At 41.0% G+C, this 60,948-nt stretch overlaps 2 protein-coding genes, 1 long non-coding RNA gene and 1 other non-coding gene across 5 annotated transcripts in view; all 4 read left to right on the forward strand.

The window, feature by feature from the left end:
- Positions 1–421, forward strand: part of LOC130733919 (uncharacterized) — a 4,909-nt gene extending 4,488 nt beyond the window's left edge. Inside the window, exon 4 of the long non-coding RNA XR_009017686.1 lies at positions 33–421. This is a non-coding gene — a long non-coding RNA (uncharacterized LOC130733919). The remainder of the gene's footprint in view (positions 1–32) is intronic.
- A 36,537-nt stretch (positions 422–36,958) lies between these two features.
- LOC130734779 (small nucleolar RNA R71) lies at positions 36,959–37,065 on the forward strand. Its single transcript, XR_009018123.1, has one exon. It is a non-coding gene; the product is annotated as a small nucleolar RNA R71 (small nucleolar RNA).
- Positions 37,066–51,619: 14,554 nt separating this feature from the next.
- Positions 51,620–53,818, forward strand: LOC130733920 (protein transport protein Sec61 subunit beta-like). 2 transcript variants are annotated; one of them, XM_057586211.1, is made up of 2 exons: positions 51,620–51,757; positions 53,486–53,818. In XM_057586211.1, the coding sequence occupies exon 2, from the start codon at positions 53,492–53,494 to the stop codon at positions 53,738–53,740; it is 249 nt and encodes an 82-aa protein (XP_057442194.1). In that variant the 5' UTR covers positions 51,620–51,757; positions 53,486–53,491; the 3' UTR covers positions 53,741–53,818. The 2 variants fall into 2 exon arrangements, with proteins under 2 accessions (XP_057442194.1, XP_057442195.1); XM_057586212.1 differs by having other exon boundaries at positions 51,622–51,757; positions 53,489–53,818.
- A 3,565-nt stretch (positions 53,819–57,383) lies between these two features.
- LOC130733922 (GDSL esterase/lipase At2g30310-like) lies at positions 57,384–60,579 on the forward strand. The gene is made up of 3 exons (XM_057586213.1): positions 57,384–58,007; positions 58,856–59,117; positions 60,243–60,579. Exons 1-3 carry the CDS (start codon positions 57,390–57,392, stop codon positions 60,428–60,430), a joined length of 1,068 nt encoding a protein of 355 aa, XP_057442196.1. The 5' UTR covers positions 57,384–57,389; the 3' UTR covers positions 60,431–60,579.
- Positions 60,580–60,948: the final 369 nt, after the last annotated feature.

Here is a 60,948-nt window from a genome sequence, read left to right on the forward strand (position 1 = left end):
GCTTATTCAATTTTTTTATTTTTTTTACATAGGAAAACTAAACAAAGAAACTAAGGCTCTTCCATGTCCAAAGACAGGAGAGGCAACACCACCCTAGGGGGAACAACAAGCTCAGTAAATGGACATTGCAGAGACGCTCCCAATCCCGCTAGAAAATTCGTCGGTTCATTGCCCTCTCGAGGAACATGAGTAATAGAAACCTCCCAAGCCCTTGAGAGCAGCAACTGAATTTCCAACAAAGCACTCCTGTATCTGTGGAACTGGAACTTATTCAACTTTTGTTTGAGTAGCTGAAATAATAATTAATAATAATTAAGATTCTAAAAGATTATATATGAGTGCCATTAACTATCAAATGAAGTGTAACAGCTACATGGAATTGATAAATGCAATCTATGACTAATTAAACGTGACATATGCAATAATGCATTGGAACGTTAAGTATAGATAGACAAATAAAAAGGCTTCTAAAAGATTATATATGAATGCCATTAACTATCAGATGAAGTGTAACGCAAGAAACAGCTACAAGGAATTGATAAATGCAATCTATGACTAATTAAAACAGAATTGCCTAATTAAACGTGACATATGCACCCCGTAGGACATCTCAAGTGATAGGAGCTAAGGCACATATGGGTTGGGTAGGGAAGATCCAGGGATCGATTCCTAGCAGGTGCAATTTATCTTTCCGATGTAAAAAAAAAGTGATATATGCAATAATGCATTGGAACGTTAAGTATAGATAGACAAATAAAAAAGCAGAATTAGATACTAAATAATGTATTAGCTTAAAATGTCTAAATGTGTTATAACTTGCTATTTGATTTCGTAATGATTTCCTCTTTGTTTTCATTCCACTATATATTGGGCAGTTTCCATGTATAAATGAAGCTTCCTAATTTTTCATGGTTTACAAATAGAATTTTTTCAAGGTAAAAAAAAACTTTGAAATTTATGGTTTCTTATATCTAAATTTAATTTTATTCTTTTAATTCATAAACTTTCTTTTATTAAATATAACAAAAATAACACAATTTTTGAAAAATTACATGTTATAAAAAAGTGAATATAATCTGAGGTTATTGCTAAATTTTACAACGAGGCTTCATTCATTTCCAAACATATGAAAAGTACATGAAGCTACATATGACACATTTAAGGACGTGTGCTATATGATGGGTTTACTCGAAGATGTTAAAGAATACATTGATGAAATAATAGAAGCTTTTCATTGGGTTGCTACAAACGATCTTAGAAGACTTTTGCTACTTTGTTGTTATCATATCAACTCTAGAGGGAACAATTTGTTTGGAAAGAAACCAGAGAGTATCTGAATGATGATATTTTACATAAACAAAGACTTCTTATGCAACGTAGTAGAGATTACATTTTTAATTAAAACCCAGACTAAAAAGAGAACAAGAACTACAAATAAACAAAATAATTACGTTTCTACAAAATAAAAACAAACACATTCATCAAGGGAAAAGTTACAAATTTATGTTTGCTTATATTTCAATTTTTTTTCTTCTTTTAATTCCTAAGTTTTCTTTCGATAAACATAACGAAAACAACACAATTATTTAAAAAAAAATACACACAAAAACTAAATAAATACCCCCGTGCATCGCACGGGTAAAAAGTACTAGTGAAGTAATCAAAACAAACCAAATGAATTAAATGAAAGATAAAAAATTAAATGAAGAAAATTAAAAAGATTATACGGTTTTTATTCATTATTTAACTTATCATTTATAATTAGCCTTAAGAGAATAAATCTCGTTTGTCTTCACAATTTTCAATTCATCTACTAGAATTATACTAATTATTATTTAACATCTTGTCTATTTTTCTCGCATCTCCCTTTCATTTCTCATAATGATGGTCTCTTTCTTAAAATCGTTAAGCATATATTTGTCCATTTAGTAGACAAAGACATAAATTAAAACACGAAAAAGCAAAAAAAAAATCTCAAATCTTAAGATATGAATGTTTTTTTTTTGAGAAGCAACTGAATATTTATATAGATAATGAAGAATAAAAGTCATGAGAACAATCCTCTCATGTGGACAAAAAGTCTCAAACTGCTAAAATGATGTGGTAAAAGAACGGCCAAGGAGAAAGCCTCATCAAAACCTCTCCAAGGGAAAACCCAATGGGAAAAAACCCAAGGAGAGGAAAAAGAGTACTTTAACCAAGGCAACCAACCACAAACCAGAAAACACAAGCAGTATAGAGATAACTTTGCAAAATAAAATACAAGAACCCACAAACTAAATACAGCAGACTAGAAAAGTAAGGAAGGGCTAATAGATATTAAAAGCCAATTCCTCACTGATCCATCACTACTCTTGCCTTGAAGAAGATAAGCCAGCATGAAAACTGGGAGTCTTGAAATAATAAAGGTCCCTTGAAAAATCAGCCCCTCGCTTAGCCAATTTATCAGCTTCGCCATTTGCTTCTCTAAAAATGTGTTTCACCGATAAACAATTTACCTCCGCAGCCCACAAGTCAATCTGGTTAAGCTTGTTCAGCAATTTCCATGGTCTGTTACTTCGATTATTGACCCAACCGATAGCTAGAGAAGAGTCACTCTCAATTGTTAAATTCCTCAAATGCCGACTAACACAGAGCAAAAGTGCCTCAAAAATTGCCCAGACCTCTGCTTCAAAAGCAAAGCCTTCCCCAACATGTTTAGAGAAAAACCCCAGAATCTCATTATCGCTATTTCGAAAAATGCCACCGATACCACATCTTCCCGGTGAACCTCTGGCAGCACCATCAACGTTAATTTTAATTAATCCCGCCTCAGGAAGAGTCCAGCTCGCATGTCTTGCGATAGGCGCCTTGGGCACAATTCTAATTAGCTCGAAATTCCTGGCCAATTGGTCAATACTGAACGCATTTTGGAGGAGTAGATCGTGAGTCCACCGTCCAATTCGTGAAAGGTGAAGATCCTACACTTCAGTACAGTTGAATAACTTCTGATTAAAGCACACATTATTCCTTTCAATCCAAATTGACCATGATAGAGCATATGGTATTAGAATCCAAAGCAACTTATCAGAATGTTTGGGCAAATGGTCCCATTCAGAAATAAGTCCCTCTAAGGACGAGGGAGCAGCCCAATAAAAGCCTTCGCGATTTACAATCGAGTACCACAGAAGCCAAGTATACTTACAGTGTAGAAATAGGTGATAGCAAGTTTCTGTAGTGGCCGAGCATAGAGGGCAAGAAGATGAGTCAGCAAGATCAATACCTCTAGAAATTAAATTGGCTCTAGTTGCAATTTTATTCTTCTGTGCCTGCCAGAAAAAGAGCGCAACTTTGGGAGGAATGAGTTTTGCTACATTTTTAGGAACTTGCCAAGTACGGTTGGTGAAGGTTTGATCTTCAGCCCAACTGCAAAGTTCCTTAACCGAGAAGAAGCCCGATTGATTGAGACACCAGATCAAATAATCACCCCCCAAAGAAGCTGGAATAATGGAATTGATTGAGGCCAGAAGCTGAGAATGAAGTTCCTTCTCCCATGTAAAAAACGTTCTGCGAAATACAAAAGACCAATTCCATGACCCTCTAGAGAAAGAGCCCACATCTGCAATTCTGGCATCTTTGTTTGCACTCAAAGCATACAACCTAGGAAAGACATTACAGAGGGCAGAGTCAGCAACCCACGGATCCTTCCAGAACTTCGTTCTCTTGCCATCTCCCACTACAACCAAGAGATTTTCCTTGAAACCGGCAGAAATCAAATCATCGTTTATTAGCACTCTCCAAATATCCGAATAACAATGGACCCAACTGAAGTTGTTCTGGGAATGAACATTGAAGAGAGGCATAGTACCTAGAGGTAGAGGGATTGTGCTAAGAGAGAATGAGAGTGAGAGAGAGTGCTGAATTTAGAGTGTTATTTCATCAAATGAGCCAAAAAGTCCCCTACACTTGATAACTACCTCCTATTTATAGAGCTTGGGTACTACCTATTGGGCCAATTGGGCCTCCGAGGTCAAGGCCCATCTGAAGGCCAGGGCCCCGCCTCAGGGCGGGATACATGCTGGGCGTTGCCCCTCTAGGGGCTCGCCCAGTCCACTAGTCCACAAGACACCGAGCTCGAGGTATGAGAGCTAAGTGTGTCTTTTAAATACTTTTACATATGTCTTACAGTACACCGGAATCTGCACTGCCAACATGGCTTGAGAAAAGAGAAGTAAACTATATCGCCAACATGGCGTGAGCAAAAGGAAACTAGCATTTTCGGTTACCCAGTCCACTGACTTGACGAGCAATCCGAGCTGGCAAGTCCACAAGTCCACAAGCGGCGAGAACGATTACTTCGTATTGGCGATAAGTTGGAGCAGGTGTATGATCGTTCGCCGGCGGGAAAGGTGGCAGGCATGGGTCATGTGCTGATCATTCAATCATTGACTGGCGGTAACCCCGACGAGCGACTGAACTTTGTTGTTGGTGTCACCCGTCAGGCGATGGTGTTTGATCCTTATAGTGGCGAGGCTTTTCGCGCTTTCCCTTATTTTAAAACCCTTTCAAATCTCTATCTGCCTCACGTGGCTGCCCCACGTGATGTGTCGGTTACATCAATTTCCCTCTTTCTCCGGAACCGTCACTTCACCTTTCATAACCGTCCTATCGTGCGCAGTAACTCCCCATTGCACGCGACCCACCTCCCCAAAACCATCATGACTTCCAACCTTCCACACGCGTCCAACACGCGTCACCCTTCCAGCTTCTCCCCTTCTCCTACATCCCACCCTGGCGCTCAGCCCACCACTGCTGCTGCGCCTAAAGGCAAAAATGTCACTGAAGCCTCCGTCGCCGCGGCTATCGAGCCAACCACCGTACCAGCTTCTACTCCTGCCACCGCCGGTGCGACCGCTGCTGTTGCCGCTGAGTCCTCTGTTGGCGCCACAGCCGCCGGCGTCAACGCCACAAAAGCTGCTGCGTCTTCCGACACTCCTATTGGAGAGAAGGAAAAAGAAAATGAAACCCCGAAGTCTCCCCCTCGCCAAGATGCGCCTCCTAGCCCGCCCTCAACACATGATGCGGGCTCTATGCCTTCCCCGCCTCATCAAGGGGAAAAATCCTGTCCTGGCGCTGCCACTACCTCTGAAGCGGCTCAAATTGAACAAGCCCCTGCTCCCGAGGTCGGTTCTTCAAGCTATTATAATATGCTCCCCAACGCCATTGAACCCTCAGAATTCTTACTTGCTGGTCTTAACCGTGACGTCATAGAAAAAGAAGTTTTGAGTCGGGGCCTTAATGACACCAAGGAGGAGACTCTTGCTAGCCTCCTACGCGCTGGGTGCATCTTTGCTCACGCGTTTGAGAAGTTCAATGCCGCCACCGTTGAAGCTGAGCGGTTGAAGGCCGAAAGTGCTAAGCATCAAGAAGCCGCCGCTGCTTGGGAAAAGCGTTTCGACAAACTGGCGACGCAGGCAGGAAAAGACAAAGTATATGCCGACAAGATGATTGGCACGGCGGGGATTAAAATCGGCGAGCTGGAGGATCAGCTGGCGCTGATGAAGGAAGAAGCAGATGAGCTTGATGCAAGCCTTCAAGCTTGCAAAAAGGAAAAAGAGCAAGCTGAGAAGGACTTGATCGCCCGAGGCGAGGCGCTGATTGCTAAGGAGTCAGAGCTTGCCATACTGCGCGCTGAGCTGGAGTTAGTGAAGAAGTCGTTGGCGGAGCAAGAGAAAAAGTCTGCGGAGTCCTTGGCCTTGGCGAAGTCTGACATGGAGGCGGTGATGCAGGCTACGTCCGAGGAGATCAAGAAAGCGACCGAAACTCATGTCGAGGCCCTCGCCACGAAAGATGCTGAGATTGCTTCCCAACTGGCAAAGATCAAAAGACTAGAGGACGAGCTGGCGACGGAGAAGGCCAAAGCCACTGAGGCGAGGGAACAAGCCGCTGACATCGCCCTTGACAACCGCGAGCGCGGTTTCTACCTCGCCAAAGATCAGGCCCAACATTTGTACCCGAACTTTGACTTTAGCGCCATGGGAGTAATGAAAGAGATAACCGCCGAAGGACTGGTTGGTCCCGACGATCCTCCCCTGATTGACCAACACCTCTGGACAGCGACTGAAGAAGAAGAGGAAGAAGAAGAACAGGAGAAAGAAAACAATGAATAATGTAATTTTAACATTACTTTAGCTCTTACTGTCACCTTGTAGTGTACTTTTCCGCCATTCGTCTATGTTTAAGCAACCCTTCGCCATAGCTTTTTATACCGCCGTTGGATATTTTGTAAATCATGTTGGAATGCTTCCGCCGTACACTTTTTAGTCGCCGCCTTCTTATGGCTTAAAAAATTTAAGAATAAGTTTCATAGTTTAACCCCTCAACACGCCAGAGTAGTAAAATATTTAACATCCTGAGTGACCGAGCACTCGCCTTCCACCTTATTCATTCGCCGACCTTATATCTTGCGCTATTTTTCACGCGTCATATGATTGAATTACGCCTAACGATTTCGTGCCTTAATTTTAACTAGGACTTGTTGCTTGGTATTCCACCACCAAGACTTTAGACGTTTTTCCCCAATAGGAAGAAACGGCCTCCATTCTCGAGGACTTCGCCCGGGGCTTTGCCCGCTCGGGGCTTACAATGCTTGGATCCCAATGGCCATTTGGGGGTCCCAAGACTTTTGCCTAGTTAACGGCGCTCGTCGTATTCTGGCGAGACTTACCCAGCACATCGTTTACGGGACCGGCGATCACGTCAGACTTTCCGGAGGGTGATTCCCAGGCGTCAAAGGCCATTTGTGGAATCGCCACAACCTTCAGGGTTCCAGCAGGCCCCTTTGGGGATCAAGCTTGTCCCACTTAATGATCGCCGTAATTCTTTATGTCGATCGGCAATTCCGATCGTCAGGGAATCCCTGGAATTTTTGCACACGAATTTCGTGAATTTTCGTTTTATTTTATTGATGGGGCGCCTCATTAAAAAACTCCTTTCGGAGAAAAAGAGCACGCCTTGTTATTGCAATACATTGGAGAATTTGAAAACACTTCGGAAAATCTTAAAGATATCTGGCTCCGGCGATTCCGCCTTGTTCACTTTCTCGCCTGCGATCAACTATAAAAGTAGCGCAAGCTCAAACCATTGAACGATCGAGGTAACCGCCTTCCATCAAGCTCTTCTAAGTGATAGGCCCCATTACCAAGAACTTTAATAATGCGGTAGGGCCCTTCCCAGTTGGGAGTAAGCTTGTTCCACGGGGCTCCCGATCGCCACTTAAGGACCAGGTCGCCGACCTGCATATCTCGGACGCGAACCCTGCTGTTGAACTTTGCCGCCACGCACTGCTTCATCGCTGTTTCCCGAATGTGCGCCTCGTCGCGCGTTTCCGACAAAAGGTCCAGCTCCATCGCCATGTTGGCCTGATTTTCCCCTTCAAAACCTGGTTGAGTCCGCCATGTAAAGTTGTCAATCTCCACCGGCAACATGGCATCTACCCCATAGGTCATTCTAAAGGGGGTTTCCCTTGTAGTAGACTGCTCGGTGGTGTTGTACGACCACAGCACCGCCGGAAGTTCATCCAACCAAGCTCCCTTAGCCTCCGCAAGCCGTCATCTTAGTCCTCGCAGGATTACCCTGTTTGCAGATTCCACCTGCCCGTTCGTCTGCGGATGTTCAACAGAGGCGAACCTCATCTGTATGCCCATTTCCCTGCAGAACTCCCTTGTTTGGCTGCTTGAAAACTGGGTCCCGTTGTCAGATACGATCGCCCTTGGGATCCCGAACCTGCAAACGATACGCTTCCAGTAGAAATTGACTATCTTTGCAGAAGTAATCGTGGCCAGGGGTTCAGCCTCAATCCACTTAGTGAAGTAGTCCACCGCCACTAATATAAACTTTATTTGTGCCCTGGCGGTCGGAAAAGGTCCGACTAAGTCCACACCCCACATGGCAAAAGGCCACGGGGCGCTCATCGTTACCAACTCTTTTGGCGGTGCCTTAGACAAATCCGCGAACACTTGACATTTCTTGCACTGCTTCACGAAGTCCATACAATCTTTCCTGAGGGTGGGCCAGTAAAAACCCGCCCTCAACACCTTGCAAGCCAAAGACCTTCCCCCGATGTGGCTCGCGCACACTCCTTCATGTACCTCAGACATTATCGCTTCGTACTTCTCTGGCGGTACGCATTTCAACAATGGCGTTGAGAAACCACGGCGATACAAGTGTCCGTCAATGAGAGTATAGTGACTCGCCTCCCGTCGTTGTTCCTTCGTGCATTGCTCCACTTCTGCCGGGTCCCCCGCCAAGATAGATATTATGGGACCCATCCATGTTCCCCCTCTGTTCACGCAGGCCATGAGCTCGCCTTCGATGCTTGGGTACGCCAGCGTTTCCTGAATCACACTTTTGTTATTGCCGGGCTTCCGCGTGCTCGCCAATTTGGCCAGCGCGTCCGCCCGCTGATTTTCTGCCCGAGGAACGTACTCCACCATGACCTCTTGAAAAAGTGTCATCAAATACCGTACCCGCTCAAGGTACTTGATCAGATTAGGATCTTTGACCTGGAAAGTTCCCTTCACTTGATTCTCCACCAATTGTGAGTCCGTTCTTATCAACAAACTCCCAATCTTCACTTCCCGCGCCAACTTCAATCCGGCGATGAGAGCTTCATATTCTGCCTGGTTGTTCGTTGCTTTGAACTCGAATTTCAGGGATTGCTCCAACACTAGTTCCCTCGGCCCTTCTAACGTTACTCCCGCGCCGCTGCCACTACTATTGGAGGATCCATCCACGAAGAGAGTCCACTGAGTGTCCACTCTTTCAAACCGATCTGGAGTTAACTCGACCACAAAGTCAGCTAGTGACTGCGCACCAACCGCGCCCCGCTTATCATATTGCAAACCATACTCTGACAATTCAACCGACCAGGCGACCAATCTACCTGATAAATCCGGTTTTTGTAATACTTGTCTCAAGGGCAAATCCGTCCGCACCTTCACGGGAAAACTCTGAAAATAAGGTCTCAACCGCCGGGCGGTGACGAGGACTGCCAGTGCCGCCTTCTCAATTTTCTGATATCTGACCTCCGCGCCCTGGAGTGTGTGACTAACAAAATAAACAATTCGATGCTCGCCATCTATCTCCTGCAACATCACAGAACTCAGAGCACTATCGCTCACAGCAAAATACAAATGCAGCGGGTGTCCCTGTATTGGTTTCGACAAGATTGGCGGTGACGATAGGAGTTCCTTGAGGCGAACAAAAGCTTCCTCACACTCCGCCGTCCACTCAAATGCGACATTCTTGCGAAGACACTTGAAAAAAGGGAAAGATCTGTCACCAGACTTGGGAAGAAACCGAGATAATGCTGCTATTCGCCCCGTTAAACGTTGGACCTCTTTCACATTAGAAGGGCTTTTCATCTGCTGAATCGCCTTGCATTTTTCTGGGTTTATCTCAATTCCTCTGGATGTGATCATGAATCCCAAAAACTTGCCACCCTGAACACCAAAAGAGCATTTCTCCGGGTTGAGGCGCATATTGTGCTTCCTTATTTCGCCAAATGCTTCCTCCAGATCTTGATGATGGTCTAAACCACGTACTGATTTAACAATCATGTCATCAACGTAAACCTCCATGTTTCTTCCCACCTGCCCAGCAAAAACCCTATCCATCAATCTTTGGTAGGTCGCCCCAGCGTTCTTTAGTCCAAACGGCATGGTGCGATAGCAATAATTGACTCTGGCGGTCATAAAAGCCGTTTTGTCCTCGTCTGCCGGGTGCATGCGGATTTGATGATAGCCAGAATAAGCATCCATCAAGCTAAGCAGTTCGTTGCCCGAGGCACCATCAACAAGGCTATCGATGCTGGGAAGGGGATACGAATCTTTTGGACATGCTTTGTTTAAGTCTGTGTAATCTACACACATTCGCCATTTCCCGTTCGCCTTCTTCACCATTACGACGTTCGCCAACCACGTCGGATACTTCACTTCCCTGATGAACTCTGCCGCCAGCAACTTGTCGACTTCCTGTTGCACCGCCTTCCCTTTGTCGCCACCCAAGCGCCTCCTGAGTTGTGAAACTGGCTTGACACTTGGATTCAATGCTAACCGATGGCATATGAAGTTTGGATCAATTCCAGGCATGTCTTTGCAGCTCCAAGCAAACAAGTCTAAGTTCTCCCCAAGCAGTTTTGTCAGGCGCGTCTCCTGCTCTTCCGTCAGTCTGGTCCCAATCTTCAAAGTGCGATCGCCAAACTTTAACGCCTTCGTTTCCTCAATGGGCGTGGGCCTATTTACTCGCCCCTCGCCCCGGGGATCAAGATTTTCATCCGAAGCTTCGATTTCATAACATCTATGACCAACCAACGCACTCTTCTTGCCATACAAGTTAAGGCAATTATTGTAACACTCCCTCGCCATCTTCTGGTCCACCTTCAGCTTTCCCACCTTTCCACTGCTTAGCGGATACTTGACCGCCAAGTGGGCTGTCGAAATTACAGCACAAAGGCGATTCAATGTATTTCGCCCAATGATGACATTGTAAGATGCCACTACCTGGAGAACCAGATACCTTACCTTCAAAACCCTGGCACACTCGTCTTCCCCAAATATTGTGTCTAGATCAATGTATCCCCGCACCATTACTTGCTCCCCCGCGAAACCTACCAAGGTTCCCGCGTATGGAGTTAGATCATTGTCAGTTAGTCCCAACTTGTCAAATGCATCACCATAGATAATATCAGCCGAACTACCCTGATCCAGGAGTACCCTTCTAACGTTGAAACTGTTCATCCTTAACTGCACCACAATCGGGTCGTCCTTATGAGGCTTTATCCCCTCAAAGTCCGCCATCGAGATTGTTATGTCAGGGTGTACGAATCCAAAAGCGACCTCATGAACGGAATTAACGGCACGAACATGGCGCTTACGCACCGCATGAGTGTCGCCACCGCCGCCAAATCCCCCGGCGATGGTGTTGATGGTCCCGACGGGCGGTCCTGAGTGTTGAGCGAACGTGTCATCAGCCCCTTTTGTGGCAATAGCCGCTGATTCTTGCTTTTTCTTGCCCTTAGTGTCCGCTCGCTCCTCCTCCCGCTTTTGCGCTTTGTTTTGATCGCCACCGTTGCGCCACAAACCTTGACGATTTCCTTGATATCCCGCCCGAATCAACTTATCAATCTCCCGCTGCAAAGTCCAACAGTCATCCGTATCATGCCCGGCGGACCGGTGGAACTCACACCACTTCTTGGGATTGGCGTCCCGTGGCTGATACTTTGGGGCCTCCGGTTCATCCACTAGATTTGCGTCCCTCGCCCCTCGGAACATATCCGATAAATCTGTGTTCATCACCATATCAGTTTCCTCCCGCTGGCGATTAGACTTAGATTGCCAAGGCCGACGTTGTTCATAATCATCGCGCCGTGGATACAACTGTTCCTTGGTCGGTTTGAATACCGACTTCCCCTTACCTGGTCTCTGCTGCTTGCCATCCCCCTTATCTTCGCCGCTCCTATCTTTTTTCGCGCGCTTGGGCGACGTGTCACCCTTTTCCAACTTCGCGCGCTTTCTCTTGAAAGCGTCGTCCTCCTCGTCGAGAATATAAGTGCTGGCACGAGCACGCATCTCTTCCATCGAGCGCGCCGGCTTACGTGTCAATTTGCTGTTCAACCCTCCCGGCAGCAAACCGTTTTTAAATGCTAAAGCACAAGCTCGAGGCTCCTCGTCCTCTACCTTTACCGACGCCGCGCTGTACCTTGCCATGTACTCTTTCAGTGACTCCCCTTCTTGCTGGCGAATATTGTATAGGTCATTGATCGTCACCGGCTGATTCTTATTTGCCGAGAATTGCACTAGAAACTTGGATGAGAAGTCTCTGAAATTTGAAATCGATCCTCGCGGCAAAGTTGTGAACCACGCCATCGCCGTCGATTTGAACGTCGATGGAAACATCCTGCACTTCACCGCATCTGACGCCGCAATTATCACCATCTTCGTATTAAAATACAGAAGATGATCTTTCGGATCAGAATCTCCGCTGTAAGAATCCAGAACTAACGTTTTCATGTTATCCGGAATCGCCACACTCTCAACATCTTCCGAGAACGGACGGAACTCAGCCACGGAATCTGCTTCTCTGCTTCCATCATCTCGCTGCTCGCGACGGTAGAAATCTAACTGAGCCTGTAGATGCTCATTCCGCTGCTGGATGTTGCCAATGCTGCGCATCAAATGGCGCCATTGCTCCTGTGTCACCGCCGGTTGTTGTTCCGGAGCAGGTGAATTCTCTGGTGAGCGCTCCAGAGATCCCACCTGTGAAGGCGATGGAGGAGGTGGTGGTGATGGAGGAGGAGAAGGCGACTGTACTCCTGCCGTTCATACCGGAGAATCCAGGACCACACGATGAGGCCGTCGAGGCGGCGAAATCCGCTGTCGCATTGGTGAATGATGCGGCCTCCTGCGTCGAGTCTCCATCCAAACCAGAAATGATGCAAACTCGATCGGAAAACCAACATTAGTCACAGAATCAAAATCAGAAAACCAGAGAATTGCCTAATCACAATCAGAGGTAACTTCATGCACAATCAATCCACGTGAATGGGAGTAGAAAGTTTACAGTCCCCACAGACGGCGCCAAATGTTCTGGGAATGAACATTGAAGAGAGGCATAGTACCTAGAGGTAGAGGGATTGTGCTAAGAGAGAATGAGAGTGAGAGAGAGTGCTGAATTTAGAGTGTTATTTCATCAAATGAGCCAAAAAGTCCCCTACACTTGATAACTACCTCCTATTTATAGAGCTTGGGTACTACCTATTGGGCCAATTGGGCCTCCGAGGTCAAGGCCCATCTGAAGGCCAGGGCCCCGCCTCAAGGCGGGATACATGCTGGGCGTTGCCCCTCTAGGGGCTCGCCCAGTCCAGAAGTGTTTGATAATTCCAAATGCCAAAGCAATGACAAGGGATCTTGTGAATATCTTTCAACCACGCAAGTCCTCCAGAAGCTATTTGTTTCTCTGCCGAAGCGCCAAGCCCACTTCAATAATAATCCCCGATTTCTCCATTCAATGAATCCAAGACCGAGGCCTCCAGCTTTTTTATTTAGACAGATATGGTCCCATCCAATCCAGTTTATCTTCCTCCTCCCAATATCGTGGCCCCAAATGAAAGCACGTAATATCTTCTCGACTTCCTCTATCACACTCTTTGGGGCTTTAAAGATAGCCATGAGGAAAAGAGGAATGGAGCAAAGGACAGATTTAGTTATCACCAATCTTCCACTTAGTGAAATGAATTTGGAGTTATACGACCTGGACTTGCCTCTTAACTTATCTATCATGGGTCTCCAAAAAGAAATCCTCCTGGGATTGCCCCCGAGAGGAGCTCCAAGGTGCTCGATCGGTAAAGAACCAATAGACCAACCAAACAAGATATGAATGTTTTTAAAGAAGATATATTTGATAAACTTAATTATCTCAACATGTCAACCTCTTATTACAATACATAATCTTAGAGGCATTGAATTATTGTTTTGAACCATAAAATGAGCCTCATCATAACATTTATTCTGCATAATTTTTTTTATCAAACATGTTGTTTTTGCGGAGGAGGACAAGGGCAAGCGCATGCTCCATGAATGCATCTTGCAAGACAATTATCGGCACATTGCAAAGAATAACACTCCTTGTTAGTTATGCACTCGATTGATGCACTAGTCTGGGCCTTAAAACCTGCAAAAATTCATTTACATTATCAAAACCTTAATATTCAGTGAACCCGATTTTACATAGTAAGAAACCAAGCTAAGTTTTCTTAATGTACATATACTACTTAAGTTTTTAGCCTAGATACTTGTAATTAAATTTGTACATGAAACAACAAACAAAGAGAAATACCGGGTTCAGATGCTATGAGAAATAAAACTGTGAAGCCAAGAAACAAATATGAAGCTTTAACTGCCATCTTGCGCCCGAGAATAAAGTAATTTTGGGGAATCTATGTTCTTTTGCAACAATGCATAGCTGAGTTCAAAAGGGCTATTTATAACAAAAAGTACATTAAGGGTCTATTTAGTTGTACGAATATGATAAGAGTATAATATGACAAAGAGTTAGTTAAGGGGAGATAAGATAAGAGAGCAGAACCTATCTTGTATTTGAGTTGGATAAGATAATAATATGATAAAAAAAAGTACATCTTTTTTTCTAAATAATGACATTATTTTATTATAAAAAAACTTGAGTTGAGCACACTTCCAAATTTATTTTTTCCTAATTAATAATTTCTTAAAATAATTATTATACTATTTTTTATTTTTACAAACGAGTATGATAATATTTTTCTCATTTGTATTTATTTATTTTTTAAATAAATTTATATGAGTAACTATATAATTTTAGATTTATAGTAAAACTATAATTGATTATCAATAAATTACACATATTATTAAAATTAATATTTTTTATTAATAAATTAAAAATTATGAAAATATAAATAATTAAATACTATTATTCGGGGTTTAGGGTACTGAAAAAGAATAAGTAATTGTTATCATTTTATGTTAAGATAAGTTCGAACCCAACTCCCTCTCATTATAAAACTTACACATGATGGGTATGATAGGATAATGGATAAGATTGCAACATAAAATTATTATTCATAAATAGTAAAATAGACTACTCACTTACAAATATTGATTTATTAATAATAATAGACTAATTTAATATTTTCATATCCTATTATTTAAAAATTATTTATCTACTTATATAATAATTTAAATATAAGGTATTTTTGAAATAATATTATTTTTAATTTAGTTAATTTTTATTGTTTATCACGTGTCACAACTAAGTGAAAAACATTGATTACAAATATTGATTTTTTAATAGTAATAGATTAATTTTTTATTTTCATCTCCTATTATTTAAAACTACTTATCTACATATATAATAATTTATAATTCAAATATAAAGTACTTTTGAAATAATAATATTCTTAATTTAGTTAACTTTTATTGTTAGTTATCACGTGTCACAACTAAGTCAAAACCAATCGGTTAACTGCTTAATTTTATTTAAAATATAGGGCATCATCAAAACAATAAAATAGGCTAATTAATAAAATTTAAATTAATTTTTTTTGTTTTAAAATATAGACTCATTCATGAAAATGTAAAGAAATTAAATTTAATAGAATGATCAATTTTAAATGTATTTTTTATTCAAATATAAATCTGGTACATTTTTCCTTATCATATCCTGTCCTTATCATGTGCACCTCAAACACAGGATATGATAGAGTCTATCCTGCCCTTATCCTATCCTGTTGATATCCTGTCCTTATCATGTGCACCTCAAACACAGGATATGATAGAGTATATCCTGCCCTTATCCTATCATGTTGATATCCTGTTCACATATCATATCATATCCTGACCACCAAACGGGCCCTAAATGGAAAATTAGAAGACAGATAAAATATAGGCAACCAAACTTGACTTGGATCGATTTGATTGTTGACCATATAATAGATTCATATGTAGGGTTTGGTTTTAATATTTTTTTGGTACATCAGAAAGATAAATTGCTCCCACCAGGAATTGATACTTGGACCTCCTATCTCAACCCATATGTCCCCTAGTCTTACCACTTGAGCTATCATTCGGGGACAAGATTTGGTTTTAATATCTGCCATAAGGAAGTAATATTTTTTTAAAAGTTAAGTTACAAATTACAATAACTTAATAAGCTTATGAAGTAATCAAAACAAACCAAATGAATTAAATGAAAGATAAAAAATTAAATGAAGAAAATTAAAAAGATTATACGGTTTTTATTCATTATTTAACTTATCATTTATAATTAGCCTTAAGAGAATAAATCTCGTTTGTCTTCACAATTTTCAATTCATCTACTAGAATTATACTAATTATTATTTAACATCTTGTCTATTTTTCTCGCCTCTCCCTTTCATTTCTCATAATGATGGTCTCTTTCTTAAAATCGTTAAGCATATATTTGTCCTTTTAGTAGATAAAGACATAAATTAAAACACGAAAAAGCAAAACAATATCTCAAATCTTAAGATATGAATGTTTTTAAAGAAGATATATTTGATAAACTTAATTATCTCAACATGTCAACCTCTTATTACAATAAATAATCTTAGAGGCATTGAATTATTGTTTTGAACCATAAAATGAGCCTCATCATAACATTTATTCTGCTTAATTTTTTTTTATCAAACATGTTGTTTTTGCGGAGGAGGACAAGGGCAAGCGCATGCTCCATGAATGCATCTTGCAAGACAATTACCGGCACATTGCAAAGAATAACACTCCTTGTTAGTTATGCACTCGATTGATGCACTAGTCTGGGCCTTAAAACCTGCAAAAATTCATTTACATTATCAAAACCTTAATATTCAGTGAACCCGATTTTACATAGTAAGAAACCAAGCTAAGGTTTTTTAATGTACATATACTACTTAAGTTTTTAGCCTAGATACTTGTAATTAAATTTATACATGAAACAACAAACATAGTGAAATACCAGGTTCAGATGCTATGAGAAATAAAACTGTGAAGCAAAGAAACAAATATGAAGCTTTAACTGCCATCTTGCGCCCGAGAATAAAGTAATTTTGGGGAATCTATGTTCTTTTGCAACAATGCATAGCTGAGTTCAAAAGGGCTATTTATAACAAAAAGTACATTAAGGGTCTATTTAGTTGTACGAATATGATAAGAGTATAATATGACAAAGAGTTAGTTAAGGGGAGATAAGATAAGAGAGCAGAACCTATCTTGTATTTGAGTTGGACAAGATAATGATATGATAAAAAAAAGTACATCTTTTTTTCTAAATAATGACATTATTTTATTATAAAAAAACTTGAGTTGAGCACACTTCCAAATTTATTTTTTCCTAATTAATAATTTCTTAAAATAATTATTATACTATTTTTTATTTTTACAAATGAGTCTATATATGTTTTGTTTAATTTTTATGGAGTAGTCTATTTAATTTTAAAAAATAATCAGTTGATTCTAAATTAATAATAGCAAGTTATAAATAATAAAATTAAAAAATATTATTAATATAATAATTTATAAATATTTACTGTTTAAGTAGTAAATACTATACAAGAAAAATAATTTTAAGTAATTAATAAAATACAATAAATGAATATTAATCTATATTTACTATTAATAAATCAATATTTATAGTGCTAGTTGATAATTATTTTATAGTCTTAATATCATAATATAGGTTAAAGAATAAATATTAACAGCAAGTGATAAGAAGAACTATATATTTTTATACGAGTATGATAATATTTTTCTCATTTGTATTTATTTATTTTTTAAATAAATTTATATGAGTAACTATATAATTTTAGATTTATAGTAAAACTATAATTGATTATCAATAAATTACACATATTATTAAAATTAATATTTTTTATTAATAAATTAAAAATTATGAAAATATAAATAATTAAATAATTTTATTTGGGGTTTAGGGTACTGAAAAAGAATAAGTAATTGTTATCATTTTATGTTAAGATAAGTTCGAACCCAACTCCCTCTCATTATAAAACTTACACATGATGGGTATGATAGGATAATGGATAAGATTGCAACATAAAGTTATTATTCATAAATAGTAAAATAGACTACTCACTTACAAATATTGATTTATTAATAATAATAGACTAATTGAATATTTTCAGCATTCTCTCTCTCATTCTCATTCTCTCTCTAGCACAATTCTCCACTCTCTAGGTACTATCCCTATCTTCAATGTTCATTCCCAGAAAATTTGGCGCCGTCTGTGGGGACTGTAAACTTTCTACTCCCATTCACGTGGATTGATTGTGCAGGAAGTTAACTCTGATTGCGATTAGGCAATTCTCTGGTTTTCTGATTTTGATTCTGTGATCGGTGTTCGTTTTCCGATCGGGTTTGCGTCATTCCTAGTTTGGATGGAGACTCGACGCAGGAGGCAGCATCATTCACCAGTGCGACAGCGAATTTCGCCGCCTCGGCGGCCTCATCGAGTTGTCCTGGATTCTCCGATACGAACGGCGGGGGTACAGCCGCCTTCTCCTCCTCCATCACCACCACCTCCTCCGTCGCCTTCGCAGGTCGGATCTCTGGAGCACTCACCAGAGAATTCACCTGCTCCGGAGCAACAACCGGCGGTGACACAGGAGCAATGGCACCATATGATGCGCAGCATTGGCAACATCCAGCAGCGGAATGAGCATCTACAAGCTCAGTTAGATTTCTATCGCCGCGGGCAACAGGATGATGGAAGCAGGGAGGCGGATTCTGTAGCCGAGTTCCGTCCATTCTCGGAGGACGTTGAGAGTGTGGCAATTCCGGATAATATGAAAACGTTAGTTCTGGATTCCTACAGTGGAGATTCTGATCCGAAGGATCATCTACTGTATTTCAACACTAAGATGGTGATAATTGCGGCATCGGATGCGGTGAAGTGCAGGATGTTTCCATCGACGTTCAAGTCAACGGCGATGGCATGGTTCACGACTTTGCCGCGCGGATCGATTTCGAATTTCAGAGACTTTTCATCCAAGTTTCTGGTACAATTCTCGGCGAATAAGAATCAGCCGGTAACAATCAATGACCTGTACAACATTCGCCAACAAGATGGAGAGTCACTGAAGGAATACATGGCACGGTACAGCGCTGCATCGGTTAAGGTAGAAGACGAAGAACCTCGAGCTTGTGCTCTGGCTTTCAAGAATGGTTTGTTACTGGGAGGGTTGAACAGCAAGTTGACGCGCAAGCCGGCACGTTCAATGGAAGAGATGCGTGCTCGAGCCAGCACTTATATCCTAGACGAAGAGGACGATGCTTTCAAAAGAAAGCGCGCGAAACTGGAAAAAGGCGACACGTCACCCAAGCGTGCGAAAAAAGATAAGAGCGGCGAAGATAAGGGGGATGGCAAGCAGCAGAGACCAGATAAGGGGAAGGCGGTATTCAAACCGACCAAGGAACAGTTGTATCCACGGCGCGATGATTATGAACAACATCGGCCTTGGCAATCTAAGTCTCATCGCCAGCGGGAGGAGACTGATATGGTGATGAACACAGATTTATCGAATATGCTCCGGGGGGCGAGGGACGCAAATCTAGTGGACGAGCCGGAGGCCCCAAAATATCAGCCACGGGACGCCAATCCCAAGAAGTGGTGAGAGTTCCATCGGTCCGCCGGGCACGATACGGACGACTGTTGGACTCTGCAGCGGGAGATTGATAAGTTGATTCGGGCGGGATATCAAGGAAATCGCCAAGGTCCGTGGCGCAACGGTGGCGATCAAAACAAAGCGCATAAGCGAGAGGAGGAACGAACGGACAATAAGGGCAAGAAGAAGCAAGAATCAGCGGCTATCGCCACAAAAGGGGCCGATGACACGTTCGCTCAACTCTCAAGACCGCCCGTAGGGACCATAAACACCATCGCCGGAGGATTTGGCGGCGGTGGCGACACCCATGCGGCGCGAAAGCGTCATGTTCGTGCAGTTAATTCGGTTCATGAAGTGGCTTTCGGATTCGTGCACCCTGACATCACAATCTCGATGGCAGACTTTGAGGGGATAAAACCCCACAAGGACGACCCGATAGTGGTGCAATTAAGGTTGAATAGTTTCAACGTCAGAAGGGTACTTCTAGATCAGGGTAGTTCGGCTGATATTATCTACGGTGACGCATTCGACAAGTTGGGACTAACTGACAATGATCTAACTCCGTATGCGGGAACCCTGGTGGGTTTTGCAGGTGAGCAAGTGATGGTGCGAGGATACATTGATCTAGACACAATATTGGGGGAAGATGAGTGTGCCAGGGTTTTGAAGGTAAGATATCTGGTTCTCCAGGTGGTGGCATCTTACAATGTCATCATCGGGCGAAATACATTGAATCGCCTTTGTGCTGTAATCTCAACAGCCCACTTGGCGGTCAAGTATCCGCTAAGCAGTGGAAAGGTTGGAAAGCTGAAGGTGGACCAGAAGATGGCGAGGGAATGTTATAATAATTGCCTTAACTTGTATGGCAAGAAAAGTGCGTTGGTCGGTCATAGATGTTATGAAATTGAAGCTTCGGATGAAAATCTTGACCCACGTGGCGAGGGGCGGGTAAACAGGCCCACGCCAATCGAGGAAACAAAGGCGCTAAAGTTTGGCGATCGCACTTTGAAGATTGGGACCAGACTGACGGACGAACAGGAGACGCGCCTGACAAAGCTCCTTAGGGAGAACTTAGATTTGTTTGCTTGGAGCTGCAAAGACATGCCCGGAATTGATCCAAACTTCATCTGCCATCGGTTAGCATTGAATCCAAGTGTTAAACCAGTTTCACAACTCAGGAGGCGCTTGGGTGGCGACAAGGGGAAGGCAGTGCAACAAGAAGTTGACAAGCTGCTGACGGCAGAATTCATCAGGGAAGTGAAATATCCGACGTGGTTGGCGAATGTCGTAATGGTAAAGAAGGCGAACGGTAAATGGCGGATGTGCGTGGATTACACAGACTTAAACAAAGCATGTCCAAAGGATTCGTATCCCCTTCCCAGCATTGATAGTCTCGTTGATGGTGCCTCGGGCAACGAACTGCTTAGCTTGATGGATGCTTATTCTGGCTATCATCAAATCCGCATGCACCCGGCAGACGAGGACAAAACAGCTTTCATGACCGCCAGATTCAATTATTGCTATCGCACCATGCCGTTTGGACTAAAGAATGCTGGGGCGACCTACCAAAGATTGATGGATAGAGTGTTTGTTGGGCAGGTGGGAAGAAACATGGAGGTTTACGTTGATGATATGATTGTTAAATCAGTACATGGTTTGGACCATCATCAAGATCTGGAGGAAGCATTTGGCGAGATAAGAAAGCACAATATGCGCCTCAACCCGGAGAAATGCTCTTTTGGTGTTCAGGGTGGCAAGTTTTTAGGATTCATGCTCACATCCAGAGGAATAGAGATAAACCCAGATAAATGCAAGGCGATTCAGCAGATGAAAAGTCCTTCTAATGTGAAAGAAGTCCAACGTTTAACAGGGCGAATAGCAGCTTTATCTCGGTTTCTTCCTAAATCTGGTGACAGATCTTTCCCTTTTTTCAGGTGTCTTCGCAAGAATGTTGCATTTGAGTGGACGGTGGAGTGTGAGGAAGCTTTTGTTCGCCTCAAGGAGCTCCTGTCATCACCGCCAATTTTGTCAAAACCAATACAGGGACACCCGCTGCACTTGTATCTTGCTGTGAGTGATAGCTCTCTGAGTTGGGTGATACTACAGGAGATAGATGGCGAGCATCGAATTGTTTATTTTGTTAGTCATACACTCCAGGGCGCAGAGGTCAGATACCAGAAGATTGAGAAGGCGGCGTTGGCGGTCCTCATCACCGCCCGGCGGTTAAGACCTTATTTTCAGAGTTTCCCAGTGAAGGTGCGGACGGATTTGCCCTTGAGACAAGTGTTACAAAAACCGGATTTGTCAGGTAGATTGGTCGCCTGGTCGGTTGAATTGTCGGAGTATGGGTTACAATATGATAAGGGGGGCGCGGTTGGTGCGCAGTCACTAGCTGATTTTGTGGTCGAGTTGACTCCAGATCGGTTTGAAAAAGTGGACACTCGGTGGACTCTCTTCGTGGATGGATCCTCCAATAGTAGTGGCAGTGGCGCGGGGGTAACGTTAGAAGGGCCGGGGGAACTAGTATTGGAGCAATCGTTGAAGTTCGAGTTCAAAGCAACGAACAACCAGGCTGAATATGAAGCTCTCATCGCCGGATTGAAGTTGGCGCGGGAAGTGAAGATCGGGAGTTTGTTGATAAGAACAGACTCGCAATTGGTGGAAAATCAAGTGAAGGGAACTTTCCAGGTCAAAGATCCCAATCTGATTAAGTATCTCGAGCGGGTGCGATATTTGATGACACTTTTTCAAGAGGTCGTGGTAGAGTATGTTCCTCGGGCAGAAAATCAGCGGGCGGACGCGCTGGCCAAATTGGCAAGCACACGGAAGCCCGGCAACAACAAAAGTGTGATTCAGGAAACGCTGGCGTACCCAAGCATTGAAGGCGAGCTCATGGCATGTGTAAACAGAGGGGCGACATGGATGGGTCCCATAATATCTATCTTGGCGGGGGACCCGGCGGAAGTGGAGCAATGCACGAAGGAACAACGGCGGGAGGCGAGCCACTATACTCTCATTGACGGACACTTGTATCGCCGTGGTTTTTCAACGCCGTTGTTAAAATGCGTACCGCCAGAGAAGTACGAGGCGATAATGTCTGAGGTACATGAAGGAGTGTGTGCGAGCCACATCGGGGGAAGGTCTTTGGCTTGCAAGGTGTTGAGGGCGGGTTTCTACTGGCCCACCCTCAGGAAAGATTGTATGAACTTCGTGAAGCGATGCAAGAAATGTCAAGTGTTTGCGGATTTGTCTAAAGCACCGCCGAAAGAGTTGGTAACGATGAGCGCCCCATGGCCTTTCGCCTTGTGGGGTGTGGACTTAGTTGGACCTTTTCCGACCGCCAGGGCGCAAATGAAGTTTATATTAGTAGCGGTGGACTACTTCACTAAGTGGATTGAGGCCGAGCCCCTGGCCAAGATTACTTCTGCGAAGATAGTCAATTTCTACTGGAAGCGTATTGTTTGCAGGTTCAGGATCCCAAGGGCGATCGTATCCGACAACGGGACCCAGTTTTCAAGCAGCCAAACAAGGGAATTTTGCAAGGAAATGGGCATACAGATGAGGTTCGCCTCTGTAGAGCATCCGCAGACGAACGGGCAAGTGGAATCTGCAAACAGGGTAATCCTACGTGGACTAAGGCGACGGCTTGAGGAGGCTAAGGGAGCTTGGCTGGATGAACTTCCGGTGGTGCTGTGGTCGTACAACACCACTGTGCAATCTACTACAAGGGAAACCCCCTTTAGAATGACCTATGGGGTAGATGCCATGTTGCCGGTGGAGATTGACAATTTTACATGGCGGACTCAACCAGATTTTGAAAGGGAAAATCAGGCCAACATGGCGATGGAGCTGATCCTTTTGGCAGAAACGCGTGACGAGGCGCACATTCGGGAAACGGCGATGAAGCAACGCGTGGCAGCCAAGTACAACAGCAGGGTTCGCGTCCGAGATATGCAGGTCGGCGACCTCACTACAACATTTTTCACTTTAGACCACGCTAAATTCTTCAACGGAGAAAAAACCGTGGCCTAAGTACAGTATATGCCGCGGTTCGATAACTGTGGACGCTTGATGACCACAGGTGATGAAAACCGTGGCACCTAGATTTTATTCCACAGTTTAATATTTGTGGACAATTCATGACTACGGTTTTTCGACTGTGGAAACCTTATCCCATTAATATAACCGTGGCATAAAAATTTACATTTTTTTGACATTAAAAAGTTTAAAAGTAATAAAACAAGTAAAACCCCAAATCAACACTCACTCTCATCAGAACTTCACGATGAAAAAGAGAAAGATTATGAACCCTAGCTATCTCCATCTCGATTGTTCGTGACCCTCCTCCCTCCGCCGGCACCGCTCATCTGGCGACAGCTCATCTCGCGCGACCCTTCCTTCCACCGATTATCTTCTCTCTCAAGTACTCGTGAGCGATTTCGATCTCAAGCGACTTGAGCCATCACCCTTTCCATGTGTTCGGTCTTCTTCCTCTGCGACGAGAGCAACGAGATCAACCATGAACCCCACTGATTCTCATCACGTTGATAAAGAGTTCAATGTGTTGACTGGTATTCTCCTCTTGTTCTCCATGGGTAACCCTCTTTATCATGTCCACCCCTCATTTCTTCTCATTATTCATTAGGCGTTGAGTGTTTTTCTTTTTCCATGTTAGATGTTAGAAATTACAGGGTACTTCTCTGTTGCTTGGTTCTATGCATTATTTTGTTTGCTGAAGTCAGTGTTTGTTTTAGTTTGATTTGATGATGGTGCTCAATTTGGGCATGGATCCTGGTTTGAAGGATTCTCTTCTGCATAATTAGTTCTCTTTTTCCATTGTTACTTGTTTGTGTTTGTGATTTTAATAGTTTTTAGTTCAGTTTCAGCTCTTGTATAGACAGGTTTTAATCAACTATTTTATGTTTTTTAGAAGATTTCCGGAAGATTTGAGCTTTGGTTTAGTCTCTAAATCTTTTGCCATATTTTTTAGGAGTTTCTGGAGGGCTAAGTCTTTTGCCATATTTTTCAGCAGAGGGGTGCAGAGAAGTAAGGGTGAGGATAGCCATTTTCATTTAGCTTCAGTGTTTAAAGAGGTAGACTCTTCCGTTTTTCTTCTCATTGTATTTGCCTCTGTTTTGAGCACTTCTTTGCTGATTTCATAGTGGATTTCATCTGATTGTTCAAGAGTTGGTGGAGTTCCTCTTTTGCATTTTATGTAGAGTACAAAAGAGCGGGTAGTAAGGGGGAAGATTGTGTTCACACAGTCGCATACACTCTTTTTTGCATCAATTTAGTTATTTATATTTTATATTCAATTAGGAAATGAGGCTACATAATTTTTTAGCAATAGAACTATTGCATGAGATGTTGCAACTCTAGAAACTAACAATCATGATGATCAATCAGAGTAGGTAGAAGGTTTAGGTTAGTAAAAGAGTGAGCTTTTCCAACAGAGAGAGAAGGGATGTGAGAAAAGGGTTGGGAGTGCTGTGTAGGTTCATCATGGCTTTATGTCAGCAAAGATCAGTTCTTTTGATCATGGAATTTTCCCCATATAAAATAACACTGCTGGTTAAATTCAATATCTTGTATTGGCTTCTCACCAATTGTTTCTTAATTAAATTGAATAAACTAGGTAACTGTGTATCCTGGTTCAGGAAGCTGCCAGTGATTTTAATTATGCAGTAGGATATTTTTGCTTTTATCTGTGTTTGTTATGATAAGTTCTTATGCTTCAATGTCAGTAGCTTTACAAGCTGATAATATATAATTACAAGTAATTCATATGGTTTGATTTAATTTTTGTTTTAATGATGGGCTATGGCTATGCTGAATGTGATTGTGATTGTTACTTTTTTTTTGTTCTCTTATGTTGTCTGTCCCCAACTCAGCTATCAAGTAACATGTCTGGGAATCATCCAATTCAGGCCTTGTTTCATAGCTTTGACCATGTCTCGAATTTTGTTCAACACCATCTCTCCGATTTGGTAGGACTTCAAGTTCATTCATCAGGACCCTCTGGTAGAGGCTCTCTTTTCTCTATCGCTTCTTCCATCAAAGCCCCACTTGCAAAAACAACATCTTCTGTACACCCTAGTGATAACAACCTCAAGGTATCCATCATCAATTACTATTGCAACCTTAAATTTCTAAACTTTTATCATGGCTATCGTGTTGTGTCTGCGAGCGTGGTTTCGTTATTGGTTCTTTGCGCTTCTGAACTCAAATCTATTGTTTCTTATGTTCCATTGGAATTTGATTTTCTTCTTCTTATAAAATGTATATTGTCGTTCATGCTTTGCTTAGCTGTGATAAAATTGACATTTTTCTTTAGTTATTATTTTCACATGGTGATTATGGGTTAGATCTCCTTGTATCCTTTTTCTGTAATCAGCACGACAAACATTCTCATAACAGAGTGAATAATAAATTTGGCTTCTTGGAAAGAATTTCATGCATAATTTTTGGGGTTTTCTTTTCATCATAAACTAGTTTAGTTTGCTAAGTTTCTCTCGCAATGCATGGTTAATAGTTTTGCTGGTTAATAGTTAATTTATCATTTTTATTGGGAGGGTGGGAGGTATAGCAGAACTTCAAACTTATGATTACTGCTTTTTGGTGGTGAATGGTGGTATAGGAAGTTTGATACCTATTTCTTATATAGTATGGTATTTTCTGTCACTAACTTGGTTTCTATGTAGGAAACTAAATAATACATTTTGGGTATTTTGTGATGTAACTGTTATCTTTATATTTTCCTTTTTACTTATATATGATTATTCAAAATTATCCAAAACTATACATAGGTTTCTTAAACTAGCCGAGTGAAAAATGGGTCATGTGATGAGTAATTGGATATATCAGGAAGACTGGTTCTAATAACAGTAGTGACAAACAGAATTTCAGATTGTGGTATCCTAAAATCATGTGTTTCATGTTTTCATTTTCAATCTATGCAGTGGGTTGAAGTGTTGGAGAGCTTATAGGGTCCATTCTGGGAAGCAGTTGGATTGGTCTTCAATTGCACTCTGCTCTTAGGTCTTGTAATTCAGATCATAGCTTGTGAAAGGTTTGTTTATATATTTGCTTATTTTGTACTTAGGATTTGATTTAGTCGTAAGTTTTTGGGTTATTGTAATACTTGTCATTTATTAAATCTTGAACTAGTAAATGCGAAATATTTGTGGTATAACAGCTTAATTGCTCGAAATCTATTTGATCTGTCGTGGTTTATTTTAAAAAGTAGTAGTAGTGTATGACCATGGATTGATATCAAAATATTGTGGCATAGACAACGGTTACGAAACCGTGGCACTAACATGTCTTATGAAACCGTGGCATAAATCTCTGAGACCGCGGTTTCAGTAGGCATGTTAAGGCCACGATTGTCTTTCAGGCCGCGGTTTATGATACGTGGTATAAAGATAACCGTGGCCTTACGATTTTCAACGAACTGTGGCATAAACGCGATAAAACCGTGGCTCATGAGCTTGGCCACGGCCACATACACTGCGACAAGGAAACCGCGGCCAAACCGTGGCTTATGCCTTTAGCCACGGTTTTTTCACATGAGCCCGCGGTTTTCCTTCCGCGGTGGAAGGGCAAAAATGCTGTAGTGCCTGGTCCTCAAGTGGCGATCAGGAGCCCCGGGAAACAAGCTGACTCCCAACTGGGAAGGGCCCTATCGCATTGTCAAAGTTCTCGGTACCGGGGCCTATCACTTGGAAGAGCTTGATGGAAGGCGGTTACCCAGGTCGTTCAATGGTCTGAGCTTGCGCTACTATTATAGTTGATCGCAGGCGAGAAAGTGAACAAGGCGGAGTCGCCGAAGCTGGATATCCTTTAAATTTTTCTGAAAAGTGTCTTCAAATTCTCCAATGTATTGCTACAACAAAGCGTGCTCTTTTTCTCCGAAAGGAGTTTTTTAATGAGGCGCTCCATCAATAAAATAAAACGAAAATTCATGAAATTCGTGTCCAAAAATTCCAGGGATTCCCTGACGATCGGAATTGCCGATCGACATAAAGAATTACGGTGATCACTAAGTGGGACAAGCTTGATCCCCAAAGGGGCCTGCTGGAACCCTGATGGTGGCGGCGATTCCACAAATGGCCTTTGACGCCTGGGAATCACCCCCCGGAAAGTCTGATGTGATCGCCGGTCCCGTAAACGATGTGCTGGGTAAGTCTCGCCAGAATACGACGAGCACCGTTAACTAGGCAAAAGTCTCGGGACCCCCAAATGGCCATTGGGACCCAAGCATTGTAAGCCCCGAGCGGGCAAAGCCCCGGGCGAAGCCCTCAAGAATGGAGGCCATTTATCCCTTTGTGGAAAATGTTAAAGTCTTGGTTGGGAAATACCAAGCAACAAGTCCTAGTTAAAATTAACGCACAGAATCGTTAGGCGTAATTCAATCACATGACGCGTGAAAAATAGCGCAAGATATAAGGTCGGCGAATGGATATTTGGCGAAAGCATTCCAACATGATTTACAAAATATCCAACGGCGATATAAAAGCTATGGCGAAAGGTTGCTTATATATATGAATGGCGGAAAAGTGCATTACAAGAGGGCGGAAAAGGCTAAGTTACACTAAAATTACATTATTCATTGTTTGTCTTTTCCTCCTATTTCTTCTTCTTCTTCTTCAGTCGCCATCCAGAGGTGTTGGTCAATCAGGGGAGGATCGTCAGGACCAACCAATCCTTCGGCGGTTATCTCTTTCATCACTCCCATAGCGCTGAAATCAAAGTTCGGGTACAAATGTTGGGCCTGATCTTTGGCAAGGGAGAAGCCGCGCTCGCGATTGTCAAGGGCAATGTCAGCGGCTTGTTCCCTCGCCTTAGTGGCTTTGGCTTTCTCCGTCGCCAGCTCGTCCTCTAGACCTTTGATCTTTGCCAATTGGGAGGCAATCTCAGCATTTTTTGTGGCGAGGGCCTCAGCATGAGCTTCGGTCGCTTTCTTGATCTCCTCGGACGTAGCCCGCGTCACCGCCTCCATATCAGACTTCGCCAAGGCCAAGGACTCAGCAGACTTTTTCTCTTGCTCCGCCAGCGCTTTCCTCACTAACTCCAGCTCAGCGCGCAATGTGGCGAGCTCTGACTCCTTCGCAACCAACACCTCGCCTCTGGCGATCAGGTCCTTCTCAGCTTGCTCTTTTTCCTTCTTGCAAGCTTGGAGACTTGCGTCAAGATCATCCGCTTCTTCCTTCATTGTTGGTCAATTCGCAAGTGTACGATTACCTCCGGGTTTTAAATTATCGAACCACAGGGAATTGGTGTGGCAATTCAGTTTAAGATTCAAGTTTAAGGTTGAAAAGCAAGTAAAATTCAGTTTTAATAATTGGTTGTTTCTTGAGTTTGTAAAAAGACAAGTAATCAAGTAATAAAGCGATTGAAAAACAGAGATGAGATTGCCTTGGGTTCTTGTTCAACTATTTCAGTTTTAGCAAACCTTCCTATTCAATTAATCCCGAGTCTCTCCTTGATGTTCTAGCCTAGTTAGTTATCTTTCGATGCCTCGCAAAGAAAACCCTTCCTAATCAAAAGATAGGTTCAATTCCTTGATAACCTAAACATTTGCTAGAAGCACTAAGCATACAAGTCAGGCCAACAAACCCCAACCCTTCCTCTATTCCTAGTAGCAAGTATAGAAGGAGTAATCTCACAACAAGTCCCAATTCTATAACAAACTATCGTTATGATTATAGAAAAGTAAAAAGCTAGCATGCATTCAAGCTTGGAAGATAAATCATAGAAGTGAGATTCAAGGGTTTACTCAGAACTTCATGAATAGAAAAGGATTGATAGCTAAAACATTCAAAGTCTTACAAAGAACCCAAAGCAAAAGGGGTTTTAGCCAAGCATGGCTCTAGAATCCATACAAGAAAAGAAGGATAAAACCTGGAACATGGACTTGGAGAATGCTTCTCCTCAAGCTCCAGAGCCTAACCCTACTTCTAACTTATTTAGGAATGTATAGAAATGACAAAAATTACAAAAGAAATGACAAAAAGCCTATTTATAGGCAAACAGGTCGAGTCTGGGCGCTCAGGCGCCAATTAAGCACGCCTGAGCGCCAATTCCAAGCCAAAACAAGCTCTCTGGAGGTAATTGGCGCTCAGGCGCTCAATCAGGAGCGCTCAGGCGCCAATTCCTTTCTAGCATCATGTAAACATCGATCCAATTGGCGCTCAGGCGCTCAACACGAGCGCCTGAGCGCTCTCTACATGCTAGGAAGCCTCTTGACCTTCTTCTTAACTCCCCTTTAAGCCTCCCTTCAATTTTCCAAGCCTTTTGACCTTCTTTTTTCATCAGTTTTCAGACCTAGCTGCTTGGGAACAAAGTAAGGAAAATATCTAGGATTTCCAAGAGTTTATTAGCACAAAAGACCCTCAATTCAAGTAGAAAAGATATGCAAGTCCTAAACTTACTTAAAATTCAAGAAAGGTCCCTATAAAACTATAAAATTACCAAAACAAAGTAAAAACTTAAAGAAAGATAAAAATGCATGATAATGCATGAAACACTACATGAGACTCAATAAAAAGACTCGGAACAAACTAGGAAATGACCCTAAAAACACTACTAAAATAGGGTCATCACACCACTATACTCAACGGCAGCTCGCCCTCGAGCGTAAAAAACACTCGCTTGCCCTCAAGCGCAAGAAATGCTCCCAACACAAGTGCTCAACAAGGAATACTTATAAGAAAACCGGGGGATTTAGCAACCACAGCTGGTTCCAAAAGAAAGACACAACAATCCACTTCATGCAACTTTTAGACAAAGGAAAGTGTAGAGTCCATCATGAGAAGCATATAGATCTAAAGTTCCTAGGATGAGATATATATTAAGTGCACTGAGCACACAAGTAGTTCATAGGTTCTGGATATCATTCACTCAAGAGCAACAGAGATCAAACATGCACAAATTCAACGAGACTTCAAAGGGGTTGAAATGTTGGCTTGGTGAAGTACAAGGTGGTTGGTCCCTAAGGAAAGCTAGAGCTTCAAGCATCTTGAGTGTGGTCCTATTAGTAACCCCGGAGCTTTAACAACAAACTTTTTAAGCACAAGTCTCTTGACCCCTTTTTCAACTTTCTTTTCTTCTATTTTTCTCTTTTTGCAACTCCAACTTGAATAGGAGTCTTTTTTTTCTTCTTTTTCTTTTTCTTCTTCATCTTTTTTTTTTTACACTTGGGGCAAGAGACATTTCCAACTTTAATTACTAGCTCCAACACAATGCAAGGACCAACACTCCCCAAAATCCAACCTATCATTCATCCCAATCATTTAGCTAACAAAGAAATCTTCAATAGGCTCAAAAGGGACAACTAGGGACAAATGTTCAAACCAACAACTCTGAAGTTCAAAAACCTACAAGTCTCAAGAATAGTGCAAGTATCACAGAGCATGCAAAGAGTGAAATCAATACAGAACCAAGAAGTACGAGTGAGTCAGGATCCTCCAGGGAAATTTTATGGTGAAGGGTCAAAGATGGACCCTTATGGACTCACACCAACTCTATCTTTAAGAAACACTCGGAAGACCGAAGTCTCCTCCTCTCTTCCCCAAAGCATGCAATCACTTATCCCCAAAAGAAACACAAGTATTCACAAAAACATTTTCAAAACTAGCAACATGTTAGAGAGCATAACTACGGGCAAAAACATGTGAGTATAGGGAAGTAAAGACCCAAAAACGACTCTAACAAAACAATGCATGAATAAAAGAAAAATAAAAGCTACAAAAGAAAAATATGCAAAAATGCATGAGATAAACTAAGGGAAAGAGTCGACCTCCTTTACAAGTTACCATGGAGGCCTTAGACACACCTCCTACTCCAGAATTTAGGCTCTCATTCCCTGAAAAATGCAACAAACCAACAAGCGAAATAAAACAAGACTTGGGTTGTCTCCTAAGTAGCCCTAAGTTATAGTCCTAGGTGGACTCTCCTTCCTTTGGTGTTAGGAAGGAAATTCCTTACCATCAATCTTCTTACCACATGAGCAAGGTAGGAACCTTGCACAAAACTTTTGGAAAAACTCCTCCCAATAGAGGGTATCATCTAAACCATCGTACCAAATCCTTGCTCCCCCCTTCAAGGAGTGAGGGAAGAGCTTAATCTTGAGCTCATCACTAGTCACACCTTCCATCTTTACAAAGTGACTAGCTTGAGTGAATCGGGCCGTGTGGTCTTGGAAATTCTCATCTTTAGACCCCCCATACTTGTTTTCACTAACAAGCTTGATGAGAGCTTGATTAAGCCCAACATCTTTTTCACTTACCTTGGGGGTCTCCCTTGAAGACCTGGACAAGCTTTTGATCATATCACAAACAAAACCATCATTAATGTTAGTTTGCAAATTAGAATTGAAAACCGAAAATCTTACCTTGTCCTCACTGTAACACCCCGATTTCGGTGGCGTCACTTTAGTAACCAAAATAAACTTAATGCGGAAAAACGTAGATATTTTTTTTTTTTTATAATAACTAAGACAAGACTGAATTAAATAAAATCCAACAATAACAATAATCAGAACTAATATACAATATATAAACAGCCCCCGCTGTAGTAGTAACCTCGTCACGAGTAAACCTCCAGTGACGGAAAGAAAAGTGTAACGCCCGAAGGCAAAAGGTACAATCCACAAGAAAGGTCAAGTGTCCGCAACACCATCCCTCAAAACTGAGAATAAGCTGGCCCATCGGCCTGAAACAAGACCTCCTAAGTCCAACCAACTCTCTGTGATTCTCGTAAAGAACCACACAAAAAGCTATAGGTGGGAAACTACCCTGTCCCCAAAGAAAACAAATGATGTTCAGAGCTAAGACTCTACTCCTACACTAATCCCATCTCGAGGAGCTCACACCAGCACTAAAACCTACATGCTAGCATGATCGTCGCCCGAATCTGAATCCAGAACGACCTAGTCTATGTACACCATCCGTCCTCTTCTCGCTACCGCGATACGCTCCAGTTCCCGCATCTCAACCCTAGTTCCTCCCGAAGGATGAACCATCATGAATCAGCCCGCCAAAGACATCTGACAAAGGGCGTTTGTTCGCCAAAGCACACACAGAAGACGCGAGGGTCAACTCCAAAGAAATATGTAAATAATAGCACCAATAAATATAAATAAGATAATAGCCACTTAGGCTTATAACTAGGGATAACATCCTAGGGTTGCATATTTCCACAAAGAATATAACGACTGTAAATCACAGTTAACATGCATCAAGTAGAACTAACAAGTATCAAACACACTCATCAACTATGTCAGTATGCATGTTGCATGAAATGATATGCAGGTTAACCCAGTCAACCAATATGCAATCCGGAACGGATGGACATCATCGGATCAGTCCTAACACCAGCCACGGTGGTGCCATTTCGGCCCGTGATGCCTCTTACTCCAACATCATCATGTAGTCAGATCAGCATAAAACCCGAAGGCCTGCCATTTCGGTCTGCTACTAAGAGTCGCCTAATAGCGCTCTTACGCGGAAATCCGGGTCTTATGACCATTTTGGAATCCACCGAGGTCCGGTATCACGCCGTGTATTAACCTCCAATCCACCGAGGTCTGGTATCACGCCGTGTATTAACCTCCTATGTATGCATGAGTGCAATGTGATTTGCCAAACAACGTCTCCGACCTCACTCGACACGTCGCCACGTGTTCTAGGTAAATTAAAGTTTCTAAAAGCTTACCCTAAGGTAAAAGTCGATTCTGCGACAAAGTACAATAATCATAAAATGAGTGCAAACACTCACGATAACTCTTCGAGTCATCAATGCTCACACGAAGTCTCACGCTTCAGTGGAGTCTCATACATTCACAAAGTCTCACGCTTCAGTGAAGTTTTATGCTTTCACAAGGTCTCACGCCTCAGTGAATTTACACACTTGCACGAAGTCTCACGCTTCAGTGAAGTTTCATGCTCTCACAAGGTCTCACGCCTCAGTGGAGTTCCATGCTTTCCACAAGGTCTCACGCCTCAGTGGAGTATCCCGCATTCACTAGGTCTCACGCCTCAGTGAAGCTTCTCGGCTCATCCCTTGGATGGCTAACAAATTGCTCAACGAGCGAAGAAGTACCAACATACTCAGAACTTACCAAACTCCTCAACACTTGGATCCGACGACACTCCTCGCTTTTCCAAAACCATGATTTGACTTCCAATGCCTTCCTTCGAGGTTGTTATCATTACTTAAAGATTTTGAGGTTATTTAAGGTCTTATGAATTTTATTTATAAAATAGATTCCATTTTGTCTTATCGCAAGTCTTATACATTTGCAGGATCTCCCAATCCCAAGTCGCTTCCAGAGGATGTCTCGATCCACTAAACAGAATTAAGGCCCGAACCTCGTTCGTCCTATCAAACTTTCTCAAAACTCTCAAAATAAAATCGGCATGACCTGCCCGCTATTCTCACCATTCAGAATCTCAGATTCCAGTACAGAGCATATTTAAATCATCACAATCAACAACATGTCATATATCAATAAATCGCATCATAAACACTTAGCACTTAGCATATAAAGCATGCACCACACATCCTAGATTACCCACATAGCACATAGCATGTAAGACAATCTCAAAAACATTCAGTAGATGAATCATCTACATTGTCAGCCGAAGCCTCAGAAAACATTTTCCAATCACACACAATTCCAGTGCATAAACAGTAAACAATGTCGAAACATCGACCCTAAGCATTAACTAGAGATTCAGTGAGAAGCCCTCACCTGCAGATTCTCCAGGATTATCTTCTAACTCTTCCTCACAAGCAAAGCGTTGCTCCTCAGGAAATTCCTCAAAAGTTCCTTTAAAGCAAAGTCACAGAAATACTATCAGAATCTATCGAAAACTAAGCTATCGATACTTACTAAGGTTACACGAAGCAATACATACTCCGAGGTACGATAATCTAGCGCGAAAAGACAAGTTTTCGAAAAAGGAAATTTTCCTCCTTCCCCCTAATAGGGCTCGGCCACTTTGGTTAATTGTGGGGTTCGATTTTTCTTCGATCAAACTTGGTTCCTATGCTTTCATAAGCCGTAACTAAGGGTATTCTGAACTCGGAAAAATTATCGGATCAAAAACTGTCGCAGGGGTATTTTGGTCATGATTTTTAACTTAGGATTTTCAAAACTGAAATCCCAAAAATAAAATTTTGCAGGGACGTCACCAACGACGTTTATGACAACTAATCCTACTAACACTAAGCTAAGGCGATAGTTTTTAGCCTAAAGGTTGAAGCTTTACCTCAAAAACTCCAAAAATGGGTATTTTAGGCTCAAATTGATTCCGGCGGAATTCCGGCGACATAACGGAAAATCTAACCCGGCAGAAGTGATCTTGGGCGCATAAGGAAGAGGTTTAGAATCAGAAATGAAAGATTCGGGATAGTTTTGCAAAAACCCATAAACTATCAGCTCAGAAAACTCTACAGAAAAGCTATGGAAAAAGCGATCGGAGGTAAGGATTAGCGACTATACCTCGAAACCTTGAAGCAGCAACTGATTAATCAACGATCAAGCAAGGATTGAACAAAATCTTCTTCTCCTTCTTCCTTGATGAACTCGCGGCCTTGAGAGGGAAAATGGAGGAGTTTTGTGTTTTTTTCTCACTTGCTTGCTATATATAGAAAATGGTAATTCGCGGGAAAATGAAAGTTTCGCGAATCTGATTTTTCCGGCATCATTCTCCATGAATTCTAGGATAGGTTTTGGCAAGGGAATTCCTAAGCTAAGAAGATGTCTCCTTGTATTTTTGGCAACTAATGCAAAGTCGGTGCAAAGTCGGTGTAAAACTATTTTACCCGATAAGTTGCTTTTTGCATCGAATGTCGGAATGGAAAACTTCCTTCTGAAGAAAGATTGAAATCATCAAGAGAAATGGGTGTACGCGTGTAGAATATCCATTTGAAGCTCTGAATAGATAAAGTCTTCATTGTCGAGAAATTCTAGGGTTTTGAAATACCAGGGATTCGGTTTCGGCAAACTTCCGATGATTGGAATCGGACGTTCGTAGATCCTAGAGTTTCGCCTCGAAACGATTGTGATATATGGAAAAAGAGAAGTTCTAACATTTCTCTGAAGATTTTTGGAATTAACTTTCGTCGTGCCTAAAAGTGAAAATTAGCTATATACTAGGGTTTCTGACCTAGGTTAAGCGTATAACGATCGTACTATAACTTTTATCGATCATGATGTAATCCTTTGACTTTTCCTGAACTTTCTCCTTCATAAATTTATTTCATTTGGTAAACTCTAGTTCAGGTTTCCCTTCACAATACATCAACCCTAATCGTAAATGGAAATCTCTTCCACTGATCCTAAGCTTAAAATCTTGGGTCTTACACTCACCAACTCTGAGAATGAGCTGACCCTTATCAACATCAATTTTCGCCCTGCCAGTGGCTAAGAAGGGTCTGCCAAGAATAAGAGGAATCTTAGCATCCTCCTCCATGTCTAGCACCACAAAATCAACTGGGAACACATACTTATCAACCTTAACCATCACATCTTCAATGATCCCATAAGGTGTCTTTAGGGATCGGTCCGCCATTTGTAAGGACAGCATGGTCGGGGTGACCTCTCCTAAATTCAACCTTCTAAACATGCTGAGCGGCATCAAGTTGATGCTCGCTCCCAAATCACACAAGGCTTCAACAACAGTCAACCCCTCAATCTCCACTGGGATAGTAAAACTCCCAGGATCCCTTCTCTTCTTAGGCATTTTCCTTTGCAAAATGGCACTACACTCCTCGGTCATCATAATAGTCTCATCAACCTCACTCAACTTCCTCCTCTTATTTAAAATGTCCTTCATGAACTTAGCATAGATAGGCATTTGTTCTAAAGCATCGGAAAAAGGGATATCAATATGGAGTTTCTTAAAAACATCCATAAATTTTGAAAACTTTTTATCCAAATTCTTTTTAGCCAATGCTTTAGGAAATGGAACTTTGCTAAGCTCAGGAATAGGATCATTCATCACTCTAGTTTTAATAGGAACACTCATTTCCTCCTCCACTATCCTCTCACTTTTTTCTCCCTCTACTTTCTTTTTTAACTCATGTAACACTCTCCCACTCCTAGTGGTAACAACAGCAGAATTTTCTTGTTCGGGATTGGGGATAGTATCGGAAGGAAATTTACCTTGAGGCCTTTCGGCAATTTGCTTGGCTAGCTGGCCAAGTTGGTTCTCCAAGTTCTTGATAGCCGCCTCTTGGTTCTTATGGTTGTTGTTCATGCGGTTGATGCAACTCTCCAATAGCTCCTCTAAACTCCTCTTGCAATTCACCTTCCCAACAACTTGTGTTTGGACAAGAGGCTCATGATTTGAGGATGGAACTATGCTTCCTTGAGCTATAGCTTTGGCTTCATTGCTCTCAGCATTGACAGCACACAAGTTACTAACATGAGGTCCACCACAAGACTTGCACTCCACACAAGTCATTCTTGCACCAACAGCCTTGGTCTCCTTAATATGCATTCGAATCTCCGCCACTTGTTCGGTGAGTTGCTTGTTGGAGGCCAAGAGCTTGTCATAAGCTTCCACTTCAAACTTACTCCTTCGGGTTTGGCGATCATTTTCAGAGTTCATGGCTCTCGCTGCCATCTTTTCTATTAAGTCATACCCCGCTTGTGGGGGAAGAGCATCGAACTCGCCATTTGAAGCCGCATCTAGGCCAAACCTCCAAGAGTATTGTAGACCATCATAAAATGTTGCAACCAATTCAGCTTGGGTGAGATTTTGTTGAGGACATTTCCTCAAGAGCTTCTTGAAGCGCTCCCAAGCTTCATAGAGATTTTCTTCAATGGGTTGCACAAAATTCATGATGTCTTTTTTCAATTTCCTCAAAAGGGCTCTTGGGAAGAACCTTGTTGTAAACTTTTCCGCTAAGTCTTCCCAAGTAGTGAAGCTCCCTTGAGGTTGAGAATTCAGCCATTCCTCAGCGGTGTCCTTCAAAGAAAATGGAAACAAGCTCAACCGAATTGCATCCGCCGGAACATTGTTCACCCGGTAAGTGTTGCAATTCCGGATGAACCTCTCCATGTGAGCATGTGGATCTTCCAAAGTACCTCCACCATATTGGTTTTGGCTCACCAAGTTGGTGAATGCCGGTCTCAACTTAAAGTTTCCCACTCCCTCGGGAAAGACAATGCTCCCGGGATAGTCATAACTCATGGTAGCTGAAGTGAGTTCCCGAAGAGACCGGTTGGCATTCTCAACTTCTTGTTCACATAATCGGAGAGTGATTCCCTCTTGGATTCTTGCCTCGATATGGGCTTGCATCTCCTCCTCCGTCATATGGCCACCCATGACGGTGTCTCTCTCTAGAGCAACCTGAAAGTGTGACACTCAAACAGAGAAAGATTAGTAGCACCAATTCTAGACAAAGATAAAAACAAAAAAAACAAAAAAACCACAAACTAAAAACTTAAACCAAAAACCACAAACAATTCCCCGGCAACGGCGCCAAAAACTTGTTGGTCAATTCGCAAGTGTACGAATACCTCCGGGTTTTAAATTATCGAACCACAGGGAATTGGTGTGGCAATTCAGTTTAAGATTCAAGTTTAAGGTTGAAAAGCAAGTAAAATTCAGTTTTAATAATTGGTTGTTTCTTGAGTTTGTAAAAAGACAAGTAATCAAGTAATAAAGCGATTGAAAAACAGAGATGAGATTGCCTTGGGTTCTTGTTCAACTATTTCAGTTTTAGCAAACCTTCCTATTCAATTAATCCCGAGTCTCTCCTTGATGTTCTAGCCTAGTTAGTTATCTTTCGATGCCTCGCAAAGAAAACCCTTCCTAATCAAAAGATAGGTTCAATTCCTTGATAACCTAAACATTTGCTAGAAGCACTAAGCATACAAGTCAGGCCAACAAACCCCAACCCTTCCTCTATTCCTAGTAGCAAGTATAGAAGGAGTAATCTCACAACAAGTCCCAATTCTATAACAAACTATCGTTATGATTATAGAAAAGTAAAAAGCTAGCATGCATTCAAGCTTGGAAGATAAATCATAGAAGTGAGATTCAAGGGTTTACTCAGAACTTCGTGAATAGAAAAGGATTGATAGCTAAAACATTCAAAGTCTTACAAGGAACCCAAAGCAAAAGGGGTTTTAGCCAAGCATGGCTCTAGAATCCATACAAGAAAAGAAGGATAAAACCTGGAACATGGACTTGGAGAATGCTTCTCCTCAAGCTCCAGAGCCTAACCCTACTTCTAACTTATTTAGGAATGTATAGAAATGACAAAAATTACAAAAGAAATGACAAAAAGCCTATTTATAGGCAAACAGGTCGAGTCTGGGCGCTCAGGCGCCAATTAAGCACGCCTGAGCGCCAATTCCAAGCCAAAACAAGCTCTCTGGAGGTAATTGGCGCTCAGGCGCTCAATCAGGAGCGCTCAGGCGCCAATTCCTTTCTAGCATCATGTAAACATCGATCCAATTGGAGCTCAGGCGCCCAACACGAGCGCCTGAGCGCTCTCTACATGCTAGGAAGCCTCTTGACCTTCTTCTTAACTCCCCTTTAAGCCTCCCTTCAGTTTTCCAAGCCTTTTGACCTTCTTTCTTCATCAGTTTTCAGACCTAGCTGCTTGGGAACAAAGTAAGGAAAATATCTAGGATTTCCAAGAGTTTATTAGCACAAAAGACCCTCAATTCAAGTAGAAAAGATATGCAAGTCCTAAACTTACTTAAAATTCAAGAAAGGTCCCTATAAAACTATAAAATTACCAAAACAAAGTAAAAACTTAAAGAAAGATAAAAATGCATGATAATGCATGAAACACTACATGAGACTCAATAAAAAGACTCGAAACAAACTAGGAAATGACCCTAAAAACACTACTAAAATAGGGTCATCATTCATCAGCGCCAGCTGATCCTCCAGTTCGCCGATTTTAATCCCCGCCGTACCAATCATCTTGTCGGCATAGACTTTGTCTTTTCCTGCCTGCGTCGCCAGTTTGTCGAAGCGTTTTTCCCAAGCAGCGGCGGCTTCCTGATGCTGAGCACTCTCGGCCTTCAACCGCTCAGCTTCAACGGTGGCGGCGTTGAACTTCTCAAACGCATGGGCAAAAATACACCCAGCACGTAGAAGACAAGCAAGGGTTTCCTCCTTGGCTTCATCAATACCCCGACTCAAAACTTCTTTCTCTATGACTTCACGGTTGAGGCCGGTAAGCAAGAATTCTGAGGGTTCAATGGCGTTGGGAAGCATGTTGTGGTAGCTGGAGGAACCGCCCTCTTTACCAGGAGCTTGCTCGATCTGGGTAGCGGCGGCATCAGGAGAAGGCCCCTCTTCGCGGCGAGCTGGAGAAGACGCGGAGCGCCCATCATCTGTGGGGGGCGGGCTAGAAGGTGCGTCCTGGCGAGGAGGAGACTGGGGGGTTTCATTTTCTTTTCTTTTCTCCCCGACAGGAGCATCAGACGACGCGGCAGCTGTTGCGGCATCAATGGTGACGGGTTTCTCAATAGCTGAGGGTTGAGAGATGTTGGCGGTTGTGTCAGCGGTTGGTGATTGATCAGCAGAGGTAGTGGCAGCACCAGTGAGGGCGGCTGTGGCACCTACAGTAGTGGACTTGGCGGCGGCTGCGGAGGCCGCGTCCGCGGTAGCGGATTTGGGGGCCGGGACGGTGGTTGTCTCGGTAGCTGCGGCGACGGAGGCTTCAGTGACATTTTTGCCTTTGGACGCAGCGGCAGTGTTGGGCTGAGCGCCGGGGTTGGAAGAGCCGGCGACGGAGGAGACTTTGGCCAATTTTCTTCTCTTGGGGGCTTTGCCGCCCTCAGCTTGGTTCTCGGCACCGCCTCGCTTCTTCACGTCGCCCTCAGCGTTGAACTTTGGGGAAAAGCGAGCCATTCTCCTCTCGCGGGCCTTCAGGAGTTCAGCGTTCGTGAAGTTCATATCTTCTGCAACAATAAAACAAAAGATCAGTGACAACATAGGAGACGAGAAAGAAAATGTCGATAAGAAAACCAAGCTATGGACAACCTAGATATTTGGGAGTCCTTGAGTGGTCAGCGCCCTCAAGGACTGTTGTGCAGTCAAGGATAGGAATCGGGGCAAGGAGATTTAGAAAGGCTTTGTCGTTGGCGGATAAAGATTCCTCTGAATGATCGGTAATCCCATTGGGCTTCTCCGTCCAGTAAAGAGGGAAAAGGGCGGTCCCATCCCTAAGGGTGAAGGCCTCTGGGTAGGCGGGGTGAACCGCCACACGAAAGTACTTCCGCGCGAAGGAGGACTTCGCGTTACTTTTGTGGGGATGCAAGCACTTCCGGCCGGCCCGGGCTTTTAGGGAAATCCATCCTCTGTTTTTGATGGACTTGGGGTCAACATCGTAGAGGTAGAAGAAACTGGTGGGAGATAGGGCGATGCCAACCGCGGCGCATAAGATTTCAAAGCACCGGATGAAAGCCCAGGCGTTGGGATGGAGTTGGCAGGGAGCCGCGTTGATGTCGCGAAGGACGGTTTGGACAAAGGGCGAGAAAGGAAGCCTGATTCCAAGCTCGCTAAACATGTATTCATACGCAAAGAAAAAGTGGGATCTCTTTACGTCGCCGTCTGGCTTATGAAGCCAAGGGCGATCCCCAGGACTGTAGATCCAGATCCTGAGTTTGGCGTTAAACTCATCGTCATTAGACAAACCACCCAGGGACCTCACGAATTGCACAATGAGATCGCTATCCTGGAAAATGGAAGGTTGGTCTATAGCCTCGTGAGTGGGGGCTCTTTGGACTGGAAGGGGCAGAGTGGCGTAGGTTTTTAGTCGGTAAGGAGGGATCTCCGGGACCTCTAAACGGAGGCCGCCGGCGGCGGTGGAGTCAGGGTCGCTTCCGGAGGAGGAAGAGGAATGATTAGGGGAGGTAGGGTTTGAAGCCATTTTTAGAAGACAGCGAAGTGAAAGAAAGGAAAAGATGAGTATGTGTATGATGCAAAGATAAGGGCAGTAGGACTCACCGGAGTAGGATGTGAAGAGTGGGTAGCGGAAAGGGTGATAAGCGACGGCTCCAGAACGGAAGTGGGCAGAGGGAGTTTGGTAAGCGATTAGGGAGGTGAAGAGAGGTTTCGGAAAGGGATGATCGTAGGGAAGAAGCGTTTTTATAGGAAAAGGAGGGAGGCTGGAAGTGTGACGCGTGTTGGACGCGTGTGGAAGGTCGAGAGTCATGATGGTTTTTGGGGAAGTGGGTTGCGTGTAATGGTGAGTTACTGCGCATGATGGGACAGTTATGAAAAGTGAAATGACGGTTCCGGAGAAGGAGGGAAATTGATGTAACTGACGCATCACGGGGGGCAGCCACGTGGGGCAGTTAGGAATTTGAAAAGTTTTTAAAATAGGGGAAAGCGCGAAAGGCCTCGCCACTGTAAAAACCAAACACCATCGCCTGACAGGAGATGCCAGTGACAAAGTTTAGTCGCTCGCCGGGAATACTGCCAGTCAGTAATTGGATGATCAGCACGTGGCCAATGCGCGCTACCTTTCCCGCCGGCGAACGATCATACACCTGCTCCAGCTGATCGCCAGTACGGGGCGATCGCTCTCGCCGCTTGTGGACTTGTGGACTTGCCGGCTTGGGTTGCTCGCCAAGCCAGTGGACTGGGTGACTAAAGGCGCTAGTCTCCTTTTGCTCATGCCATGTTGGCAACGTAGTTCGCTTCTCTTTTCTCAAGCCATGTTGGCAGCTTAGATCTCAGTATACAATAGGACACAAGTAAAGGCATTTAAAAGACACACTTAGCTCTCATACTTCGAGCTCGGTGTCTTGTGGACTAGTGGACTGGGCGAGCCCCTAGAGAGGCAACGCCCAGCGTGTAGCCCGCCCCGAGGCGGGGCCCTAGCCTTAAGATGGGCCTTGACCTCGGAGGCCCAATTGGCCCAATAGGTAGTACCCAAGCTCTATAAATAGGAGGTAGTTACCAATTGTAAGGGACTTTTGCTCATTTGATGAAAGAACACATGAAATTCAGCATTCTCTCTCTCATTCTCATTCTCTCTCTAGCACAATTCTCCACTCTCTAGGTACTATCCCTATCTTCAATGTTCATTCCCAGAACACAACATAAAATTATTATTCATAAATAGTAAAATAGACTACTCACTTACAAATATTGATTTATTAATAATAATAGACTAATTTAATATTTTCATATCCTATTATTTAAAAATTATTTATCTACTTATATAATAATTTAAATATAAGGTATTTTTGAAATAATATTATTTTTAATTTAGTTAATTTTTATTGTTTATCACGTGTCACAACTAAGTGAAAAACATTGATTACAAATATTGATTTTTTAATAGTAATAGATTAATTTTTTATTTTCATCTCCTATTATTTAAAACTACTTATCTACTTATATAATAATTTATAATTTAAATATAAAGTACTTTTGAAATAATAATATTCTTAATTTAGTTAACTTTTATTGTTAATTATCACGTGTCACAACTAAGTCAAAACCAATCGGTTAACTGCTTAATTTTATTTAAAATATAGGGCATCATCAAAACAATAAAATAGGCTAATTAATAAAATTTAAATTAATTTTTTTTGTTTTAAAATATAGACTCATTCATGAAAATGTAAAGAAATTAAATTTTATAGAATGATCAATTTTAAATGTATTTTTTATTCAAATATAAATCTGGTACATTTTTCCTTATCATATCCTGTCCTTATCATGTGCACCTCAAACACAGGATATGATAGAGTCTATCCTGCCCTTATCCTATCCTGTTGATATCCTGTCCTTATCATGTGCACCTCAAACACAGGATATGATAGAGTCTATCCTGCCCTTATCCTATCCTGTTGATATCCTGTTCACATATCATATCCTATCCTGACCACCAAACGGGCCCTAAATGGAAAATTAGAAGACAGATAAAATATAGGCAACCAAACTTGACTTGGATCGATTTGATTGTTGACCATGTAATAGATTCATATGTAGGGTTTGGTTTTAATATTTTTTTTGGTACATCAGAAAGATAAATTGCTCCCACCAGGAATTGATACTTGGACCTCCCATCTCAACCCATATGTCCCCTAGTCTTACCACTTGAGCTATCATTCGGGGACAAGATTTGGTTTTAATATCTGCCATAAGGAAGTAATATTTTTTTCAAAGTTAAGTTACAATTTACAATAACTTAATAAGCTTATGAAGTAATCAAAACAAACCAAATGAATTAAATGAAAGATAAAAAATTAAATGAAGAAAATTAAAAAGATTATACGGTTTTTATTCATTATTTAACTTATCATTTATAATTAGCCTTAAGAGAATAAATCTCGTTTGTCTTCACAATTTTCAATTCATCTACTAGAATTATACTAATTATTATTTAACATCTTGTCTATTTTTCTCGCCTCTCCCTTTCATTTCTCATAATGATGGTCTCTTTCTTAAAATCGTTAAGCATATATTTGTCCTTTTAGTAGACAAAGACATAAATTAAAACACGAAAAAGCAAAACAAAATCTCAAATCTTAAGATATGAAAGTTTTTAAAGAAGATATATTTGATAAACTTAATTATCTCAACATGTCAACCTCTTATTACAATAAATAATCTTAGAGGCATTGAATTATTGTTTTGAACCATAAAATGAGCCTCATCATAACATTTATTCTGCTTAATTTTTTTAATCAAACATGTTGTTTTTGCGGAGGAGGACATGGGCAAGCACATGCTCCATGAATGCATCTTGCAAGACAATTACCGGCACATTGCAAAGAATAACACTCCTTGTTAGTTATGCACTCGATTGATGCACTAGTCTGGGCCTTAAAACCTGCAAAAATTCATTTACATTATCAAAAACTTAATATTCAGTGAACCCGATTTTACATAGTAAGAAACCAAGCTAAGTTTTCTTAATGTACATATACTACTTAAGTTTTTAGCCTAGATACTTGTAATTAAATTTGTACATGAAACAACAAACAAAGAGAAATACCAGGTTCAGAAGCTATGAGAAATAAAACTGTGAAGCAAAGAAACAAATATGAAGCTTTAACTGCCATTTTGCACCCGAGAATAAAGTAATTTTGGGGAATCTATGTTCTTTTGCAACAATGCATAGCTGAGTTCAAAAGGGCTATTTATAACAAAAAGTACATTAAGGGTCTATTTAGTTGTATGAATATGATAAGAGTATAATATGACAAAGAGTTAGTTAAGGGGAGATAAGATAAGAGAGCATAACTATCTTGTGTTTGAGTTGGACAAGATAATGATATGATAAAAAAAAAGTACATCTTTTTTTCCAAATAATGACATCATTTTATTATAAAAAAAACTTGAGTTGAGCACACTTCCAAATTTATTTTTTCCTAATTAATAATTTCTTAAAATAATTATTATACTATTTTTTATTTTTACAAATGAGTCTATATATGTTTTGTTTAATTTTTATGGAGTAGTCTATTTAATTTTAAAAAATAATCAGTTGATTCTAAATTAATAATAGCAAGTTATAAATAATAAAATTAAAAAATATTATTAATATAATAATTTTTAAATATTTACTGTTTAAATAGTAAATACTATACAAGTAAATAATTTTAAGTAATTAATAAAATACAATAAATGAATATTAATCTATATTTACTATTAATAAATCAATATTTATAGTACTAGTTGATAATTATTTTATAATCTTAATATCATAATATAAGTGAAAGAATAAATATTAACAACAAGTGATAAGAAGAACTACATATTTTTATACGAGTATGATAATATTTTTCTCATTTGTATTTATTTATTTTTTAATTAAATTTATATGAGTAACTATATAATTTTAGATTTATAGTAAAACTATAATTGATTATCAATAAATTACAGATATTATTAAAATTAATATTTTTTATTAATAAATTAAAAATTATGAAAATAGAAATAATTAAATAATTTTATTTGGGGTTTAGGGTACTGAAAAAGAATAAGTAATTGTTATCATTTTATGTTAAGATAAGTTCGAACCCAACTCCCTCTCATTATAAAACTTACACATGATGGGTATGATAGGATAATGGATAAGATTGCAACAGACAACATATTACAGCAAAATATGATTACATTATGCTATTTTATCTCCATCAAACATGTACAACATGTAACGATAAATAATAAAAATTTCTTCCTCACTTATATCTTAAATAATATTGGTCAGATCAAGTTAATTAAATCTTATATGGGTAATTTTGAGAACATCTATACACTTATGTATACACTTATGTCTACCAATGTGGACTCGTATACCATTTCATAGTTTTCTATACCTTTCTCCGGCCAGATTACATCATATATCGCACTGCTACTTATATCTCTCATTTTTCTATTTCTTTATTAGTGTACCCGTCAAGTGTATATTTATTGTCTTAGGGGAAATTACACTCACTTCCTTTGATGTTTGTTATTATTGCATAGATTTCTCCTCTAATTTCAAAATTCATTTTTTTTGTTACATCGGAAATTAACAACAAAAAGAAATAAAATTAAGGCACCACTAGAGAGTCCTTCATGAGAATCAACTGAAGTTCACTCTCCGGCTGGACAATATTAAAAATTCCAGGGGCCAAGAGACTAAGGCCATGCTTCGCGAGCCAATCCGCCGCTGCGTTGCCGTCCCTATGTACACTTGCTCTCCAATCCCTTGCCATGAGCTCCATGATTTCATTCAGGAGTAAGACCTGGGGGTGGAACCTGATCTGATCCCGATGAGTACTATGAAGGATGCTAACAAGTTCCTCACAGTCCACATCGCATGAGAGCTGCCTAACGCCTTGGTTCCAGGCCATAGCCAGGCCATTTCTCAAGTCTGTGGCCTCGGCCACGAACGGTCCACCACCATGCATGCGAGAAGCGAACCCAGTAATCCAACCTCCAGCTCTATTTCTAAGTAAACCTCCTCCACCTGAGCAATTCTTGGTGCCACAAAAACTGACATATGTGTTCACCTTAGTGAAAACATCCATCGGTGGCCGCCATACATTATTCAACAAGCCAGCACCAATACAAAGTTGGTCGGGTTGCAAGGCATGGAGAATGTCATCGTGCTCACGACATAAGTTACGCCAGGCAACATCAAGCGGCCACGGATGAGGGTCTAGCACCATGTTGTTGCGCCATTTCCACATTCCCCAAAGACCCGCCACAAACCTCGTTGAATTCCTTCCTCTGACTTGCGAAAGAACACAATCCTGCAGCTAACTTGCTGTAAAATTATGCCATGACCAAGCACCCAATTTCATCCAAAGCTCCCTTGAATGCGGGCAATCTCTGAGGCAGTGGAGGCAGTCCTCTCGTTCAGATGAACAACGAGAGCAGCTCTCCGTTGAAGCTAGATGGCATCTATAGCGATTGGAGTTCACCGGCAAGGCTTGGTGCATAACCAACCATACGAACAGACGAATTTTCTCAGGGACTGGTAATTTCCACAGCCACTTCCAATTTGTACCTTGAGTGTGTGTTTGTTTATGATCACGCAACCATGCATAACCCGCTCTCACCGTGTACTTCCCTGTTCCACCATGATCCCAACACCAGATGTCCTCCTCGCTAGGCAACAGTTGCGGCAGAATTTTATTAAAATGCTCCACGACGTGGTCCGACATCATCGTGCTTCATCGCTGCAGCATCCACTTCCCATCAACGATCAGGTCTTGCAATCTCATAGCCGAGTCAGATGTGTGAACGTACGGAACTTGCAGCGCAATTGGTCCTTCTTCCGACCAATCCCAAAATCAAACCGATGTGTCACCCTTGCCCAGGAGAAACTACCACCCATTCTTAAGCTGGTCTCGAGCCCTAATAATTCCTTTCCACACAGGGGAGTCATTGGTACGAACTTGCACCTGCATAATAGAACTCTGCTGCAGATAACGGTGATTAAGGACTCTCACCCATAATTTTTCAGGATGATGAGCCAAACTCCACACTGCTTTCCCCATTAGAGCCGTGTTGAAATCAGCCATCTCCTTGATCCCGAGTCCACCACTTGTACGCTCCTGGATCACTGTATTCCAATTAACAAGGTGCCACCCTCGCTGGCCTCCATTTTTCGCCCAGATGAATGCACGCATAGTTTGGTTGATCTTCTAAATTATGCTTCGGGGAAGCCAAAAAACCTGCATAACATAACTTGGTATAATTGCTAGAACTGATCTAGCTAGACAAGCTCGTCCTGCCACATTTAATAGGTTGGTTTTCCAAGATGCTAACTTACGCTGAATGTTCTCAAGGAGGAAGTTGAATCTACTCCATGATACACGACCATTGGACAGTGGGAACTCCAAGTACTTGCCAAGATCACGGACAAACGAGATAGGGGCAATGGCTCGAATCTCCTCACTCACCGCTGGCCTAACACCCTTGGATGTGATAGCCTTAGATTTGGCAATGTTCACCTTCAATCCAGAAGACGCACAAAACTCTTGCAGGGTATCCGCCACAAGCTGCACCTTGGTAGTTGTAGCTTTGCAAAAGAGGAGGACATCATCTGCATAAAATAGGTGGGATATTGGAGGGCCCTGAGGAGAAACCTAGATAGGCTTCCAAGTGCCCGAAGACACTAGTTGTTCAATCCGCACATACAATCTTTCCATGCAAAAAACAAAGAGATAAGGGGACAACAGATCTCCTTGACGTAAACCACGACCAGGTCGAAATGATGGAAGCCGGGAACCATTCCACAAAATAGACAAGTTAGAAGAAGAGACACAACACATTATTAGATTAATTAGTGTACCTGGGAAGCCAAAAGTAGTTGAGGGTTTCCTCCAGAAAAGTCCACGAGACACTATCATAGGCCTTCTCAAGGTCGATTTTAAATGCCAAACTCCCATTCCTTGCATTGGAAGCATTCATATAATGGACTATTTCTTGGGCCAAAAAAGCATTGTCCATAGTACCACGCTCAGGTAAGAAACTGCTCTGCATAGGGCCAATGAGCTTATTCAGGAAGGGTTGGATTCTGTTAACAATCACTTTTGTAATCAGTTTATAGGAAACATTGCCCAAACTGATCGGGCGAAATTTCTTAATCGTGGAAGGGTTGTCCACTTTGGGAATTAACACTATAAGCGTCTCCAAAAGCTTCTCCTTAACTGTACCCGTGGTAAAAGCATTTTTAACTACCTCAAAGATGTCATCTCCCACAAGGTTCCAATATTTCTTGAAGAAGAACGGGTGGAACCCATCCGGTCCAGGGGTTGTATATGGTTTCATGGCCCTCAAGGCGTTATAGACTTCCTCCTTTATAACTGATAGGGAGAGCACGTCCCTATCCCTTGGGGAGAGGGACAGGAAACTGACGTGGTTAAACTCCACCCTCTCCGTGCTATCCTGCGATGCAAATAAAGCTTGAAAATAAGATTGTACCTCTTCCATTAATCCGGCCTGGTCACTGCACCAATCACCATCCCGCAATTTGAGTCTATTAATCATATTACGCTTCCGACGGATTACTATGTGGGCAGGAAATAGGAAGTGTTCCGGTCTCCAAGTCGGATGTTATTGTCCCTTGCTCTTTGGTACCAAAGGAGCTCTTCTTGCTTGAGAATATTTTTATACTCCAGTTGAAGTTCACTATCAAGCATCATGAGATCAGAAGAAAGTTGCTTGTCTAGTTCACGTTAAACACCCCTGAGGCGCCCTTCCACCCAACTCTTCCGTTGGAAAATATTGCCAAAGACTTCTTTATTGAAAGTGATGGAGTCATTCCTTACCTGGTTTAATTTGCTCAAGATGCCGTTAGTTCTTCTTTGCCAAGCTTTTTCCACAACTATTTGGTAGTTAGGATGCTCAACCCAAGAAGCCATAAACCTAAAGGGTCGATTAATAGGAGCACCAGTAGTCACGCCACAGTGGAGAAATAACGGACTATGATCTGAGGATACTCGGTTCAAGGTCTCTACAAAAGCGTCTAGAAAGGCCAACCTCCAGTCCACATCACCCATTGCTCGGTCAAGTCGTTTGGAGAGAACAATACGGTTGTTGATTTTCCTGAACCAAGTAAAGGTACCTCAAACCGCACCAAGATCAACTAGCCTGCTATCTTCAAGAACTTGGGAAAATCGAGCTACACGGCTAGGGAGAAAATCCCCTCCCCTAACCTCATAAGGGAGCAGGATCTCGTTCCAGTCCTCAATAATCATCCAAGGCAGAGAAAAGGATTGGCGAAGCCCAGTAAGGTGCTGCCAGAAAATATCCCTCTGAGCAGGGATTGGGGAAGTGTATACTGCACTACACATCCAAGACAGGTTGTGTTTCCATACTTCAAAAGTAACTCAACAAGCCTGAGGGACAAAGAGACCGTGCTACTTTTCAACACCCAAATACCACCACTGAACCCCGTGGCTTCTGAAATGAAAGCAGGACAGAAGTCTAAAGACTCCCAGTATCTGCTCACCCTTGCATACTGGCATCTAGTTTCCAATATGATGACAAAGTCTGGATGCTTGCTACGAATTAATTCTTTGAGAACATGTTTGTTGTTCTCATTCATGGCACCCCTTATGTTCCACGAAAGGATTTTTTTATCTTCAAAACCAATCATAAAAACTATTGAGAAAAGATAGGGGGCCAAGACACGAAAATATTTCATCCTGGGAGGGGAGGTTAGCCACTGGAATTTCAATTTCCTTTGTGGCCCCAATACGTTGCATGTAGTCCCCTACATTTTCCTCAAAAATAACTTCATGGCTTTCCTGGACTTCATGGGAATGATTACCTGGGTCAATGTTGTGATTTACTATGTTGGAAGTCACTCCCTGCTTGGGGATCCCCTCCACTCGTGATCGCTTGTTACGGTTTGCACGTGAGCTTGGCTCCACGTGGGTGCTACTCCCGAATTGGAAGTGGGCCCCAGCTTTCTCAACACTGGCAGCAACCGTTTTCTCCTCACCGACATTCTTAGGAATATTCCTTGGCAATGATTTGCCATTAATTCCACCAGGCGTTTCTTTGCGGGAACTATTCCCTTTGTTTCCCTGAAATCTAGGAGCCATTTTCTTTTTCTTTTTTTGTAACAGTTATCCAATCTCCTAGGATTTGGAAATCTTCTTCCAGCTTTTGCACCACAATTTCCATCGCCCATGATTGCTCCCATGGTTGCTCCCTGATTGGCTGCCATGAACCCCGCTAGTGTCCATTTTTTCCAATGTTTCCCCTTCTGGAACCACGTTCTGGTCTGCCCTAGCTGCTTGCGTCGTAGCCAAATTAGGGTTAGGAATTCTGCCGCCACTCTCCACAGGGGACGATGTATTCTGGCTCTCCCCCTCCACTGGCAAGGAGGCTTTGCATTCCCGGCTTCGATGTCCATAGCATCCACATTTCGTACAGATAACATGGAGCCCCTCATATTCGATATTATACCAATAATCCTCAATGCAAACCTTTCCCACCACCAGAAGTGTAAGGTCGATTTCAACACAGATTCTTGCAAACCTTCCTCTCTCCGCTTTCAGTGTGTTTCTATCCACTTTGATTGGCTTGCCAATCGCTTGAGCAATCGACAATAGGTAGCTCTCATCATAGAACACCACGTTGAGCCCTGGAATACGAATCCAAGCCAAAGTATTCGTAACCTTTGTTGCATGTGATATAAACTTAGGACTCCATGTTGAGACTGCTAAATAATGGTAAAAAACCATCCATGGACCCCATTGATCACTTTCTCCCTGTCCTCCTTGATGTCGAATTTCACCATGTAAAATCCATTACCCACGTCAATCATGTCAAAATCTCCATCCAGCCGCCATACGTTGGTCAATTTTAGTTTCATTGTTCGATACCCTAGAGTTTTGCCCAGGAGAGTGATCACCAAGGCCTCCTTCCAGGGAGCGCTCATCTCCTCTACCACTGAAGCCTCTGTTACTATCTTAGGCAACAGTCTGTTACCACTCACCAATTGAATCTTCATGCGTCTTTGATCAACCAGGTCTTTCACCTCCTTTGGAGGGTCCACCCGTCCACCCCCATGAGTTTGTCACGGAAGGAGGGTCGCTACGTCAGGTTCTCATCATCAGGTGATTTTGCACCGTCGACCTCCATGAGTTGACCTCTCATATTTCATATACCATATAAAACAATATAGAGAGCTGAGTGTTATGATAATAACTCTTAAAGGAAGTTGATGCAATAATGATAAACCTTAGAGAGTGTTAAATAATAGAAGTGAAATAGTGTAATAACATAGTAAATTTTTTGTTGATTACATGGAGGGCTACAGCCCAAATAACATAGTAAAATTTAAGAACGTCTAAAAAAAAATAGTAAAATTTAAGAATTTATCTTTTTTTTTATATAAATAATTTAAATTACACTAAAAAGGTACATCTGGCGTGATGGTCCAATAGCATAAAGCCACATCATCTCCACTGACGTCAAAATCAGGCGAACATCATAGATTTATGAATCTTCTGCTGTCCTATCTATACAACGCATAAGAACTCCACGCTCTCAAACTCTGAATCTTTTCGACGTCAAATTTTTATTCCCCTCTTTTCGATTTATCTTTCAGGTATCAATCATCATTCGCTCTACATTTTCTGAATAAAACATGAAATTCTCTGTTTCTGTTTCACGAAAATTTACTTGAATTAGGGTTTTTGTTTTTTTTTCCTAAATGTTTCGGTGTTTGTTCGTGAATTAATCTGATAATTGATGATTTTCTTGGATTGGATTGGTTTCTAGTTCGGCGATCGAGAAATGTTGAATAAGGGTTTTAGATAATTTGATTTGCGTGGTGGATTGATAATTTGCTGTTTGAATTTGGGGCTTGTTATTTGAAGTTTTATAGTGTTTGATCTTAGATCATAATAGGATTATTGAGAAATTGAGGGTCAGGAGGAATTTTTTTGATGGATAGTGTGTTTCACTTCTCTTATTTTGTGATTTGTTCAAGTTTGATTTTTGTCACTTGTTGTCTTTCATTTGGGTTTGGTCCCTGTAGTTGTCTTCGATTCACATCTCTCTGAAATCAAACTTTTCAGATCTGTTATGTATTGGGGAGTTGGGTACTGTGTATTGGCATGCTTTAGGTGGTTGTTTCCCGATGATGGAATGTACAGGAATTAGAGTTAGGTTGATAGCTGGTATGCCATTGTTATGTTTCTGTGGCCGATTTGAAATGTAGATGTAGTACACATTTATCGATCCTGATCGATGGGTTGCGGGGCTAGGAAATGCAAAACCCACCCTGTCCCTCCCCATTACTATCTCTCTATAACTGACTCCTTTCTTTCACAATTTTTGTAAATAACACCTCTCTTCTCTCCACGTCTATGAACCTGACAAATTCTGGGATCAGTAACTTGGTTTACCAGTGGGGCAATATCCCTATAGTTGACAAACCTCGCTAACCAGATTTCCTCATTCATGTTTGCTTCCATTCTCTGTTTCAGATTCTTTTTTGTGATCTACCTAGTCTCCCAGTGCTGATCACACATCTGGTTTTCTCCCTGCAATTGTTAGGGTCCTGAACTTGAAGATTTATATCTATGATTTGATCTGTTTCGATGATTTTTATTCATTCTTTTTTATTCACTTTTGAAATCTGAATGTTGGTGGTTTTCTCTGATTTGAATTGTTTCTTCTGATTATTTGTATTTGTATTAGTTAAGTTTGAATAATGGTTTCCAAATTTCATTCCTGAATGGCCTTGCACACTTTTGTTATAATTGATTAGAAATATAGTGTTTGTGAATCTGAGACCTGAGCTTTATTTTATTTTAGTTTTCATTATATGATGTTTTCGGAATACCTCCAGTGAAAGTTTTATTGATAGCTTGTAATTGTTTAAGTGAGGAGGAGGAAATAGAGTGGTGCACCAATTAGACAAATAAAATTGATTGTTTGCGTATTTTGGCATCCCAGTAGGGCTCTTGTGCTACAGGGAGTGAACAGCTTTTCAAATCTTGAATTTTGCCTGTAGTTTTTCTAACTTACGATGGTTATTAAGTTAAAGGTTTCGAGGACTATATCAACTTGAAGAAGAGGAGAGATATGAATTAAATTCAGTAGTTGTGTGTCAAAGCTTGGTGTCTGTTGTTTATGTGATTTTGTCATGCATTTGGTTGAAAGTGAAGTGCTTAATATTTTCTTTAGAGTTGTGAAAAGAGTTTCGATTGTTCTCATCTGGTACTGTAGGTGTGTGAGTTATGAGAAGTTGGCATTGCATCTGTTGAATTTTGATAAGGTATTGCTTGTGGGTTTTAGTCTGACATTCTGAGCTATTAATGTGTATCAGCAGGAGATGGCTTTAGGTGGAGCAGCTCCCCAAAGAGGAAGTGCAGCAGCTGCTGCTAGCATGAGGAGAAGAAGAACAACCAGTGGTGGGGCCTCTGGAGGAGCAGCTGGGACTATGCTTCAGTTTTACACCGACGATGCCCCTGGACTCAAGATCTCCCCAAATGTCGTTCTTGTAATGAGTATTGGCTTTATAGCTTTTGTTGCCGTCCTTCATGTGATGGGAAAATTGTATTTCGTGCGCCGAGAGGCATAAGTTAGGTTCATTTTTGGATTTCTAATATGAAAGTTCTGACAAACTGCTACTTAATTTATAGAGTTTTTTCCGGATCCACCATCCTTTTGCTATTTATATTACTCTTTTTTTTTTCCAGCCCTGTTATATTTTAAAGTTCAACAGTTGATTAATGTTTGCTCTTTAGATGTTTTGTTTCTAGAAGCAATGTAGTCGTAACATGAAACAGTTCTATTGAATCTCTGATTCTGCAGTTTCTGAAATATTTAGTTTCTTAGTCACTTGTTAGTATTTGAAAGTGAAAACTTGAAAATATTGTTGGAATTTATGGTGTCGACTGTAGATCGCTGGATGTATGATAGCTTGGTTAACTTTTTATATGCTCTACTGTATAATACTATATATGAGGCCCATGCATAATTGAATTTTGTAGTTGATACAAACTTTCTTTTAGTTTGAACATAAAAAAAAGTGTAGTAACCAAACACTCTTTTATTGGTTGAAGTTTATGTTGGCCATACCAAATTGGAGGTGGGACTTACATTTTTAGTGGATCTCACATGAATTTTTATCAATAAATGAGAGAGGTCGATGACAATTTTCTTAAAAAATCGTCTCTCAATCGTCTCTCCTATAGATTTTATGGCCATTTGATTTATCAAATGGTTCACATTTGTCAAACATGAAAATAACCGATTTAACAAATAATGAAAAACACTAAAAACCTAACATATGCTCTATGTGCGAACCGAACGAAAAGCCGCAGAAAAACATTTCGCCCCTTTGGCAGTTCCCCCGATTTCTGCGCCTATGGTACCCCGCTGCTTATTGTGCCCGTCATCGATGCCATAGAGGCTCATGTCGGCTTTGGTTCAGCCCACTGTTGTTGATGTCGTGTGGGTGTGGCCCTGGTCATCTATTGGACTAGGGTTCACTACCGTCAGATTGATTTTATTGAGGTTGACGAATTATGTCCCAATGTCCTTGTTGTTGCATCTTGTGAAGTTCCCTTCGGCTATTGATTCTTCTCTCCATCTACGAGGGAGAGGCCCATCTCCTGAATCATTGAAACTGGAACTTTGATGGTTGTTTCCGTCGTGCGGAAACCTACGTCGTTCTCCTCCCCTGCCTTGCCGGTTCCGATTCACGTTGTAGCTCCACGCCGTTATAGTCGTTGTTAACGTCGTCATTTGTTGCGTCAAAGCAGTTAGGGTCGGGGCAACACCCGCAGTAAAACCCTCAAGGTCTGCTTTGGTTGTTGTTTGATCTCCCATGATTGGTAAAGCTATGAAAATCCTAAAAAGGAAGCATGCTCTGATACCACTTGATACAACGGAAGTTGTACTAGGATTGCAAGCGCAAATCCTAAAAAGAAAAGGTTTATGGAATCCACCAAAAAGGGAGACAGCCAACACTAAAACCCTAGAAAATAAACTGGAATCCACCAGAGTTTGAGAGAATTCTCATTTTACAATGATAAAAAAAAAAGTCTTTGGCTAATGCCATACAACTACTTAAATAGAAATCCTAATAGAAACAAAAATTACAGAAAATCCTAACTAAAAGGATCCTAAACTCAACTAGAAAGTAACTAAAAAGTAACAAATCCTAGTTAATCTGCTCCTGCATCACTATCACTACAGTTTCTTTGCGTCCTTGGATTGACAAATTCAAGCATGTTCGTAAGGCCAATTCTTATGCTGACTTTATGACATCTCTTAAGGCTTGTTTGATGCGCTACTAAGCATGATAATATAAGTTTATGTAATACAGTATAGACTTATTCATTGTCTGGTGCTATTATTGTATATGCTTATCTAGTAAATCCGCTCTTATACATTAAAATGATGAATTATTTAAGATATCTTATAGATGATGGATAAGGCATGATAAGATATCTTATAAGTTACATGAAAATACTAAATCCAATACCACCCTCTAGTACCGCCACCACCACCCACATCCTCCACCACAACCGCCTCAACAACCCCGACTAACGTCGCCTCCACCACTATCGTCATCGCTATCGCTATTGCCACCATTAACGCCGCCACCACCATCATTACCATCACCTTCCAATGCCTCTACCCAAACTGCCACCACCACCATACAGCACTGCCACCACCAACACCAACACCACCCACCGTCACTACTACCATCCCTCTCTGTTAGAGTCTCACATTGGCTAGAGATGTGGCCAAGAAATTGCTTATATATGGTTGTGCAAACCTTAACTCTTGAGCTAGCTTTTGGGTTGAGTTAGGCCTTCCTTCATGGTATCAGAGCCAATGGTTGTTTGAGCTAGCTTTTGGGTTGAGTTAGGCCTCTTTCATGGTATCAAAGCCAATGGTTGTTTGACCATGGGTCTGGGCCCCTATCTTAGATCCATTTGTTGTGGAGACCTCCCATATTTGGGCCACCCGTTTCATTCCACGCTCCATATGTTCTACACTGGGCGTGAGGGGGTGTGTTAGAGTCTCACATTGGCTAGAGATGTGGCCAAGCAATTGCTTATATATGGTTGTGCAAACCTTAACTCTTGAACTAGCTTTTGGGTTGAGTTAGGCCTCCTTCACTCTCCACCACCACCTCCACCACCATTGCCACCAAACAAGCCTTAGGCTTCAAATGATGGATAACCTCAAGCTTTGGACTCTTTCTCCTGATGCTATCCCTCTTTTAGATTTAGATAGGGGCGGTTGTCTTCAGTTTTTACTGTTGTTTTTTCATTTCCTCTTTAAAACAAAGTTACTTTTAAAGTATAAATATAAAAATTTACGTACATATTAAAAAACAACAATTTTACTTTAAGAGATTAAAAAGTTTCACTTGAATCCAAATTAATTTTATTCATTACATATTTGTTTCTTTATGTTTTTCAATTAAAAAATTTAGGTTCACACCCACACATTTTACCTAGCTAGCCAATTTTGTTCACCGTGTACCATAGTTCAAGCAATACCCAAACAGGCTAAATTGACATAAACTTCGGAGCGCAAGTTTCCTTTCTTCCTTGAACCAAAAATATGCTTCTTTTCTTCAAGTGTTCCACTTCAACCATTTCCAGTAAAACACTTAGCTCAGTCAAATTAATCAAAATTCCTTCAAGTTGTTTTCGCTCACCTAAAATGGCTAGTTTGCTATCTTCTCACGTTTTGATTCCTTGTATGCAGTTCTCTTGCAATTTACAAATCTGCTAACTTACATTTTAACTCTTAACTTAGCTTCCTCTTTCGGGCTGAAGTGTTGGGAATCCAAGAGTTAGGAAGAAGTCTAAGATATATTGGATGAAAAATATAAGGTTGAACAGTTTATAAGTGAGAGAACTCATATACTCAATACCTTAGTTTTGCGTGAAATATGTGCTGTTGTTCAATTCACTTGTAATTTGCTATCTTATCCCAACGTGGAGCGACCTAGGTCTAAGAAGTCTCACACTGAATGAAAGATATAGTGTCACATATACTTGAACGATCTTATTTGAGTTGGGACTTTTCATATCTTAGTAGAATAACGTTTATTTCGGATTTTATTTCATTCACTACAAGACTCAAATAATCTAAATCTTTGCTTAAGGGGAATAATTTTTTTTGAAACTAAAAAAATTGTTATTGCAGTTTATATATATGTAAATAAAGCCTTATCTTAGCATCCGCAAAATCTCTGGCACATGGCTTGTGCAATCCACCTTATCATTTTAATGCACATTTGGACCATAGTTGTTGCTACAAGCAATGACTTGATCACATTGAGACCCAAGTTCTCATCCATTCTAGTCTTTGGAGATTCAACTGTAGACACAGGCAACAACAACTTCATCAAAACTTTGGCTAAGGGAAACCATTTCCCTTATGGCATGGATTTCCCTGGCCATGTTCCCACTGGCAGATTCTCCAATGGAAAATTAGCCATTGATTTTATTGCCTCTACATTGAACCTCAAAGACACTGTCCCTCCATTCCTAGACCCAAACCTTTCAAATGAAGAGCTTCTAACAGGTGTTAGCTTTGCATCTGGAGGGTCAGGTTTTGATGATTTGACCACAATTCTATTAGGGGCCATACCTGTGTCCAAGCAAATTGAGTACTTCAAAGGTTATGTAGCAAAGCTCAAAAGCATTGCAGGGGAAAATGAAACTAGGAAAATAGTTGGAGATGCTCTGGTTATTGTTAGTGCTGGAACTAATGACTTCCTTTTCAATTTTTATGACATTCCCACTAGAAAGTTGGAGTTCAACATTACTGGATATCAAGATTATATTCAGAGTAGGCTTCAAATCTTCATTAAGGTAATTAAACACAGAAGTCATTTATTAATTGAAAATTAGAAATTTGTAAGAATGGTAAGAAAATAGGCACAGTCTATTTATTTGTGTCTGGATTTGGATTTCGGTAGGTGAATTTTCCTAAATTTGCTGCGGTCAAAAATATTCCATAGTGATTAGACCATGCTGAGATGACTCATGTTTAAAGAAACCAAATGTAATTTTGATGTTTTGTCCAATTTAAAGAAACTAATGTCAAATTTCTAAATTTGAGCCATATAATTTTGATGGGATGACTTGAACCTTGATTGCTGTTAATTTAAGAAAATTTTGCCGTAAGGAAGTTGGATCTTATTGAATGTTTTGTGATACAAATTTGTAATTTTTAGATGTTATGTTTAACTTCTTAAAAAGTGTTAAAATATTTTTTAGGTTAAATATGTTTTTGTTTTATGCAAAATATGATTGAGTTGAAAATTCGCTGCTCCAAAAACCTTTCATAGTTTTTAGTTCCCAATGAAATATGTGAAGTTAGTTTCTACCGTTAATTTAATTGCGATTTTTGTGCATTAGTTTAGCCGCCATAAAATGTGTTAGTGGCGGTTCAAACCACCACAATAGATAACAAAGACTACAGTTTTTTTATTAACTTAGGACTAAAAGCTATGAAATGTGTTTAGATGAACCAAATTCAAATTCACCACAATTTTATAGAGATCGAAAACATATGTATCTCATATTTTTTTTGGATTTTTTAAAGTCCTGTTATTATGATAATTATTTAATCATATATTTCATTTTAAATTGTTCTGATATTTTCCTGAATTAAACGCCAACAAATAGCTCTAGATAACTTGTTTATAAAATTGTAGGAACTATATGACCTTGGATGCAGAAAATTTGTTGTGACGGGACTTACTCCTATTGGTTGCATACCCCTTCAAATAACAGCAAAGTTTTTAACTTCAAAGGATAGAAACTGTGTAGAGGATGAGAATGTAGATGCCAAGTTCTACAACCAAAAATTGGCAAGGCGATCACTTCAAATACAAGCAATGCTTCCACGAAGCAGAGTTGTTTATGCAGACATATATGACCCCTTGATCAACCTTCTCAATCAACCTGAAAAATATGGTGAGCCTATGTTTATAGATTTATGCTCATTGGCTCTAGAGTGTCAATTTAGCCCATGACTCTAGGTTAGTTCACAGAGCTCCTATTATGGTCATAACTTTTTCAATCCATCAAGTTCTAAGACTTTTTAGCTATGGACCCTTACAACCCACTGGAGATGTGGGCTACGACATAGCCAACCCATTTAAGATGTGACATTTTTTTGTTTAGGGGCTTTTCAGCCTTGGAGAATTTTTTAATCTGACCCACGTGAGCTAGGATTAGTGTGCCAAATTAACAGAATTAGCTAACTTTTGTTAATTTAGGTTTAGTTACAACTTTTGTCCCTTTATTATATATGTAGGTTCAGTCTCTCCATAATATTTTTTTTACTTGAATTGTAGCTTTTTCTAATTGCTAAAAAAACTTATTTTCTACATATATAAATTTTTAAATCCTTATTTTCTACTCGAATATTTAATTTATATAAATATTTAGGAATAGAAATGATTTGAATGTTTGTAAAAGAAAAAATTGTGATGCCTTTGATGATATTTCATTTTTTTTAAAAGTGAGATTAGGACTTCAAAAATTAGGTTTTTAGATTTTTCAATTTTGGGTGAAATATGATATTTTAATTGTGGAGCTATTAGTGAAAGGTTATTTACAACAATGTGTGTATTTGCTTAAATGTTTAGTGAATACAAACTTGAATGTTTATAACCTAATCCCCACATCCTTTGGCTTTTTGGCCCATGAATGTCTCTCTGCAAATGGATTTTAGTAAAAGGTCTATGTGTATGTTTATCTAGGAGAAAATGAAGGTTTTTTTTTCACATCAGAAAAATAAATTGTACCCTCTAAAAATCAATTCATGGACTTTCCCCTTTCCAATCTATATGTTCCCCAACTCCTACAAGCCAATGTGTATGAAGGTTTGTTAATCTTATCATAAATATATTTCCAAAAATAATAAAATGATTGCAACAATTAAAAGTTTTTTGAAAAAAAATGGAAACAGAAAAGCCACACATTAGTGAAAGACAAAAGTGCAATTGAGACTTAAATTTAAGATTGTTGCAGTAAATTGCATTTGACTTGTTTAAAGTCGGATAGTTCTTGTCATATTTATTTTGTACTCTACAGGTTTCAAAGAAACTAATAAAGGGTGTTGCGGAACTGGCTTATTCGAAGTAACTCCTTTATGTAATGAACTCACACGTGTATGTGACGATGCTTCCAAATATGTATTTTGGGATAGTGTTCATCCAACTGAAGCAGCCTATAAGTATTTTGCTAAGTATCTAGAAATGGAAATCCTGTCCAAGTTTTAATTTAGAGCAATGTTGATGTAGATCAAAATCATGTGAATATGTGATTAGATTAAGAGGGTCACATATAATTCAATGGATCCCAATTAATTTCAACAAATAAAATAAATGTGCTGAATGTTATGAAATATATGGATGCCCATCAGAGTTAAGAGTCCATGGGTCAGGCCCACACGTAGACTTGTTTAACACTCCAAGCCTAATAATATAAATACAAGGGGAGTCTGCACCTAGCAGAGTATCCTCATCACACTATTTCTCTATATCTTATTCCTCTATTCTCCTCTCTTATTTACTTGCTTACTCTTTATTCATAACACGTTATCAGCACGATAGTCTCTTCATAATTCCTAATTCCTAAGTGAAAGAGTAAGTATTACTTCCAGAGTAAGTACCACGTCCATGTGGAAGGTTATATTTTACAATTTCTTTTTTTTTCTTCTTCTTCCTTTTCCTTCTTCTTCGAATCATTTAACTATGAGTACAGAAGTACCATAGTAATAAGCATGAATCCTGAAGAT

Source organism: Lotus japonicus, chromosome 1 (genome assembly GCF_012489685.1).
Source record: "Lotus japonicus ecotype B-129 chromosome 1, LjGifu_v1.2".
NCBI lineage: Eukaryota > Viridiplantae > Streptophyta > Magnoliopsida > Fabales > Fabaceae > Lotus > Lotus japonicus.

What these genes read in the sequence shown, in the direction of transcription:
- LOC130733920 (XM_057586211.1), top strand. Translation starts at nt 53,492, where the DNA reads ATGGCTTTAGGTGGAGCAGCTCCCCAAAGAGGAAGTGCAGCAGCTGCT.
- LOC130733922 (XM_057586213.1), top strand. Translation starts at nt 57,390, where the DNA reads ATGGCTTGTGCAATCCACCTTATCATTTTAATGCACATTTGGACCATA. An exon ending in GGCTTCAAATCTTCATTAAG is followed by an intron (nt 58,008 to 58,855) that starts GTAATTAAACAC and finishes ATAAAATTGTAG; the next exon opens with GAACTATATGACCTTGGATG. An exon ending in CAATCAACCTGAAAAATATG is followed by an intron (nt 59,118 to 60,242) that starts GTGAGCCTATGT and finishes TGTACTCTACAG; the next exon opens with GTTTCAAAGAAACTAATAAA.